The sequence below is a fragment of the Diospyros lotus genome, chromosome 10, assembly GCF_014633365.1.
Source record: "Diospyros lotus cultivar Yz01 chromosome 10, ASM1463336v1, whole genome shotgun sequence".
NCBI lineage: Eukaryota > Viridiplantae > Streptophyta > Magnoliopsida > Ericales > Ebenaceae > Diospyros > Diospyros lotus.
In genome coordinates this window covers 16,844,742-16,916,830 of record NC_068347.1, presented here as the reverse complement: position 1 = coordinate 16,916,830, position 72,089 = coordinate 16,844,742, and the positions used below count along the sequence as shown (strand labels likewise).

Sequence of the window (72,089 nt, the reverse complement as noted above, 5' to 3'; positions counted from 1 at the left end):
TCAGCTTTTGTATGGCCCTAGTTTTCATTAATAGCTAAGGTATAATCCATGTGTTAATCTTAATAATGGTTGGACATTTTGAGGGGTAAAAGCATGGTTATGGGAGAAAATTGATAAAACATTTATAATTATTCAAGAGTGTACATTTATGCATGGATTGATACACCATTTATGCATTGGGGCATGAGCATATGATTGTTATGAATTGATACATGATGAGATAAATTATTATGCATGGAAATTGTTATATGTGGGCATTGCATGGAGTATTTGGGAGCATGTGATCATGCATGAAATTATACATACTTACATATTGAGTTTGTATACATGATAAATATATTTGCACAGTTATTATTTTGCGCGAAAGCTATGAGCGTGAGAGGGGAAAAGGATATCCAAATGTTTGGTGGACAAGTACTTGATGTGGGGGAGCTATGGCTAGAACCTCAGTAAGTTGAACTCGGACCACAAGTGAGTGGTTTACTTGTAGATATGGTTTTGTATGTATTTTGAGGCCTTAGTGCTGTTATGATATTTATGAGTCCTAAGGGCCGTATACATGATTTGATTATATTAGTAATGAGTGATCCCTAAGGGTCGTATGCATATATATATTTGAGAACGTGCATGTGTTGCAAAGATGACATGTGGCATAGTATGTGGGCATAATGTTGTGTAACATGACATGGGCATATAATGTGGTATAGCATCTGCATGGGAATATAATGATGTATCTGATTAGTGGTTAATTTTGTAAAATTTTGTTATAATTATAACCCCCGTTTTGATTTTAAATTGGTTTAGTTGAATAGTTATGCATAATATATATATAATACAATATATTATAATAAACATGTAAATAAATATATATATATATTATAACATAATACATATACTAAATAGAGTGCATGCATGGAGCATCTATATAATATATAAGTTTATAATATACCATATAATATATCATATAAATATATACTTAATATATAATTTAATAACACTCAATTGCTTGCTTGTAGGCATGAAGAATGTGGGCTTGAAGACTCAAATTGGATTGAAAAATGAAGAATTAAAACCCAACTCATGAAGAATTAAAACCCAACACATGCCCATTAAATTGAAGGCCCAACACATGTTTAAGGCCTAACTTGAGCAAGCTCATGGAAGACATCATTTGGAGAAAGCCCAAACATTTTTTTTAATCCTAATGAAGATCAAAAACCCAATTGTAAAAATTTATTTATTTTTTATTCTTAAATATTTATTTTATGAGTGCTTTATTAGGTGTGTTTTTTTAGCTAAAATCCATTTAACTATTAAGTGTGTATTATAGATAAAATTCATTTAACTTTATAAGTGCTTTATTAGGTGTGTATTTTAGCTAAAATCTATTTAACTTTAGGTGTGTATTATAGCTAAAATTCATTTAACTTTAACTGTGTGAGTGCCCATTAAATATAATTATGTCTAGTTGAATAATTGAAATTGTGTGGTTTGTATTGCATCTTGTGGACTATAAATAGCTCATTTGATTGCATTTGTAAGGGTGATTATTATTCTTGAATCAAAACTTAATTGTTTTCTTAGAATTCTCTCTTTGAGAATTGCTTTTATTCTTTCTTATTTTCTCTATTGTTTTCTTTTGTGATCTTACTTACTTTCTTTCTTTTTTCTTTTAAATTCTTTTGTCATTTATTGTTACTTTATTATCCACCGCCTAAATGGCCGGTTAATTTATGCCTTTAAATTTTTGTAATTTTAATTTCTATCATTTAAATTATCCACCGCCTAAATGGCCGATTAGTTTCTACTATTTTAATTCCTGTCAATTAACTTTCAAATGGAGATGAGTAGCTAAATCTAATGTTGGGTTAAGGCAAGGACAATGTTCAACGCCAATGATTCCTAAAGAAAGCTGCGTTTAAAATAAATAACATTAATTTAAATTTCAGTATGGGTGTGTAGTAATTATTAAGAAATCACTAGGTTTGGATTGGAGCGTAAGCTTAACTTAGAGCTTTCATGCCATGTATGGGAGTTACTAGAACTGGAAACGCTATCATACCCAAACCTGGATGATTAATTTAGTTATTTTGTGTATTAATTGCAATTAGATTTATGGTAGTTGCTTAAATTAGAGTCTCGCATATCATGTATGGGGATTGCTTAAACTAGAACTATCATCATCTCTAATTGCATTTAATAACAAACCCTCATATCTGAAATTAAATTAATGTTATTAACCTTGTCTGCTAAAATTTGAGAATCAACGGGTTGGCGCTGAAATTGTCTTAACTCAAGTGCTATCTAATTTCATATCCTCACATTAAGCATATATTTCAACTTCTGCCTTGTTTTATTTCCTAGTATCTGTTATTTGAAAACCCATAAAAAAATCTTGTTACCAATTCATCCAAATGCGTGTGCGTGTATGTGACATTCTTTTTTCTTTTGCCATAAATAAATCTCTCAGTGGACGACCTAAACTCATCCAAAAAATATAAATTTAAATTTGGACTACAACTGCACTCGTACACTGACGAGTATAAATCTCTGACCTCAATAAAAAAATATAAAATTTTTATTGTGTTTTGTTTTGTGTTTTAATTGTAGGGTGAGAGTGCAGCCAGTATAACATGGCATGTGTGTGTTTAATAAAAATGGAAAAAATCTTATTATCTCTCTCCTTATTGCTTCCCTTACGTTATATGATATTATGAAGCACAATGAGGTGCTTAGTGTAAGTGGGGAGTTTCATTGTTGCTTCCCATATTATTGCCTCCCATTTATTTTAAATTATACTTGTTGGTCCTTATGGTTCATATTTGTTTTGCATCATTCCAAGTAAGGGAAAAGCCTTGGATGAGGACGTGTCTGACAAACTTTGATTCACATGGGTTTGTTAAATGAATGGTGATGTCAATGTTTATAATGGCTTTAGTTGCTTAATGAAAAGATGTGACTGGTTTTATAAAAAAAAAATGAGAAATTTCGAGTCGTCACATAAAACATAATCTTCTTAGCATTAGTCAATTTTGTGATGATGGCTATAAAGTTATTTTTAGGCAAAGGCACTATTTTGTTATTGATAGCTACAACTCCATTATTATTTGTGCTAGTAGGCAAGGTAATGTCTAGATTGTTGATAATGAGGAAATTAATGCAAAATGCTTAATGGTAAAAAATGAAGATATTCTCTTCTGGTGTAGAAGATTAGGTCATGTTAATCTGAATCTAATTAGAAAAATAACTAATGAAGATTTAGTTATAGGGCTCCCTAAGATTAAATTTAATGAAGAAATTTCTTGTGATGTTTGTTACCAAGGAAAACAAACTTGAGCTTCCTTTAAATCTAATAATTAAATATCAACTAGCAAGCCTCTACAACTCTTGCACATGGACTTATTTGAACCCACTCAAACTAGAAGTATGGGTGAAAAATTTTATGCATATGTTGTAGTAGATGACTTTTCTAGATTTACATGGTTATGTTCTTAGCATCAAAAGATGAAGCATTTCAAAACTTCATCAAATTAGCTAAAAGAGTTGAAAGAGATCGAGATGATAGAATTGTTGCTATTAGAAGTGATCTTGGTGGAGATTTGAGAATAGGTGTTTCATGAAGTTTTGTGAAGAAAATGGTATTCTTCATCAATTCTCCACATCTAGAACTCCGCAACAAAATGATGTTGTGTAACGACCCAAATTTTTGGATATCGAGTAAGGCGGCATCGATGGCTATTCTTAGGGGGAAATAGAAGATCTATGTGGGGCTTGAAGGAATTTCATGTGGATGGCTGGTGTAAGGGATGATAACTTAGTGGGATATCAGATAGTTGCATATGGGTTAAATTGGGTAAAGCATATTCGGATGTGGGTAAGGAAATATCCGAATACAAGGCATGATATTCGGATATGAGGGTCGCGCTTGGGCAAGCATTCGTGTAACACCCCATCTCGCCAGGCGTGTCACTATAAGGGTATTCCCGGGATTTCTTTTTTTTTTTTCTCTTTAAGTTAATCACGCGCGGTATTTCAAGAACAATCTTCACATGCAGAAACAAAACCCCGCGAACCCCAGTCTTGCCCGTTTAACTATCAAGGTCAATAATCTTAAACTAAACGAGTCATAATACAACGCAGCGGATACACTAATACCAAAACACCATAGTATTTCCATAGCAAAATACTTAATACAGATCAAATGATAAAATCGCTATTATACAACTGTTCATTTACAGCCTGAAATACATACTAAAGCCTCCAAACGTTACAACGACTTAACAAACTAAGCACCATTGTCCCTCAACCGGCCACATCCTTGCCCTCGCAGCAGTTCCTGGCTGGAACATTAAACGTTCCAGGGGCATAGCCCAAGTTAGATGATAAACATCTAAGTGATGGCATAAATCAGTTCATACAATGCATGAGAGACACACGAGCATGGCATACTCAGACAAACGTAAATATGCAAGACATGTCTAACTCGAGATATCACCTTGACATACTTAATCCCTCGAATGCCCCACTGTGGCACACGTTCACCTGGTCCAACGTTAATCCCTCGAGTGCACCGTCGTGACACTCGTTCACCTGGTTTAACATTATTCCCTCGAGTGCCCCAGTGTGACACCCGTTCACCTGGATTAACATTGTCCCAATCTCAAGTAGACCCCATCCCGCCCCATACAGACCCAACGATGCAATTAAACTTGACCCCAAATGATATGAAAATTTACACGCCATGCACCAACATTTTAAAATAAAACAGTTAATGCAACGTAGCAAATATCGACACAATGATCATAAGCAAAAGCCTTGTAAACAATTTATGTCTAGGAGGGTATAACCGCTCACTAGAACTCACCACAAGCACCTAAAAACACTTCCAAGACAAGGAAAAGTTGGAATCAAACCACTCACCTCGAATGTATTCAGATCGCCTCGATCCTCGTGCAACGCCTCGATTTGCGTGCCAAATCCCAAATGCTGGAACTTATACTCAAGCTTGAGCCACAATACTTCCTAAATCCATATTTAATCAAGGAAGCATTAAAATCCATTTTCCTCAATTTTTCATAATTTTCTCTATTTTCTCCCAATTTTCTCCTCGTTAATTCCAAAATAATTATTTCTTCAATTATTTTCTGAAATATTTCAACACAATAATTCCTAGAATAATTAAATAAAAATATTGGAATTAAAAATACCAAAATAGCCCTTCGCACGCGCCCTGCGCGTGGCTGCGCGTGCAGCCACGCGCGTCGTCTTCTTCCTCAAGACCCGCCGGCGACGACCCCTGCGATGACTGATCTGAGCACACCCCCTTCAAGCCCTCGATGAGTCGATCCCATTGGCACCATTTTTAGGCCGAAAGCTCACCGGAAAATGGCCCAAACGGCCAATTGCAGGTCGGCGGTGGCGGACCGCCTCTGATTCTCGGCCGAACTCGAACGACCCTCAAACTCACACCAAAATGCTTCAAATTACTCCCAATCTCTTCTCCTCGATGCAAGGATCAAAAGCCCCTTAATCACTCGCTCGAAATCATTCCAAAACTTAGTCGATTTATGCTTTAAAAGCTCGAACTCGCGGCCTCCTTTTATACCCGAAAATCAGCCAAAATCCGGCCAATCACCGACCAACCCTTGCTCCCCAAGACTCCTATGGCCGTATACGACCTTCCCCAAGCAAGCCTCGGCAGTCCCATCACCGGAAGCGGCCTCCACGTGCGGTGGCAGTGCGGCGACCGTTTTCTCCCTCGCGTTCACATTGCAAAATTTTGCTAAATTGCATTTTCACCCCCTGATTTCTTCATTTGACATTTTAGCCCCTACTAATACACCCCTGATCTTTCCAAATATACCACTAAGGACCACAAGTCTTGTACTATTCATTTCATTCTTGAAACTTCCGAAAAATTATCGTTTTGACCTCCCTCGGGTAAATTTAGAAAATTGCACTTAGGCCCGACTGATTGATTTGACCTTAAATCCATTCAATTTAACCCGAAATCTCTTAAGGGTTGTTCTATACATAAAATATTAGTCCCCAACATACTCCATTGACTTTTCGGATGTCTCCTACGTCGATTCGGTTTTCTCAGCCCGGTCAACAGCTGTACCAAAAACTGTTCCTGATCCAATTTATTTCATCACTAAAAATCATAATTCGAATCACTTGTCGATATTATACCATTTTCCTTGGCTATCTAAGGTCCGGGGTACTCCCTCGAGCCACTTCGGTCTTTTAAGACTGCAATAGTGTGTCCTAAAGCCTTATTCTTTTGATAATTCCACTTGTACCATTCATCAAATATTATTTATGACTTCAAATCATTCCTGGGTATTACAATTCGGATATGTGAGGGGGGTCTTCGGATAGCATAAAGTTGTAATCGGATATGTTGGGGGAGTATTCAGATGGGTTTCAAGAGAAGAAGGGAGCATGTTCGGATAGCAGGAGAGGCATCCGAATATCCCAAGATAGGTATTCGAATATTTGAAGGAAAGAGGGAAGAGTTGCATCCGGATGTGCAAGGGCACATTCGGATATGCTAAAAAAGTAAATAAGGGTATCCAGATAGTAGGAAGCCTCATCTGGATATGTGAAGTATATATTCGGATATTGGAAGCCTTATCCGGATATGTGAGACAAAGAGGAAAAGCCCTATTCGGATATGAAGAGTTCCATCTAGATATGGGCCACGTGTCCAGTCTTCTCGCTTTCCTTCCTCTCGTTTCTTTAGTTTTAATTTTCCTTGGTGGCTAAGTAAAGCGGTAATGGAGTGTCAGGGGATGGGATAATCAGAGAGTTAGTAAATTTAATGATGAAAGAAATTAATTGGAGGAATGAGGGAGATGGTAAGGATGCGGCTTGGTGATTATAAAAGAGAGAGGGGGGCTCGGTCAAGCGAAGAAGATATAAAAAGAAGTCTCTGTGGTGGTTGGGAGCTTAAGGAATTCCAGAAGAAATCCAAGGAAGAAGAAGACCAGCTAGCAGCAGAAGTACGGAGAGAAAAGGGAAGAAAAACTTCGCTTAAGGCAAGCTCCTAACTTTGCCCTAATTTATTCTCTCTTTTGGTTTCACGTATGTTTTCATTGTAAGGGTTTTGAATCGCCGTCAAATTCTTAAGGAATGATGCATTGTTCTTTGGTTCATATTTACGCGAGGAATCAAGTCTCCATGCAAAAGGGATAGTTTTGTTAAGAGTTTAATGGAAAATGTGCATGAAGAATCATGAGCAAGCTATGAAATGCGAAGTCTAAAGAATGTAAATTAACGTTATCTATGTAAATTAAGGGCGTGGGGTACAAAGCTACTGATTGTCGATCGTGGGTCATAGTAGTCAATAGCTAGATGTATGGGCGCCAATTATCAGTTGCTACGATAAGCTATAGACGAGTTAGGCGAGTTGGTACTACCAGTCACCCACCTTGATTGTATGCATAACATGTTATCGTTGTGATGCATGGGGATGGGGTTGCATATACTGGGAAGCATGTTTTGTATGTGTGGGGATGTATGAGCATTGGCATAACCTGGTTGGCCTAGGTGCTGACTTGGGTACCCTAGGAAAGCATATACATTTAGAGCATCTCGCATGTGTGTGTTCTTATGTGGGTGTAGCATGGCTTGATGCTTGGTTTATAGGGGCCTTGTCATCACGTTGATGTTACACAAGCCATTGCATTTCTTATGTGTTGCATTGCATGGTGAGGAAGAGTGGCTATGAGAGGTGGGCGAGGCCCACAGTGATGCGTAAGACTGTGGGAGATGAGACCCACGACAGCAACATGTTATGATGATGAATTACGTTATGATGTCAGGAAAAGCCAAATGATGGGATAAAAGGCAGGTCATGAATGATGATATGGTAGCTTATATTGGGTTGCTAACAGGTTTGTATGTGAGACTTGGGGGCCAATGTGTGTAGCTTATGTGGGCCCCAAGGAGCCTCTATTTGTAGTTTCCTTATGTTTATGTATGTAAAGTTAATGCATGTATTGTAGATGGCATGATATGTTACTGCATGGCATGAAACTCATGTGATATGGGGAAAAGCTCTACTCTTAAACTATTGTCTTTACGTTGTTATGCTTGTTGAGCCGTGCGGCTTACGATTGCTTGCATCATTCCAAGTAATGGCATGACATTGAGAGATGATGAACTAAGTGGCGCTTAAGGCAGGGGTTTAGACATGTACAGAGCAGTCCCGACCAAAAGGTCCTGGTGTTATCATCTACTGCAGATGTTGTAATAGGGTACCATGTTAGCTATAGTGTCATTTAATGTATTTAACCCTGATATATGATTAAGAATGTATTAAGTGATTTGTGAGGCAATAGCAAAGTTTTGTTAACAGGAATGATTATGGTAGTTGTGGTATTATCGTTTAAGACTCTAGCAGGTGTCGACAATTCTGACGCTTCCCCCTGAATTCCTCGGTTGGGGTTTCCAAGGAAGAAGTCGCCATGAGTTGGGTCACCATGCCGACGTTGGGTTCCCAAAAATAAAAATAATGTGGTAATTAATTTAGGGGACCTTATATGTTGTTGAAACAAAAAATAGGACTCTTCAAGAGATGGCTAGGACCATGCTTTTGGAGAATAACTTGCCAACTTACTTTTGGACAAAAACAGTTAATACCGCATGCTATATTTTAAATAGGTTTAACCTAAGGCAAGGCATCAAGAAAACACCATTTGAATTATATTATGACAAAAAACCTAATGTGTACTACTTTAGAGTCTTTGGATATAAGTGTTTTATTGTGAATACAAAGGACGACATACGAAAATTTTAAGCTAAAAGTGACCAAGGGATCTTCCTTGGATATTCAAACACTAGTAAGGCTTATAGAGTATATAATATTAGAACAAACACTCTAGAAGAATCTATTCACGTAAAATTTAATGAGTGCCTTGAGACAAAAAAGAAGAAACGAAGATGAAGAGGAGATAGAAATAGATCCATCTAAACAAATGGAGAAATTGAAAATACAAGAAAAATCTAAAAATGAACTATCAATGTGGAACCCCCACTAGGATATGCTAACCAAGACGAAAAACCTTAGCGAGAGCCCACGAGGAGTAGAGAAAATAAAAAAGAAACTACCCTGACCTGCCATGCATGCTCAACTAGGATCACCTGAACTCATACTGAAGAAATAATAGCAGAAGCATAACTCACATCCTAGGCTTGCCTATAAAAGATAACCGATCACAGGGTTACTATATACATATACACGTACAAAATTGTGCCAAGTACTCAAAAGCTAAACATCCATGGCACAAAATCACAAGATATACACCAAACTAGGATCTACTAGGACTGCCCAATACACCACCTATCGGAATAACTCAAAGACTGCTAGCCTCGCCTCCACACTTAGTTTTGCCCTTACCTAAAATGAAGAGAAGCAAGACTGAATCACAAGACTCGGCAAGCATATAAGAAATGAAAGTCTAACAAGAATAAGGAACCTAGAGATTACTCGCACCCAAGGGCAAAACTCATGCAAAGCATGACAACCAACCATACATCACATGCCCATGAATCACATGACAGATATACAAAAATGTTGCATAATAAAATATGCACATACTGGTCCTTGGGGCCCACATAAGACACATGGCACCCAAGTCCCTATCACAAACCTATCACTGCCCTGAAAGGTAGAATAAATAACTAACTGAGCCAAAGCTCTCTTGGGCCGGCGTGACCGGAACCCAGAGCAACACTCTAACACGTCTATAATCACATCACAAGATAACTGACCATAAAATTTGGCACACCAACTGCATCCATAAACCTGGCATGGCAGCTGCGTCTGTAACCCATCATAACACACCCACACGACACCAGTTAACCATGTAATGCACAAATATAATCCAGTGGCATAATGAGCATAAACGTTGATACATAGCCCCCATAAGCCATGCATCAAGCCTTGCTCGCCCATATAAGAAATCACATACAATGTAGAGGCATAATGAGCATAAATGATAATACATAGGCCCCATAACACCATGCATCAAGCCCTACTCACCCCAATAGGATGTCACTTATAATGCAATCCAAGCACACCAGTCACATGATCCCCAAATGCATATCCCAACCATGCATTCAATTGACATGCATAACTCACAAGGAGGGGACAACTAAACATGCACACCCACAACACACCTAAATTGGGCACTACCTAAGGATGGCCTTGCTTCATTCCACAACAAACAAAAGGGAAACAAAGCCCTTTAAGGCTTACAAGAAAAGACTCACCATCTGGCAAGGATCTAACCAAGATGGAGACCAACTAGGAACATGCCTATAATCCTCGAATGAAATCCTCTATAACTCACCGTGAGGAGATTCTCAATAAATCCTCAAACATCAAGATTATTTGAAAAGTCCAACTATAACTTCTAGTAAATCAACATATAGTAAGAAAATAAACCGAACCTATAATCCTCCAATAACAAGCATATATCCTCGAATATACATCTTAAACCTCACAGTAAGGAAAATAAACCAAATTAGTAAAGGAATAAATTGAGCCTATAATCCTCCAATAACAAGCATATAATCCTCGAATAAAATCGCAACTACAACCTTAGCCATTCAAGATCACAATAAGGAAATAGCCAATTGAAACCTCCATTAATTCAACATCACAATAGGGAAATAAACTAAATCCTCAAATAGACCATCTGTAATCTCACGGTGAGGAAAATAAGCCATTAATTCTCAAGAATGGCAGAATCTCTCATGGTCACCAAAGTGTACACAAAGCCCATGTTCACCCAAGTATACACAAAGACCCGTTTCTACCTTACTTACCCGATCATACCTTGAATGTTTAAATACACAACATATATAAATATGTACACAATAAGCTAAACGACATAGGGTCTTAGCCATACACAGGGTCTCAACCATATTTACATAATTATGTATCACTCACCATGCAAATAGAGTCTCAGCCATATATGAGTATGACCCAACCTTCTGCCACTTAACTCAGAGTATACCCATGCTTCTCGGTGATGTATATATTTATATATATATATATAAACATGCATAGTAAAGAGACTAACCCACTCATTCGCTCAAGCTAAGTTACTGAACCTCAAGGGAATCAAAAGAAAGAAAAGGAAAGGGAGAGCTTGCAAATGAAAAGGAAAGATGAGAAGAGGGTAGGATGTTTACCTGATATGCGAAGAAGAGAACCAAACCCAGCAACTGCCTAGCCGAACCTCTGCTTCTTCTTTTTCTTCTTCTTCTTCTTCTTCCCCTATTGCTCACTTCCGAATACTCTCTTCCCAAAAACTCCTTTCTCTCAATATTCCCTTTAATTATATACGCAAGAGACAAGGATGAGAGGATTTAAATGCGTGCCCGACCACATGAAAAGTCTCCACCGCCACTCTAAAAGTAAGGATTTATGTCGGGAAAATAGCCTGGAAGTAGCGTATCCTAATGGGTTAAGAAGATATCCAGATATGAGAGAATTAATGAAAAATGTAGGTTCTAGACAGATTCGACACCCATTAGAATTTTGGGCATAATTCTCTTGTTCGAACTCCGATTGAGGTCATTTAAGATATGGAAAGAAAAGAGAAAGATCTATAACTTTCATGTTTTAAGTTTTTTGAAATTCAGACTGCATCGAGGTAAAAATCGGGCTTCAAAGTGGTAACCACAATGCTGAAACATAGGCCATCCCAATAACTATGCTCCTATCCAAATGCACCACACCCTATTCGGATGGATCACTATAGCATCCAGATGGAACTCACAAAATCTCAAAGGGATCATTCGAATAAGCCTCTAGTTATCCAGATAACCTTCCAATCTAGCATATTCGAATGCTACACCATCTATCTGAATGCAAGACTCAAAATTTCAAAGGCACATCTAAATATGACTCACCCCATTCGAATACAAGACTCCAGACTCAAATACGACATTATATATCATTGGATACTTCAAACTTAGACCCAACACTTAATTAATAATTGCCAAAAACAACATATTAAATGTCAAGACTAACCCACACAACCTCAAGGTATGATATAACATTGCATAACTAAATTTGGGTCATTATAATCAAGTTCTCAATTTCAAGAACAAGAGGAACCTGTAGATGAGGATGATTTAGGGAAGCTTACTAAGAATTATAAATTTGTATAACATCATCCTATAGAACAAATTATTGGAGAACCAAGTCAAGGTGTAAGGACTAGGGCATCCTTGCATCAATATTTTAACAATGTGGATTTCATATCAAAGGTTGAGCCAACTTGCATAGATCAAGCCTTAGAAGATGAATTTTAGATTAAAGTTATGGAAAAAGAATTAGATCAATTCAAAAGAAATGAAGTATGGGAATTAGTTCCTAAACCCAAAGATAAATCTATAATAGGAACCAAGTGGGTTTTCAAGAATAAATTAGATAAAAATGGAAATATAGTAAGAAAGAAGGCAAGGCTTGTAGCCAAAGGATACTATCAAGAGAAAGGTATCAATTTTATGAATCATATGCCCACATAGCTAGGTTAGAAGAATTAGAACACTTTTAACCCTTGTCTCTCACATGAAATTAATGTTATATCAAATGGATGTGAATAGTGCATTCCTAAATGGCTACATAAATGAAGAAGCATATGTGGAACAACCTTTTGGTTTTGAGGATCCTCATTTAGAGGACCACGTGTATAAACTAAGAAAAGCCTATATGGTCTCAAACAAGCTCCTAGAGCTTGGTATGAACGTTTGAGTAAATTTTTAATTGAGAAAGGTTTTTCAAGAGGGAAAGTTGACACAACTCTCTTCATAAAACATGAAGGTTCAAATATCCTAATAATTCAAGTGTATGTAGATGATATAGTATTTGGAGGAACAAATGAAAAGTTTTGTAAATATTTTGCAAATTTAATGAAGAGTGAATTTGAGATGAGTCTCATGAGAGAACTCACATATTTTCTAGGCCTCCAAGTAAGACAAACAAAAGAAGGAATCTTTGTTTGTCAAGCAAAATACATGAAAGAAATGTTAAAGAAATTTGGGATGAAAAATGCTAAAACAATAGGCACACTTATGAGTACGTCCACAAAATTAGATAAAGATAATCAAGGGATAAGTGTGGATCAAAAACTCTATAGGAGTATGATAGGGTCATTACTTTACCTAACGATAAGTAGGCCCAATATCATGTTTATGTGCTAGATTTCAATCAAATCCCAAAGAATCGCATGTAATGGCAGTTAAAAGAATTTTCAGACATCGAATTGGAACGCAAGATCTAGGATTGTCATATCCAAATGGGGATAATTTCGAATAGATTGGATATTCTGATGTGGACTTTTCCAATTGCAAGGTAGATCGGTAGAGCACTTCTGGAATTTGTCAGCTGTTAGAAAACAAGCTTATTTCATGGTTTCTAATAAGCAAAACTCAGTAGCATTATCTACTGTCGAAGCCGAATTTATAGCTACCGGTAGTTGTTGTGCTCAAGTTCCTTGGATTCGACAAGAATTAAACAACTTTGGAATAAATTTTAAGCGAACTCCCATTAGATGTGATAACACCAATGCAATTAACCTCTCTAAGAATATAGTGTTGCATTAAAAAACAAAGCATATAGAGGTTAGGCATCATTTCCTTAGGGACCATGTCCAAAATAAAGAAATATCTCTAGTTTGTCCCAACATGTAACACCCCACTTTTTGGGGGGTGTTATAACTTAGGATAATATTTTTTTTTTTCTTTCAAAACTAATGCTAAACCATATCATTCCTCATATCCATCCCAAAATTTTCATTCATCTATCTCAAAAGAGAATCTTCATAAACATCACATGCGAAAGCTAGAATCGAACCTTAACTTTAACATTAACCAATAATAAGGTTATACATCATTCCTCAAAATGTTCAAAATTCAATGTAGCAGAACTTAAATACATGGGCTACATAACATTCAATCAATACATCATGCACTTTGCTAAGTGCCATTTCACGCCTTATTCATCCTCGTTTCTGTTACAATCTCCATCTAAAACGTTTGAATATTTCAGGGACAAAGTCCAAGTTAGATGATGAATTATCTAAGTAAGGGTATAATAAACGTATTTCGTGCATGGATGCAAAATGTCATTTTCCTTTTCATTTCGGTATGAGCCGATCGTATCTTAATGCTACTCCCCATTTTTACGACTTCTTGCAACATGCCAAGGTGTATGGGTGCACCCTTGGAAGAGCAGTGGTCCCGTACCATACTCTCAAATCTTTATGCGAATGCATGATCAATAATATCATCGTGTATGTATGCACATTTCATCATCAATACATGTAAATGCAATTTACATGACATATTCACATCAATGCATGACAACATGATAAACCGTTTACATAAAATCGGGTTTAGGGTAGAACTACTTCTCTCGAACATATCTCATAACATCTTAATTCTCATGCCAGACTTTTATTAAACTCAATTCAGAAACTCAACATTCCCTGGCCAGCATATTTATTCAAAGATATCAATATTCTATTTTTCCTGATTTTCTCATAATTTTCTTCTAATTTTCTCCATTTTTCTCCTCAATAAATCCAAACTAAATATTTCTCAAATATTTCCTCAAATATTTCTCAATAACAATTCATAAAATTACTTTCCTGATTTTCTGAAATTTTTTAAGAAATTTTACTCACCTTAACTTAGCCTTTCAAGCTGCCTCGGTATGCATGCCTTGACCTTGAAGCGCGTGCCCGATCAATTTTCTAGCTCTGGGCATGCTACTCTAGCCCCAAATTAGTTCCTAGAATTTTTAGAGATTTTTTTCCATTTTTCCCATTTTTCCTTTTTCTTTTTCTATTATCTTTTCCTTTCTTTTTTTTTTTCCTTTTCCTTTTCTTTTCTTTTTATCTTTTTTTTCTTCTCATTTTTTCTTCTTTCTTCTTCCCCACTTCATCTTCTCCAGCGCATAGGGCCTGCGTGTGAACTAACATGGTCGCGTGCACAGCCTACCAGCCGCCACCGTCGCCCGCCCGCACACCACCATGGCTGCTGCCCATTACTGCTTGCCGCGTCACCCAACTCCACTGCCATAACCATGGAAGTCATTGCATAGCAGCTTGAAGCTACTTCTTCCATGGTCGAATTCGGTCACCTTCGGTCGACCACTGGCACCGTCGCAGCTCATCATGACCACCGTCAGTCGCTTCCTAAGTGGTTGATGCTGCATCCAGCACTTTTATCAGCCTCTGTGGCTGCCCAGAACCGCAATAGCATGCGACCATCACCACCTTGCGCTGCAATTGGCCGCCTCCGGCTAGCCCTCAACCATCTCCATTTCCCTTTACTCTCTCTCTCTTTTTCTGCTTCCCAATTTCTCGGCCCTAGCTCTCACGAGCTCTTTCTCTTTCTCTCTCTCTCTCTCTGCAACTCTATTGTTGCTCTCTCTATAACTCTCATTTCTTCCCCTCTCTTCATCCAATTGCTCCCTATTATAGCCAATCTCCACCCCTTTCCTCATTGCTTTTTCCCATACTTTCTTGGGAATTTCTCTCCTCAAATCTCGTTGCCAAATCTCCCTCAAATCCTACAAACTTGCCCCTCAAATGCTGCAACTTGTTCGCCTCACGCACATATATATATATATGAAAAATTATGCTTTTAAATCCCATATTTCATCTCTATTTCAATTAAGTAATTCTCTAATTATAATTACATCCTCAAACGTTAAATTAATTTGCATTATGATACCGAAAATTCACAATTAATAACTCATGGCTTACTTGATAAGGACGATTTCATTCATGCGCCCTCACGGGACCTTTAATTCATCTCGAAACCACTCCAGGGTTGATCATAACGAAAAATGGGAGCCCCCTCAGGGTTCCATTAACTTCCTGGGAGTCCCCTAGAATGATTTGATTTTTTAGCCCAAATCATAGTTGTACCGAAAAATTGTCTCAATTGCGATTTCTTTTAATACCATAAATCCTATCTCGGAACGCTCATCAAGACCATATCATTTTTCTTAGACATTTACATTCCAAGGAATTCCCTACAGTTGATTCGGTATTGATAATTGAAAGAAATTATACTTAAGTCCAATTTTTTTTGATAATTTCACCTATGGCCCGCGTTAAAATTACTCTTGAGCCCTTTTGAAAATCTAAGATATTACATTTTGCCCCCCTTACAAAAATTTTGTCCTCAAAATTTGCCATATATTCTAAATCTCAAAATTCCATCATCAAAATTATCACCTAACTGATCAAATAGCTAGGGAAGAACATACCTCATTACCTTATTTCAAATAATCCTGTTACATCTCTTCACAGGCGATCACATATCCCAAGGAAAACTATATTGTCTGTAATCATCTCTTAATCACAAGATCTCTAACACGAATATCCTTTTCAAAACTTGAGAATGCCATCACGTATCAAATCAGAACCCTTGGGTGACCACGCTCATCAATCCATAGACAAGTACAATTGTCAACTACGCATACCTTTCAAATTTTTATTTTAAAACCCATAGCCACATAACTCGGTCCTTAGGCCACGAGTCTCAACTCAAGCTCCCATCCAAGTCGGTATGCACATCATCATAATGAGCCTCCGGCTCTCATATCATTAATTTTTAATTTGTTTCATTAAATCATCCAATCAATATCCTTATATATATCACTTCTCTATTATCGATTTCCCACAACGTCATTTATCATGCTTTGATATTTTTTCAACCTTAACACAAAAGTCCTTGATCTTGATAAATCTTGACTTCTATCAAATTGCTCCCCCAAAGAAATATTTTATGACATCAATCTATTTCACGAACATCCCAGTATGCTTCATCACATATCTTGTCACATAAGTAAGGCTTTCGCCTATATTATCATTACCATCACTAGGTAGTTTTTCTCGTACTTTTCCTTTTGACCATTGTAGCCCCTTGGCATACTACACATGATGGATCATTTTTACCGCATCGCTCTAGTTTCTTGGAAGATTGGATTCTAACCTTAACATAACATCCACGGTGCTACCCAAATTTCGACACCTGACCGTCTCCTATAGTACATTGTGTTGCTTCAACTATTTGGGTCTTGCACCCCTGCCGCGAGCCAGATAGTCCTTCCACTGTGGCTGCTCCGGTCATCATTCGTCGCGAGCCAACCACCAGTCCTCTGCCTTAGTCCTTAACCTCAGGTCCGTTGTTATAGGTTGGTGTAACACCCAGTAATCCTAGTGTTATGAGAATGAGAAAGGAAGTAAGAAAATTTTCAAAAATGCTCTTGTGAAGGTGTTAGATCCTTGAAAATATTGGTGCCCTATGAGAGGGGCATTTTGGTAATTTGGATAGTGAAGTCCAATAAAAGGGTATTTTGGTGAATTGGAAATAATTCCTATATGGAGTTAGGTGTATAAGTGAATTAAATCCCAAATTTGTATTTATGTGGAGATATATGGGATTAATAATTTCCAAAGGGTAATTTAGGAATTTTGAAATTTATTTCTATAAATGAATTTAATTATGGAATATTGGGAAAATGGTGAAAATTTAATTATTTGTGAAAATAATTATTTTTCCCTAAATTGGTGAATAAATGTGGTAATGCCACATGGATGGATGAGATTAGAACTTGGGAGCCAAGGTTAGTGTCTTAGAGTAACACATGACTTAATGTGGTCTAAGTTAAATGAGAGAATTAAATAAATGCAAAAGATTTGAAATTAGTCTTTCAAGCATTAAAGGAGAGGTATGATGGTTTGGATTAAAAGAAATTAAATTAGTCACCCATTAATGATGGAAAATTGTGAGATTTATTAAATGAGAAAAATGGCTAATTTTGGGAAATTCCAAGACTTGATCCAAGGGTGGATATTTGGTTTTGAAATTGGAAATGGATCCAGTGGCTAATAATGAGTCTTGGAAGTGGGCAAGGATTGTCAAATGGGATTAAAGAATCCAAAGGAAAATGAATGAATGGTAGAGATTGTTTGGTTTAAGGAAATCAAAGGCTAGGATTAAATCCTAGCAAAGCACTTGGATTGTGCTTGTTCCAAGGGTGAGATCTTCTCTTGAAAGGTAAGTGAATAAAATCCAATGGATGAGATTAATCAAGACAAAAGCACATAGATTGTGCTTTCTTGTGTGGTTAGGATTTTCTCTAAAAAAGCAAAAGGGAAATCAAGGGCTAAGATGAAGTCTTGAAATTGAGATTTCAAGACAAGAGAAGTATAAAAAGGAGAATAGAGCTTTTATCTCAAATTTTTTCCATTTGAAGAGCCTTGAAGAAAGAAAGAAAGAGAGAAGATGAAAGAAAATAAGAGAAAGGGAGAAGCTTTCCAATGAAAGGGAAAGAGAAGAAGAAAGCTATGGTTTCTATCTAAAGGTGGTGTAAGTTCTTTTATTTCTCTTATTGGTGGCTTAGTTCTTTAAATTTTTCTTTAAGGGTCTCTTGGGAAGAATGGATGGAAGGAAGCTAGGAAGGGTTTTAAGACTTTAAAGAATACTAAGGTAAGGGATAGCCCCATGGGATGGTGGCTTTGCAAGTTGTAAGTATGTATTTAAACTTTAAATGTGTGCATTGGCATGTTATTTTGTGTTCAAGGACCTATGGCCATGAGGTTGTGTGGGGTAGGGTAGTTTAAGCCTCAAACCAAGGTGGTTGTGAGGATGTGGAAACCCTAACCATGTTGCATACATGCATTTGGCATCACATATTATGTTTTTGGTCATACTTATGTTCATTGCACCCTTATTGAGTTTTGTGGCTCATGAGGTTTTATCCTCCCCTTGTAGGTTGTTCTTATGTCAAAAAGAGAAAAGCCAAGGTTGCAAGCTTGTGGTTAGAAGCTCATGGCGCTTATTTAATTTTGTTGTAAATTCATGGCTTATGGAAGCCTAGGTTGTGGTGTTGATTTAAGAAATGTAAATTTATTTGATTGGTAATGGCTTGTTAAAGCCTAAGTTAATGAGTGTATTTTCTTTTGAAGTGTTGATTTTAAATTGAAATGAGATAGTGGCTTATGGCATGTTGAAGCCTAGATTAAATCTCACTTTTGATATGAGTTGTTGTGGAAGCATCAAGAGTGTTGTTTAAGCCTTAATTATGGAGAAATAGAGGCAAAAATTGAATGAATATGAAGTATTTTTATTTAATTTATTTTCTGAAAAGTTTGGGTTAGGAAGGCCCAAGAGAAAAAAAATAAAAAAATAAAAAGGTGAAGTTGCAGCAGGTAGCAGCAGCCCCGCGCGCACAGACGGGCGCCCGGGGGCACGCAGCATGTGTAGCCAGCGCACCGCGGGGCCCCGGGAGCGCCAACAGGCCCTGTCGGCCATTTTTTTTAAAAAAAATTGAATTTTTGAGGAATTTTGGGGAAATTCTTAATTGATTTTGGGCTCTGGAGGAATTTTCAAATTAAAGAGATTTTTCAGGCATTTTGGAGTATAATGCCGAAATTTTAAAAAATTGAAAATTATGAGTTTTTCCTCCAAAATTGGTAATCAATCAATGGATTGATTGAAATTGTGATTTTATGGAGCCCGGTAAAAATTCTTGGGTGGAAAAAGAATTAAATATAGATAAGAAAAGGGCGATTGGGCATCTTCATGAGATTTCTTTTTAACCAAATATGGTGTGGTTAAAGCCCAATTCTACTAGTGAATCCTAGGGTTAAGGGAAGGAAAGGACGAGCCTAGTTCCCACCTAGGGCGTTTCGTCTTGAAACATAGGTCCGCCCTTCACCAGAGGTTAGGCAAGTGGACAATTCGGGTAATTGTTCACAAGTGGCACCCGTAAGTGGGAACGAGGTGTCACAGTTGGCACCAATGGTGCTATCGTTATGCTAGAGCTCCTTGTTCCATCTCTCGGAGATGCAATGTTTCCCTCCTCTATCACTTCTTTTCCACTATAAGAATTTATATATGACTTTCTTGGTTGTTGAGCCAACCTTCCATCCAATTTCACATATGACTAATCACATTAATTGTAGGTCCCATATTTTCCTCAATTTGCGACAATTCATCACATTTTTCGAAGTGTTCCTTAAATATAACATTCTATGTTATCAAATTAATTCCTACATCCTTTGATCCTTAAATCAACATTCTATATCATGCTTAATTCTTCTAAGTAATATCTATTGTTGGCATAATCAAATGCTTAGTCCCCAAGAGACACTTAAGGCATCAACTTATACTAATCGACTATAGTCATATTTTGAAATCATTTGATTTCTTTCGTTATAATTTACCATACCTTACAAGACCTACTATCTTGATCTTAGATCCATATATCATGGCACGACATTGAACCCATAGCATAAATCCTAACTTCATCTGAACTCCCTAAGTTCATGGTACCTATGACAATCAATTTTGATTTCATGTTCATCGACATTATCCTCAAATGTTCCTCATGCATCTCCCTATTCGAGGAGTATACTAGTATATTATCAATAAACACAATCACTAATGTGACTTTAACGCAGATGGTGCATTGGTTAAACCATAAGGCAACATCAAATCATGACTTAAATGTCATTCTAGAAATGTCTCATTCCATTACCCTCAATCGCGCATCACTCTTAGAAAATATCCCAGCCTCTTGTAGCTGATTAATAATTCATCAATTTGAGATAAGAGATAATAATTCTTAATTATCATCTCTTTTAAAGCCCTAATAATTTAATACCCTCAGTCAAGCCACACATAGCTAATCATTCAATAATCCCAAGCTATCAATTTTTTGAGACTCTTTATTAAGAAACAATCCCAATAAATTTTTTGAGAATACGTCCTAGCATTTCTCTTGCTACCTCAACTTTCTTACAACTTTTCACTAACCATATGCGCATGTACCACATATCCATAGGCTCCTTATACTCACAACTTGCTGATATGATCTTTAATGATTGTCCAGCTATACATCTCACAATTTCCCACTAAGGCTAACTTGACTAACCGTCTATCCCTACAAAAGTCCCATCAAAAATCTTGGATCTCCGATAGATTTTGATATATTAAAACACAGCTTTTCCTACTACGACCTGTCATCTTGGCACATCTACCATTACCTATTTCTCTCAAGCACGTCAATGATTCACATAATCACAATGGTAACAATCCATAGCCATACCGCCAGCTAGAGCAGGTAGGTACTTATGTCACCAATGGTACTCCAATCCTCACTGGATCATGGCTTCCATGGCTTAAGAGATTCAATCTGTATTTCCTTAACGATATTACCCAAAGACCCTCTAGATATCTTCTTGAAAAACTTTGAAGTCTCATCACGAATCCTTAGATTCTCGATGGCCCTTAAAATCAATTCTTAAGGAAATTCCTCAATAATCCCAAACCAATTTATTTCTGAAGATCTCAATTCAGATCACGTTACCCGGTTCCAACCATTTTCTATGAACAACCAAACCTCAAAACCTCCAAGGATTCTTTACCTAAGTATACCTTAAATCTCACTAATGATTCAGGTCCCCATGTGGATGCACAAGGCATAACTTATTCGCGTGTCCCTTCTCACAGACTTTCGAATCCTCAAGCTCCTTGGTACGCTAAACCATAGTCAAAAGCTTTGTTGACTAGGTCTCTCATCATTACTTTTATGGTCGATATGGCCTAACAAGAAACTCTTTTGTTTTAGGTACACAAACTCTACTTTGAACTGAGATTACCATCTCACAATTCATCTTTAAGGCTTTGGACTGGCCATGCCTTACTTCCCAAAATCTCACTCACTTAGATTCCACTGCCTCTCGTATTTCATTCTTCAGATCCATCTAACTATTGACATACGACCATCAAATTAGTTTCTCCTAGTCATTACACTCACCGTCAGTCAGCACACAAGCTATCACCCTAATCCTGGTCACATAGTAAGCTTACTCCTACACCAAGCGTTGACCCCCACAGGCACGCCCCGGGTGAAACTGTAGGGTATCATCGTAGTCCTTCAGGTACTGTCATTTACTGTGGCTGCCACATATCTAACTCCTTCTGCAAGAACCATACCCTAGGCCTTTGTTACCAGTGATCACATCACCAAATGATAGTTCCTCTAAGACTCATGAGCATGCACTAAATCTACAATGTCCACTTTACACGTTGGATAGCTCCTTCAATGCAACCAACCTCTATCCTCGAGGCATATTCTAAAAATGACCCATCTCATGATCCCACTAGCATGCCACACTAGATCCTGAGGTTAATCTTCCCCTCGAGCCTCACAATGCTCGTCTCATACCAACTCACAAGATGACCACGAACTCAGATGCAATTCTTTAAATAGGACACACAGTCTACATTCAAGACATTACTTGCTTCTTTCTGGCTAGATCGTGTCTCCACAATATGATTCATCTTATTTTGGGTTGATTCCCTAGGCTTTAAGCCTTGTTCAACAAGCTAGTGGCACACCTCGCACCCTAGACCATTGGAACTTGGACCCATCATTTTAGCCAACGCTATTTTCCTATTCCTAGAATGAAAATATCTAAATATGTCATCATATCTTCTTGCCTTGACCCAAACTCTAGGGTTCTCAACCTACACATTTCATTTTAAGAATCGCTAATTTATCCTTACATTCGAATGTCAATGATTCATATTAACCATTTCCTGAACCTAATCTTGACATCTAGGTTTTGTCACATCATACTAACCATCTATGACTCGATCATTTCGATAACTACCTGTTACCCCTTTGTTCAGCGTAAGGATTTCGACTAATGACCTTAAATCAACTGACCTCAAATCAACAGTCTCCTAATCTCATGGGTCCATAATCATAGTTTTCGAATCAACCTTGTATTTGAACCATATCATCGGACCCTAACTTTATTAGCTAGGTCATTTAGATCAGCTATACTCTTAACAAGGTCAATACACCAATAATCTCTAAGACTTCAACTAACAATCCCTAAGTCTCTAAGTAGGGACTTCATTCCACGAACCATCCATGATTCGACCATTCTTGATAACTATCAGTTACCCTATCATTCATCTTAAGTATTTTAACTAACAATCTTAAATTGATAGAAGAATCCTCCAATTCCGATCCTTTTCTTACTCAAGATTTGTTCTAAGTCAACAAAATCTAAACCATCAACAATCCATAAGTCACCAAATAAAATTTCGCTCTAATACCAACTATAACACCCCACTTTTTCGGGCGTGTTATAACTTAGGACAATTATAGGATAATAAATTTTTTTTCTTTCAAAACTAATGCTAAACCATATCATTCCTCATATTCATCCCAAAATTTCCATTCATCTATCTCGAAAGAGAATCATCATAAACATCAAATGCAGAAGCTAAAATCGAACCTTAACTTTAACACTAACCAATAATAAGGTTATACATCATCATTCCTCAAAACGTTCAGAATTCAATGTAGCAAAACTTAAATACATGAGCTACATAACATTCAATCAATACATCATGCACTTTGCTAAGTGCCATTTCACGCCTCATTCATCCTCGTTTCTGTTACAATCTCCATCTAAAACGTTTGAATATTTCAGGGGCAAAGCCCAAGTTAGATGATGAATCATCAAAGGGTATAATAAATGTATTTCGTGCGTGCATGCAAAATGTTCTTTTCCTTTTCATTTCGGTATGAGCCGACCGTACCTTAATGCTACTCCCCATTTTTACGACTTCCTGCAACATACCGAGGTGTATGGGTGCACCCTTGGAAGAGCAGCGGTCCTGGCCCATACTCTCAAACCCTTATGCGAATGCATGATCAATAATATCATCTTGTATGTATGCACATTTCATCATCAATACATGTAAATACAATTTACATGACATATTCACATCAATGCATGACAACATGATAAACCGTTTACATAAAATCGGGTTTAGGGTAGAACCACTTATCTCAAATGTATCTCATAATATCTTAATTCTCGTGCCAAACTTCTAACGAACTCAATTCGAAATCTCAACATTCCCTGGCCAGCATATTTATTCAAAGATATCAATATTCTATTTTTCCTAATTTTCTCATAATGTTCCTCTAATTTTCTCCATTTTTCTCCTCGATAAATCCAAACTAAATATTCCTTAAATATTTCTCAATAACAATTCATAAAATAACTTTCCTGATTTTCTGGAATTTTCTAAGAAATTTTACTCACCTTAACTTAGCCTCTTAGGCTACCTCAGTATGCGTGCATGACCTCGAAGCATATATCTGATCAATTTCTTGGCTCCCGGCATGCTCCTCTAGCCACAAATTAGTTTCTAGAATTTTTGGAGATTTTTTCCTATTTTTTATTTTCTTTTCCTTTCTTCTTTTTTTTCTTTTCCTTTTCTTTTCTTTTTTTCTTTTTTTTTCTTCTCCTTTTTTCTTCCTTCTTCTTCCCCACTTCATCTTCTCCCACGCAGAGGGCCTGCTCGCCAACTAACATGGCCGCTTGCATAGCCTGCCGGCCTCCGCCGGACGCCACCGTCAGCCACTTGCGCCCCACCATGGCTGCTACAGTTGTTGTTTGCCGCATCACCCATCTCCGCTACCATCGCCATGGAAGTCGCTGCATAGCAACTTGAAGCTTCTTCTGCCATGGTCGACTTCGGTTATCTTCGGCCAACCACCAGCACCATCGCAGCTCATCACGACCACCGTCAGCCGCTTCCCATGCGGCTGCTGCTGCATCCAGCACTTTCGTCGGCCTCTGCTTCAACCTTCATGGCTGCCCGCAACCGCACCAACATATGGTCGCCGCCGCCTCACGTTGCAACCAGCCCCTTCCAGCCAGCCCTCAGCCATCTCCATTTCCCTTTGCTCTCTTCTCTCTCTATCTCTGCTTCCCAATCTCTAGGCCCTAGCTCTCACGAGCTATTTCCCTCTCTCTCTCTCTCTTTCTCTCTGTAACTTTGTTGCTGCTCTCTCTACAACTCTCATTTCTTCCCTTCTCTTAATCCAATTGCTCCCTATTTATAGCTAATTTCCACCCCTTTCCTCATTGCTTTTGCCCATACTTTCTTATGGATTTCTCTCCTCAAATCCCGCTGCTAAATCTCCCTCAAATCCTGCAAACTTGCCCTCAAATGTTGCAAACTTATCCGCCTCACGCGCATACATACATATATATATATATATTATATACATATATTATACTAATATATATATGAAAAATTACACTTTTAAATCCCATATTTCATCTCTATTTCAATTGGATAATTCTCTAATTATAATTACACCCTCAAACGATAAATTAATTTGCATTACGATACTAAAAATCCACAATTAATAACTCACGGTCTACTTGATAAGGATGATTTTGTCCTTACACCCTCACGGGACCTTTGATTTGTCCCAAAACCACTTCAGGGTTGATCGTTACGAAAAATCGGAGCCTTCTCAAGGTTCCGTTGACTTCCCGGGAGTCCCCCTACGATGATTCAATTTTTCAACCCAAATCATAGCTGTACCGAAAAACTGTCTCAATTCTGATTTCTTTTAGTACCATAAATCCAATCTTGGAATGCTCATCAAGACTATATCATTTTCCTTAGACATTTACGTTCCAGAGCATTCCCTGCAATCGATTCGGTACCGATAACTGAAAGAAATTATGCTTAAGTCCCAAATCTTTTGATAATTTCACCTATAGCCCACGTTAAAATTGCTCTTGAGCTCTTTTGAAAATCTAGAATATTACATAACAAAATTACAATCAGTGGACATTTTCAAAAAAACCCTTGCCACGAGAGATTTGATTTTATTCGAAGGGAATTAGGGATAATAAATTCTCTTTTAATGATAAATTTGTGAGAAATGCAAAAATATTTTATGAAAAATACTATTTTAACTAATTTTTTGCATCATAATTTTAAAATTCTTTCATATTTAATGACATGCAGTAATATTTTCCATGATGGGTATGACATATTGTTTTTAATACTTAACATTATACCTATATTTTCATTACTTTCTATTCATCATCCATCATATTGTTTATATGGATTATGCTTGGTCAGTTTCTCTCTTGACTTATATTGTTTACATGTTTATTCTCTCCACTAATAATGTCTTTTTTATTATAACAAAAAAGGGGAGAAGAATGAGATTTTATGAGATGAGAGATTATATGTATAAGAGTGAGTTGTAATTTTTAAGTTGTAAGTTTTAGTAAAGATTTTAGATACTCTTTCAACTGTTCAAAGGCTATCTAGCATTCATTTGTCCACTTGAAGTCCTAGACCTATCTCAATGTTCAGAATAATGGTAGCCCTTTCTTCGCTATCAGAGATAGAAACCTACTAAGGGTTACCAGTTTACCCATCAAATGTTGCACTTCCTTGATATTTCTTAAAGGATCCATATTTATAATGGTTTTGACCTTATCAAGGTCAATTATAAAGCCCCGATGATATACTATGAATCCGAGAAACCTTCTTGTCACCACACTAAAAGTGCACTTGGTTGGATTGAGCTTCATGTTATACCTTTGCAAAGTGGCAAATTATTCTTTCAAATTTTCCAAATGTTGCTCAGTCATGTGGCTCTTAACGAACATATCATCAACATAGGCCTCTATATTTTAATTGATTTGGTTCTAAAAAAACTTATTGACAATGCATTAATAGGTTGCTCTGGCATTCTTGAGGTAAAATGACATAACCTTGTAGCAATATGTTGCCTTGTCATTGAAGGAAAACATCTTTTCCAAGTCCTTAAGGTGCAAAGGGGTGTGATGATAGCCTTGGAAAGCATCTAGAAAACTCATCAACTGATACCCTACAATTCCATCTATCTAAGGCGAGGGGTTGTCGTCTTTAGGGGGGTTGCAATCTTTAAGGTATGTTTTATTCAAATATGTAAAATCGATAGATAGTTTCCATTTACCCTCCCTTTTAAAGACAAGCATTACATTATAAATTCATTTTGGGTAATCAACTTCTTAGAGGTATCAGGCATATAGGAGTTTGTTAACTTCTTCTTATATTGATTTATCTCGCTTAGGTGCAAAATGCCTATTCTTCTACTTTACGGGCCGACTAGTAGGGTTAGTAACGAGCCTGTGTGTGATGATACTTGGATCTATGTCAAGCATGTCCCTAGCAGACTAGGAAAAAATATTAGTATCTTCTCTTAGCAAAGTTACCATTTATCTCTTAAGAGGTTCGCTCAGCTTGACACTAATGTGCACTTTTTTCTCTAGACAATCAGCCTTTAAAGGAATCTCCTCCAACTAATCCACTGTCTCAGCAGTCCTTGCTTTTCTAGGGCTTTTCAGAAAATAACTAGTTGAAGAAAGCATGATAACTTCTTTAGGAATTCTCTAAAAGGAGGCCATATAGCACTCCTATGAAATAATAGGGTCTCCATAGGATTCACCGACCCCCTTGCTCATTAGAAACTTCACCACCATGTGATAGATGGACGATATTGCTCTTAATGAAATTAATATTGGCCTTGCATTGGCCACTAGGACCTTGATTGTCATGGTCAATTCTCAGGGAGTCATTCCTAAAGTGATCAAAATTTCTATCGACCCATCTATCTACACTACTTCTCTATTAAACCCGACTAAAGGTGTCTTGCTCAATGCCAAGCGTAATACTCGAGATTTTTAGACTCAAATGTTTGAGGAAATAAGAAAATTCAAAGGATTACGAAAGTCTTGAGACAAAAGTTCGATTTTTGAGCTAGGGGCAAAGTCGTAATTATTGAAGTCAGTGTAAAAGTGCAGTTTCTGGAAAACTTGGGGCACAAGTGTAATTTACTAAAATCCTGGGGTATTAACATAAATTTTAGTGCTCTAGGGGCATAAAGGAAATTTTAGGATGGCCTGAGGACCAAGTTGTAAGGAGTCTAAGTGCAATTATTGAAAAGTTCAGGACAAGAGTGCAATATTTGAAAGGTTCGGACCAAAGAGCAATAACACAAAGGTTGTGGATGTGAAGCCTCATTCCAATATACTTTTGGATTGTTTTGGATTTCAAATATGATTTAAATATAGCTTTGGATTCCAAATCACATTCTAATATAGCTTTGGATTTCAAATTACATTTCAATTTAGTTTTGGGACATGTAACGCAAGGCGATTTGGCCATTTAAAAGGTAATGATTAGGCACACAAACCAAGGCATGAGTTGGCATAATATTTAGGAGCTTTTGATTAGTTACACATGGGAAGTCGATGGTGCATATTTGGAAGCTTTTGATTGGTTGCACATGAGAAGTCATGATGAGGGTGCTTAGGTGTCACAAAACTATTGGCTATTTGAAAAATCATGATGAAACCTCATAAATGACCCCCAACGTGGAAAAAAAACAATTAGACATGCACACATCCCAAAGGCCCAAGTGGCTTAACAACTGGAAAAAGTAATGATGGACACAAATCTCGAGGTGACACGTGGCACAAGATGATTCGCCATGGAGTTCCATAAATAAAGGCTTAGGAGGAAAGGTTTCAAAGCATTCAAAGTGAGTTTTGAGTTGGATCAGGGTGGTTTTTAGAGGATCAAAAGTGAGGATATTATGAGAGAGATACTCTACAAAAAAAAGGGGGGAAGTTCTTCCAAAAATGAGAGAGAAACGGGCCTTACCAAAATTTCTAGGCCTTCCTTGAAGATAATGTCGACCAGTCAAGAAAAATTCTAGATAAGTCTGATTTAACTTTATATTCTTGTAGAGGGATGAAAGCTGAGGGTGTAGGAAAAAATGGGGGTCGAATTGGAGCTAAAACGAGGGAGATATGGTCAAAATATCGAGAGGCTATCACATTGTCACCAAAGAAGACGGTGGCGCGTGCAGTACACGCGCTAAAGAAGGGCTATGCATGCAGGTGCATGGCTAGTCTTCTTAGGCCGTGTGAGGGCATGTGGTACCTCATTTTTACTTGCAAATTTTAAGAAAATTAGTATAAATTAGTTAGAACAAGTTTCTATAAAAATATTTGGGTTTTATTTTATGAAAACTATTGTTTTCTACAGAAAACCTAACCCGGCGAGGTAAATGGTACACCCAAAAGGTAAACAGCCAAGATGAGTGGTTCTTATGCATGTAAAATGTTCATGCATGTGATTTTCTTCCTCTTGATCACTTATTGTTCATTTTATGTGTGGTATGTGCCTTATGTCTCGTGATTTCCTTTGTTTAAGGCATACCCTTTCTACGCTCCATGTTTTCCTTGGTTGAGCATATTGTTTCTATCATCGAGGAGGTTGTGGCTAGTTGATGGGTTATCATGAGTGACTGAGATCACTTGCCCCATGTAATTGGGCTAAGCTTGTGTAATGGGGCTGAGCTTGTGTAATGGAGCTAAAGAATGTAGACATGATAACCAGCGGGGATGATTGCAACGTCCTGGCATGGCTACCATAGGGGAGGTTTCATGATCTTGGGGAGATTTCATATTTGGTTCTACATATTTCATGGCATATTGTGTATTGCTTTTGCATGCATGAACTTTCCTTTTCTTATACCACTCACTTGGATATAACAATCTAACTTGGGTATTTCATACCCCTAGAACATTCAACGTTTCAGGTATGTCAGATGTGACAAGTATCCCAGGTTCCAGTTCAGGTAAGACGAGAGGTGTTGCTTATCTAGCTTCAAAGTTTTAGGGACTTTAGTTTACGAAATCGATGTGTATACTTGTAACCCAAGCGTAGTACTTGTATTCCCAATATTGTATAGTAAATAGCAACTAAGATACCAAAGAATGTATGGTATATGTGTGCTGTTCTACGACTGTACCATAAATTAATGTTCTTGTGAGTTGTTATAGTTTCTGATACGCTAGTGCGTGACAGATTTTATTTAAACTTGTGAAAATCCTAGCTATTTAGCATTTCAAGTTCAATGCTTACTTTCGTTGACAAAAGATTTCTAATAACGCTTGTGTGTTGTAAATAGCCTGAATAGCTTGTATTTAGCATCACTATATATTTGAAAAGTGGGGCGTTACACTAAGTCCTCCAACTTATACCCTATTCACAAATAAGCATCTTGACAAAGGAATTTCCCGATGCAACCCATATCAATGAGGATTCTTCACACCCAACATCCTGTTACTTTAGTCGAGATGACCAATAGGCTTGAGTGGTAAGTCAATATTGGTGAATGTTATTACCTCATCTCTTCACTATCTTTTAAGTAGGGATCATCTCGGTGTTTCATCGCAACCAACATGTGAATCAATAGCATGTGTTTACAATTTTCCAAAGGATGCTTTCCTTCCCCTTCTTAGGGTGAAGAAGGATGCAAGACCTATCCCAATCATTCTCTATCATTCTAGTACAATGTTCGGGGAGGGGTACATCGTTTTTGGCACTTAGGCTCTTAATGACACCAAGCATCTCCACAAGTGACATATTCCTTGAGGAAACCTCGATTTATAATATCTTCAATTGCTTCTTTCAACTGCATACGCTCGTTAATATCAAGGCTATGATCTTGATGAAAACTGCAATATTTATCCTAGTTTCTCTTGCTTAATGGTGACTTTATTTTACTCAAAACACCATAGCATATCCTTATGTTGGATATTCATCAATATAGTGTATTGAGGCTTACTAAGGAGAGTGAACCAAGGTGGAATTCTTAGGCCCATAACATGTCTTGGCTATTCATAATTCGAAGCTTGATGATCTTTATATCAAGATCCCTAAATGTTCTCCTTTTTATCCTTCCTCTAGAGTTATTTGGTCTTCCTTGCTCAGTAAATGTCGTTAACCTCTTATATGCCCTGCAAACTTGGAGAGAGGAAAAGCTACAAAAGAGTCACGAGACTTGAAATAATAACGAGAGTCATGGGACCTAAAAAAGTTACAAGACGTGGACATGAATCCCAAAGGGAAAATGGGTTGCAAGAGATCAAGGAAACAAGCTGAAAGAGCAAGAGGTCGAGTCGAGACAAAAATGGGTGACACCCATTCGGTCATAAAACCGAGTGGGGAACACTCACTCAGTCATAAAATCGAGTGAGTGTGGCTCTAACACTATTTTGGTTTTTTTTGGGCATAACTCTCTCGTCCAAGCTCTGATTGAGGTGATTCAAAATCCTATGGAAATCCAAGAAAAATATATACAATTTTATTGTTTTGAGCTTTTAGAGATACTAGCTGAATCAAGGCTGAAATCGGGCATGAAGTTGATGTAGGAACACCCACTTGGTCATAAAACCGAGTGGGTATGGCTTTGGCGCCGTTTTGGTGTTTTGGGCATAACTCTCTTGTCTGAGCTCCAATTGAAGTGATTAAAAATCCTGTCAAAATAAAAGAAAAATATATACAACTTTTATGTTTTGAGTTTTCAGAGATACTTGATAAATCAAGGTTGAAATCGGGCTTGAAGTTGATGCAAAAACACCCACTTGAAATGGGCCACGAAACTCTCGCAATGGGCCACCACGTGTCCCCCTCTCTCTTCTCTATAAATAGGAGGCCTTGCCTCCTACCTCAGGTATGCTCTCTTTTCACTTGGAATACATTCTTGCTCTCGAGAACTAACTTAAGCATCAAAGGATTTGCGCGGGGATACCCACCCGCGCCCTTAACGGTGCTCTCATCTTGTAGGTCTCTCGGTCATCAAGGCTTTCTCAGTCACCAAGACTTTCTCGGTCACCAGGACTCTCTCAATCACTAGGACTCTCTCAGTCATCAAGACTCTCTCGGTCACCAAGACTCTCAGCACACATTGGTGATGAGACTCTCAGCGCACATTGGTGACTCAACTCTCAACACACATTGGTGACTAAACTCTCAACACACATTGGTGACGAGACTTAACTCTCAGAACACTTGGTGATGAGACTCCACTCTCAAAAAGCTTGGTGACGAGACTCCACTCTTAGAACACTTGGTGACAAGACTTCACTCTCAGGACGCTTGGTGACGAGACTTAACTCTCAGAGCATTTGGCTCTCAAACCCCTCAAAACTCACAAGATCCACAAGACCCTCAAGTCTCTCAAGACTCTCAGGACCCACAAGACCCTCAAGACTCTCAAGACTCATGTGATCAATAGCACACCTTACACTCTCCCACGAAAAAAATAGACTGTTATATTTTGACAACAACAATTGGCGTTGTCTATGGAAAGAAGGACATAAGTCAATTTAAAGTATGGAAAACACTTGTGGACATCGACGAACTCTCTCTCAAGGTATAGAAACACGCCCACCTCCACGGGACTCTCAGCAACAGGGAGTGGGCCAACCTCCTCTGGACTCTCATTTATAGGGAGCATCTCCCTCTATTTTAGACTTTGAGCCCCAGATAGATGCTCACCCTACTTCCCTGAATCCATATGTGGGGTAATAGCCAGCCCTGCCTCTGCTTAACATCAGCTCACAGGCATACCCCACCGATCAAGCTAGGATTTCGCGACAAGCACCACATATGGTCCCATAGGATGAGTATGAAGCATTGAGATAGCAACATGTTGAATGTATGAAAATGCTTCAAGACATGGCTGGGATACTCCAAAGCATGATGCCTGGAGGGACACTACCCGACACCTTAAGAAGGTTTATGCTAGAACCTATGTCGTCGCACGAATCTTAGCCTGATGTAGGAGTCAATTCTTATTGGGAAGCAACTCCCGACTCTCATTCTTGATCCTCTCCTCATTGATAAGGTGGGCCGAGATCACCACCACCAAGGAAGAATTCCCACGCTACACCCAAAAGAAATGAAAACTCGCGAATGGAGGACAGGGCTAGGAGCCCACAAAGGCCATGGTACCATGAAACCATAGCCAGTACGACAACAGGGGGAAGACAGGATAACCAAACAGCAGCAATTATACGGGATGACATGAAAAGGGTAGTCGAAGAAGTACTTGAATGAAAAACTAATCCTGATTGTAGAGAAACAACAACGTAGAAAATGTCCATTTACTGCAAATATATTGGAGAAGCCACTGCCCAGGAAATTCAAGATGCCCTAGATCACCCCCTATTCCAGAAAAGATGATCCATATGATCATATTCAAAACTATGAGTTCTTGATGATATTGCATGGATGGGACGATGACATAATGTGCCGGGACTCTGTCGGGACACACTCGAACATGGTTCAACAATTTACCTGACACCTCTATCTCTTCATTTGGGTAGCTTAGAATAGAATTTGTTAAGGCCTTTATGATTAATAGTCGAAGGAAAAAGGACGACACATACTTGCTTAGTATTCGGCACAGGAATAAAGAAACTCTACGTTAATTTTTGGACAGATTTCGGAATGCCATTCTTGAAGTTCCTAATTTGTTGGCCTAAGTGGCAATTTCTGCCATGCTTCAAGGGACACGACTGACCTCACTTCAGGAGTCGCTTTCCTTGGATCCCCTGGCATCCCTGGAAGACTTGTTTGTTAGAGCAAACAAGTACATCCTCCACACTAAGATCATGAGAACTATGGGGGGAAATGATGATAGGGAGCGAAAAAGAAAGGACTATGAAGGGAAAGAATACTCTATCCAATAATAAGAAAGGGTTAAGAGAGCAGATGCACCTAGACCTCAGTTTAATCACTACACCAGGCTTCTGTAGCCCTGGTCAGCCATACTTGCTGCAATAGAGGGGGCGAGTTTCCTCAAGCTATCGCGTAGAGTTGATAAACCCATGGTACCATAGGACCCGTGGGCATTTTACGGATCAGTGCAGAGAATTGAAAATCATATTGAAATAACATAAGCCCTAATTGGGGCTGTAGATGTAGGCACACTTGGCTGAACCACATAAAAAATGCTTATGTGTTCACTACTTATGCTCTTATTTTGTTAGGTATATATTTGCATAACTCACTTGCAGAAAAGAAAACCAAGTTAATGCAAGCTCGTTGCCTCACATACAACCCGATAATGAGGAAAAAATAAACTCAAGCACGTTACCCCGCTCACGACCTGGCAACGAGGAAAAAAAAAATCAAGCCCGTTACCCTGCATACAGCCCGAAAATGAGGGAAAAACAAATTCAATTTCGTTACCCCGCTTGAAGCCCGGCAACGAGGAAAAAATAGATTCAAGCCCGTTGCCCTGCATACAGCCCAGCAACCAGAGAAAAATGTATTCAAGGCCATTGCCCCTCGTATAGCTCGACAACGAGGAAAAAACAAATTCAGGCCTGTTGCCCCTCTTATAGCTCGGCAACAAGGGAAAAACCTAATGCAAGCTTGTTATCTTGCATACAGCCTGGTAACGAGGAAAAACAAATTCAGGGTCATTGCCCTACTCTTGCAACCCGATAACGAGGAAAAAATAAATTCAAGCATGTTGCCCCGCATAAAGCCAGGCAATGAGGGAAAAACGGATTCAAGCCCGTTGCCTCGCGTATAGCCTGGCAACGAGGGAAAAACAAATTCAAGCTCATTGCCCTACTTACAGCTCGATAACGAGGGAAAAACCTAATGCAAGCTTGTTGTCCCTCATACAACCTAGCAATCAGGAAAAACAAATTCAATCTCGTTGCCCCATTTGCAGCCCGACAACGAGGGAAAAATAAATTCAAGCTTGTTACCCTGCATATAGAGAAGATGAAGTGGCTAAAAGAGAAGTAATATTTAAAAAGTTTATAGAACATGATACTCTTCCACCCAAGACTCCTGGACAAAAGAGTAGGGAGCAATTGATATGCCCTGCAAACTTAGAGAGAGGTAAAGCTGCGAAAGAGTCACGAGTCTTGAAAGGATGATGAAAGTCATGGGACCTAAAAGAGTCACAAGACGTGGACATGAATCCCAAAGGGTAAATGGGTTGCAAGAGATCAAGGAAACAAGTCAAAAGAGAAAGAGATCAAACTGATACCAAATGGGGGACACCAATTCGATCATAAAATCGAGTAGAGAACACTCACTCGGTCATAAAACTGAGTGAGTGTGTCTCCAACACTGTTTTGATTTTTTTGGGCATAACTCTCTCGTCCGAGATTTGATTGAAGTGATTCAAAATCCTATGGAAAGCCAAGAAAAATATCTACAACTTTCATGCTTTTAGTTTTGAGAAATACTAGTTGTATCAAGGCTAACATCGGGTTTGAAGTTGATGCAGGAACACCCTACTTGGTCATAAAATCGAGTGGGTGTGGCTTCAGCACTTCTTTGGTGTTTTGGGAATAACTCTCTCGTTCGAGCTCCAATTGAGGTGATTCAAAATCTTATGAAAAGACAAGAAAAAGATATACAACTTTCATGTTTTGAGTTTTGAGACATACTGGATGAATCAAGGCTGAAATCGAGCTTGAAGTTGATGCAAGAACACCCAGTCAGAATGGGCCGCGAAACACTCGAAATGGGCCGTGAAACTCTCGCAATGGGCCACCACGCGTCCCCCCTATCTCTTCTCTATAAATAGGAGACCTTGCCTCCTACCTCAGGTATGCTCTCTCTTGCACTCGGAATACATTCTTGCTCTCGAGAACTGACTTAAGCATTGGAGAGTTTGCGCGAGGATGCCCACCCGCTCACCTAATGATGCTCTCGTCTTGTAGGTCTCTCGGTTATCAAAACTCTCTCGGTCATCAAGGCTCTCTCAGTCATCAAGACTCTCTCAGTCACCAGGACTCTCTCGATCATCAAGACTCTCTCAATCACTAAGACTCTCTCAGTCACCAAGACTCTCAGCACACATTGGTGATGAGACTCTCAGTGCACATTGGTGACGAGACTCTTAATGCACATTGGTGACGAGACTCAACTCTCAGAACACTTGGTGATGAGACTCAACTCTCAGAATACTTGGTGACGAGACTCAACTCTCAGAACAATTGGTGACGAGACTCAACTCTCAGAACACTTGGTGACGAGGCTCAACTCTCAGAACACTTGGTGACTCAACTCAACTCTCAGAAAGCTTGGTGACGAGAATCCACTCTCATAACACTCGGTGATGAGACTCCACTCTCATAATACTTGGTGACGAGACTCAACTCTCAGAATACTTGGTGATAAGACTCCACTCTCAGGACACTCGATGACAAGACTCAACTCTCAGAGCATTTGACTCTCAAAACCCTCAAAACTCACAAGATCCACAAGACCCTTAAGTCTCTCAAGACTCTCAGAACCCACAAGACCCTCAAGACTCTCAAGACTCTCGAGACTCCCGTGATCAACCTCACACCTTACATTCTCCCACTAAAAAAAAAAATAGATTGTTGTATTTTGGCAACAACAACCTCCAAGAAGGATTATGAAGGCTTTTTTGGCCAATGAGAAGGAGAAAAGACAAGCCTCAGCCCATTCTAGAAAGTGACTGTGGTTATTTCCTAGTCTAAATCATTCACTCCCATAGTTTCCATGTTAAACAGAGCAAGATATTCCTTTAGAGATTCTTCAAGAGCTTGTCAAGCATTAATAAGCATGATTGATGCTCGGAGGTGCTTGCGACAAAAGGAAAAGTGAGCTAGATAACTCTTCTTAAGTTGTTCAAAGTTTCGATGGAGCTGTCTAGTAGAATTGAGTACTAGATCCAAAAATTCCCTTCCAGTGTAGCTAACAAAGCTCATTACCATGTCATCGAAAGTTGCCTACACCATCTTATGTGAGATGACAAGTTGATGTGGTCTCCCAAAGTTAGTGGTGTAATTATATAGCCTTATGGATGGGATATAAAACGTCTTTGGAGACTTTCAATCATAATATGATGACTTAAAGGTTAATTTGAGCTTTTAACTGAAGGTCGAGCATAACTTTTCTTTAAAGCTAAGATCTCTTCTTCCAACAGTTGGAGGCGTCTGTCTTCCTTAGTTTGGTGATTCTTCTACTAATGATGGCTAGAATGGCCAAGATCACGAGCTTCTTCTTATTTTCTTTCTCCAATACTCAATTATTGCAAGATTGGTGCATGGATGGCTCTAACTCTTGTTACTACTTATGCTCGTGCTCTTTGTTTTTGCTGCTATGTTCGACGAGACAAAAAGATGTACCTATGTTGTTATTGTTGTTGGTTGTTAATAAACATCCTAAGCAATTGGGTTAGAGCATGAACCTATGTTTCCAAGTTGGCTAACTACTTGATCGTGACTGACTTGGGAGTTTGAGATTCAAGAACATCTCCTAGTTGACCGTCCTATTAACTCCAAGTGAAAGGTGCTCAGCATGGAGCCATACTGATGAGGTGTCTCCAAGAAAGAAATGTGATTAAGCTAGGAACTCGGGCCCCATAGTGGGTGCCAACAAGTGTTTCTTGGATGATGGGGCCTATGGAAACAGCGATCAATCTCCTATAAGCCCAGGGCTTTTATCCCCCAATGTAAACCTCGAAGACCAAGTTAGTATTTGGTAGTGATAGGTTGAGTAGAGTAACAAGTAGAGAAGGAGTTAGTGCATACTTGTCATCAGAGAATTAAGGGCTTTTTATAGCCCACACAAGGGATGGGCTAAATGTGATTTTCACTGGAGGCTTATTTGGGATGTGACCGGGCCTGGTATCAGGTGCTCAAGCCATGCTAGTTGAACCATGCTCAATAATGGTCAAGCCACCAAATCCTTTCACATGGTGGGCCTAAATGTCTTCCAAGTGACACTTATGTTAGTTCATCATGATTGTGCCATATGTCAATTTTCCACTAGTCCATATGCTTCATTTGGTTTGGGCCACATGACACTTTGGAATTGGTTAGCAAGTTGATTATTTGAATTGTGTAATGTATAACTTGTACATTATTTTCAATAAATTATTTAAAGTTAAATTACATTGTCCAAACTTTGTATTTTGTAATAAATTAGTTGCTATATTTTAGTTTTTTTCATTACATTCACTAAACTTTAATCTTTGTTAAAATTTAGTCTAGTTTTTCATTTTTTTTGTCAAATTTTGTTAATGAAAATTGACTTGAAATTCATTAATATAAATTCAAAAATTACTTAATATTAAAATTAATCTAAACTCCACAATTAGGTAATTTTAAAATTTATATTAATATATGTCGCATTAGTTTTTGTTAACAAAATTTGAAAAAATCTTAAAATATAGACTTAATTCTAATAAAAATTAAAATTTAGGGTTGTGTTAATAATAATTAAAATACAATGATCAGCTTACTATAGAGTATAAAATTCAAAAATTAATATAATAATTTATTTACTATATAATTAAAAAGTAGTTATTATAAAATTTCATTTGATAAGAAATGCCAAATAAATTACTAATAAGCAATAAATGCAACGACTTCACAGCTTTTGATTCGGATTATTTTGAACCCATAAAATAATTACAGTTAAATTTCTGGGCACATCTTCACAGCTTCCATCAAAAAGATGATAGGCTGTAAGCCCTAAGCCCTTTTTGGTATTAATGACGACAGAGTTTTTTAAAATTAATTTATGTTAAATTTAAAGCAGAAAACAGATTGGATAAATATTGGAAAGCAAAGAAGGGGCGAGGGCAACAATAAGGAAGGGTTAACACGTGATGACGCGAGGAATCCCGACACGTATCTCGTCAATTACACGGAAAGTAACCCCCTCGCCCCTGGACCCCACCTTCCCTCCTTTTGATCCGGTCTCGCCTCACTTAAGTAAGCGCCGCCACCGTCGGTGCCGTCTTTAAATTATTATTATTATTATTAATTATTATAATTGGACAGGCCAAGCCTCGACTCGCCCTTCCTTGTGATCCTGCGCTTCCTCCTCTCACGCCCACTGCACAAACTAAATTTCAATTTAACAATAAAACGCAACGACGCCGGCAGCCTGCCTGACTACCTGCACGCACCTAACATCCAACCTCATCCACCAAGATATAATAATAATAATAAAATAAAACTAAGTAACAGAATAATCGCTATCATGCGAATTTCATTTTACTTGATTTTATTTTCTCGCCGAAATAGAAAGATATGGATCTCGGTGCCGGAAAGCAGATGAAAAATTCATCGTTCATCCATTGCTAAAATTCAGTTTTCATCGGTTAATTGTCAGGCTGCGTTATCACTTTACATTCTATCTCTAAAAGGATTTCCGTATTTATTCGATCTGATTCAGTTTAGGAAACAAAAAAGATCGATTAATTTATGCCGGAAAGGAGAAATCAAAAAACAAGTCAGATTTTCGACGGCGGTGAAGGAGAAGGATCCCGTGAAATCAGGCGTCCTCCACCGGAGGAGCAAGGTTGAGGTCGAAATTCAGGAGTTTGCTCGACGGACTACGGTCGGAGTCGTTATATACAACGGAGGAGGAGGAGGAGTCACTCAGGACCTGAACGGCGCTTGTACGCTGCACATCGGCCGCCTTCTGCTTGAATCTGTACATGTTGAGGTGGTTATTCAAGATCTCGGAACGGGAAAGAGAGTCGAAAAAGAACATAGGGCGCGCCGGCGAGAAGACACTGGGAAAGCGGCCTCCGCCGCCGACGTTCGTCAGGTTGAGTTCGAGAGACAGCGCCTGGAGAGAGACGGCGGGCACCGGCGGCGTGCAGCTAGAAGATTCCACGGTGCTGCTCTGGCTAGGGCTCCGGCTGGTGGCGTTGGCGTTGTTTTCAACCGCGACGACCGGGACGATCTTGCCGTTATCGACGACTCCGACGAGCTCGGGAGCGGCAGGGAAGTTCGTCTTGGCCTTGGGGCCGCGAAACTGCCGAGCCGCGGCGTCGTAGGCACGCGCTGCCTCCTCCGCGGTGTCGAAGGTGCCAAGCCAGACTCGGCTCTTCTTGCCGGGATCCCTGATCTCGGCAGCGTAGCGGCCCCACGGCCGCTTCCTGACGCCTCTGAAACGGGCCTCGTCGCCGCCGTTAACTCCGCTGACGGCGCTAGGTTTACGTTTGGGAGTCATTTCTTCCGCGTTGCGAGGCTTGGCCATGTAGAGAGAGAGGAGAGGGAGGGAGAGAGATTTGATGAAGGAAACGGTGGGAGGGGACAGCGCGTTTTATAGGAGGAAGAGGCCCTAAAGGCACGCTCCGTAAGGAGGCGCTCAAATCAACATTAATTGGGGAGAGTTCGGCTCCGACTCGCATGGGACGGGGTTATGTTATGTTTCAATAATAATAAGATTTAACGCCCACTCATGACTCGCCACGTCACCACCTCACCTCAAGGCAAAGGCCCCCCGAGCGCGATCAATGTTCAGTGCCCCCCGACAGCCCTTTGATTATTTACGGATCAACTGCACTTTTAACCCTCAGGTTTGGTCAAACTACACCTCCACCCCCTCCCCGCTTTCAAACTTTCTTTGAAGTCATCCCCACCGTTACTTAATTTTCCTTTTTTCAAAAGCATATGAAACCCGCTCTTTAAAAAGAAGTAAAGCTTTGTCTTCTTGGATTTTCATTTTTAACATTCTAATTCTACGTATTTAATGGGTTTACTTAGTGAAAATTTTAAATTTTTTTACTATGAATACCTGTTGATGGCTAAAAAATTGATATATAAATTATTTTAATATATGACATTATAAAATAATAATATTTTCATTTTTCTAAAGAAAAATATTATGTGTCATATACAATGTCATACTTTAAATAATAGTTTAAATAATGGTGATTCTCAAAAATATTTAATGGTGGTTAAATATTTATTTTTCAAGTAATGACACAGAAATAATAAAGCCTCCAGAACATAACTCTGCTGGTAAAGAAAATATACTCTGGGGTGTTGCTCTTTAGGCTCTCAGATTCAATGTTCGAGCCCTAATCACGAAGAAATCTCAGCAGTCGGATTAATCCTGAAAGTTAAAAATCACTTGTCACCCTCACGTTTGCGGCGGGATTAAAAATCTAACTGGCCGCTGAATCGTCTAATTTACATCTCCTGCTGATATCGTGAAGGCGAACAGCAAGAAAAGCTCGTAATTGTGTTTTAACCAAAACAAAATAAAAAAAGATAATGTACATTATCTATTGACATAATAGAATCAGTCAATTACAACAATAATAATGTTAAGGATCCCACAATACTAGTTAATGCCTATCCCCTTATCTTATGCTCAATGATAAGCCCAAATATAAAGAAAAATACTAACAATTCCATCACTTGATCAAGAGATACTTGTGAGAAGTTAATGCAAGGGATTTATGACAAGTTGTAGCAAGAAATTTGGCTAAGTAACTACTGTGGTCGAGAAATTAAGAAGATCAATTAAACTCACTTGAGTGACATTTTTGATATTTTACTTTTGAAAAATAAAATAGTAGTTTTGATAATAATTTTATGAAAATCAATCTCTAAATCTTTATGAGTAAGTAAATATATATGGACAAAGTTTTTTTTTTAATCAATTTATATGAATGAGAAAAACAATATCCTTGAAGCAAAGTTATGAAAATCTATATAGGAGTAATGTTGAGTATGGTTGAGTGTGTTTTAAATTTAAAATAAATATGTTTTTGATTATCTCAACTTACTTTCAAAAAAATCAAAATGAGGATATGTTAAGTATTCAATTTTTATAATAGATAATTGACTATGTGTTTTAGTGTTGTCGACTATACCTTGTAAATAATCGACTATATGTTTAAGGATAGTCAACTATCCCTAAGAATAGTCGACTACGCCTATATGTTCTGTCGACTATGTATAGCTTCTGTCAACTATATTACATTCTGTCAACTATTATGTAAAGATAGTCGATTATACTTTCTTGTCAGTCTACTATGTCTAGTTTTATTTTTTTATTTGAAAATATAGTCGACTAATCTATCTTGTCTGTCGACTATTTGTTTCTCAGAAATTTATAACGAATAGTTTTTGGCGCATTTAATGCTCGCCAAACCATCCACAACGGTCCAAATTTTAAACTTATCCACCATCAACTATAAATAGGTGGTTGAAGAGGCATTGCAGGCTGCTGAACTCATTGAATATCTTGAACTATCGAGCTTTCACTGTTACATCAAGCGTTTAATTTTTCTCTCTATATTTTCATTTTGGAGGCTTTGATATCTCACTATTCCATTCATTTTAAGCCTCGATTATTTTTTTAAAAGAGAACGCTTGTAACTAAGAGTTGTACTCTTAGACTTTCAATTTCACGATTTCTGTAAATTTTCCTAGCATAAGCTAGATGGCTCATTAAATTGGGAGGGTTGTACATTTCCTAATCAAGAACTAAAGGACCTGCTTGTATTGAGTAAGGGGTTGATAGTGAAATTGCTTAAAAATCCTTAGTTGATAACTAAGGTAGTGGACTAGGCTTGGAAAGCCGAACCACTATAAATCTTGGTCTCTTGTACTCTCTGTTTTTCATTTGTCTCTGTTAGCATTTTTATTCTTACTTATTTCACTTAATCATTCATAAGATTTCATATTCATTTTTCACAAAAACAATATTGTCTTTACATGGTTGATACCTCATCGTACCATTTCAAGATCTTGAGGTTTAACGAATCCGTGGTCTTAACAAATGAAATCTCTGTATTTCAAAAATTATTTTTAATTTACCAATTCACCCCCCCTCTTGGTGTGTGCCATATCATTTCAATTATATCACTTTCTTGAAAATTTCTCTCGACATCACCGAGGAACCATTTTGGGAAGATCTTATTGGTCACTCGATATCTGAAAAATCTTCATTCGGAAGACTCTCATAGGCCCTTTAAAACCCGAAAGCCTTTTCTCAAACCATATAAGCGAACCTTTTGGGATATTATAGATTCCAAGAGAACTGATATCCAAATATTACTCACATAAGACCAAAAAGAACAAGTCAAACTTGCCCGTGATATTTTTGCATACAAAACCAAAAGAGCATTCGATGTGCCTGCCAAAGAATGTGATTTTTCTATTATTTTTCTCTTTATCAATAGGAGAACTCTCTTCTAATTGAGGTACGCTCAGAACTCTACATTAACTATAATTTTACTTTTTCTGCATTCTACTCTCAAACAAAATACTGACTTAAGCATCAAAGGCCTTACACGAGAGGTCACTCGCGTCCCTAACTGATTTCTTCCTTGCAAGTCATTCGTAAATTCTGATCAAAACACTCTCTTGTTACAAATAAATTTATTGTTGTATTTATACAATAACAGTTTATAATGAAAAACATTGCCACGTCACATTACAAGAATCAATAACAATAAATGGTGGTTGACATATTAGGTTAAGAATCTCTGCCCCCAAAGATTTAAACTTAAGAATAAGTCAATATACCAAACCATTTAAATGCAGAGTTAGACAAATATAAAAACTCTTGTTTTTGGTTTCTAGTTATGTAGTTTGGAGTATACCTAGGGCGACAATAACTACATCGAGATCGGATTTTCAGCTGTTGATTCAACCTAACTTGAGGATAAAAAAATAATGTAAAATAATAAGATAGAGGTCAAGGAAATATATATATATATATAGATAAAGTTGTAAATTGATTGTTATATCTTAATTTGATGGTATATTTATTTAATATATTTTTAAAAAATAAAAATGTATTTATCTTTAGACTAAAGGTCAAATTAATTATTATATTCTTAAAAAGATAATAAAAAAAGACCATTATACTTTAAAACATAGGAGACCACAGTAAAGTATCAAATTGATCATTATATTTTAGTTTATAAGGCAGATTAATTATTATATTTTAAAAAATAATCAAATAAATTAATTCCATAATACGTGTATATCATTTTATGATATTTAATAATTTGATTTTTATATTTTAATTTAAAAATTATACCCAAAATTTTGTAATCCCATGTAAAATTATTATGTTATAAAACAATTAGGATTACGCGGTATTCATAATGTCCTTTGAATCTTTATTTGAGCTTCAATTTTATATATTTAACTTTATGTTCTTTGAAAATTTAAAATAACTCTTCCCTCCCTATTCAATTCACAACCTATTGGGAGCCAAAGGGGTGGATCGGTGGGGTGGGGAGGTCAGAGGTGGAGTAATTGGGGATGGGCACGTGGGAGCGTTAGTGATGTCACGAGAGAGGGAAGGAAGACCCGCACGGCGACTATCTCCCTCAGTACGTAACGCCGCGTGGAGTGGAGTGGGGAATGAATTGAGTAAATGAATCAGAAGAAAAGAATAAGAAAAGAAAAGGGGATACCGATGCCAATACGGACACGGAGGGTGGGGTGTGGGGACCTCTGGGGGGGTGTTTGATTGCGATAGGCGGCGGCCGCCCCCCCCCTCCAGCATGCCTAAAGTGTGCGGCCCAGGCAGAGCGCGTGACTGACTGGGATTGCTTCCTAATCCTATTTCCAATGGTGACTTGAATTAATAAAATAATAAGTAGGGTGTAACCGGCGGTGGAGGACTGTCAAAGACACGTGTGAAGAGTTGAGATATGAGCGTGGCAGCCGTTGGGCCTCTCTCGGCGGCGGCGGGCACCGAATTTGGTATTGCTCCGTCTCTGCCAGTGTTATTGTGGTGTTGTTATTAACAAGATAATATTTTATAATTGAATATAATAATATGTTTATTAATATTCAAAATAATAATTTTTTTAATCTCTCTTTCACATCATTATTCTAGGAGTGTAGACGTGAAGATAATATATTTTATTGATTAATTTGGTATTTTGATTTAATGAAAAAAATAGTGATTTTGGTTTGATGATGATGACTAAAATAATTTGATTAATTTTTAAGTTTGATAAAATTTTAATCAAGTAATATGTTCAAAATAATAAAGTAAATGATCTAAGTATGTGAAAAGTTCAAGTATAAGATAATCGAGTATGTTACTTTGATATTAAATCGAGTAATGCTCAATATATTTTAAAAATAATTAATTACAAACTTAGGAATAATCGAATAAAAATAAGAATTACTTGACTAACTAACCCTTGTATTTGAGTGTATAATACAATTCTTTGTTATCTTCAAAATAATCGAGTAAAAGTGTCTTTGTAATTGAGTAATAATTAGTTTGTATTCGAGTGATCTTTAGCTAAAATTTTTGGGCATCTTTTTACTTGAGTAAATGATTTTTTTTTTTCCTTGTAATCAACTAATGTTCTTTTTATACTCAAGTGTAATCCTTTGTAATCGAGTAAATATAGACTGAAAATAGGCTAAGTCTTTGGACTTAACATTTAATCGAGTAATAATTTATGTATTCGAGTAAAGATCATAATTAATCAAGTAAATTTTACTTTTTAATCAAGTAGATAATGCATTTTTCTATGACTGAAAAATGATCGAGTAATAGTATTTTCATACTTGAGTAAGGATAAAAAATAATCGATTACATAATATATATAGTCGAGTAAAAATCAAACTTAGTCCAATAATGCTAGTTTATACTCGAGTAATACCTGTCAAATTTTGAAAAATATAGCCGTTATACTACATTCAATGAAGCTAATCTCCACTTTTAAGTGCATTAAATGCTTTTCAGAATATTTATGCATATTTTATGAATTGTTAACAGTTTATTTAAGGTTTGTAGAGATAAAAAGTGACAATTGTAACACCAACAAACATTCCATTTATTTAATGCAAAGTCAAATGTATTCAAGACAGGAAAGTTATAAATAAGAGAATGAGTCTGAAGAAAAAGTGGACCATATAATATACAGGCATTATGAGCTTACCTTCTTGCAAGCATTCTCGATAAAATCTTCCTGATTTTTTCTAAGAGAGAGTGATTTACATTCTATAATCTGTAACTCTCTTTCAAGAGAAATTTTTGTTCTTATTGTAACATCTTTAATTTTTAGAAATTCTTTTCACATTATTAGCGAAACTTGTAAATGTTAAGCTTGAATATGTAAAAGACATTGGTTGTGACTGAACCAAATGTTAAAAAATCAACTTGTAAATGTTAAGTAGCTGAGTTTGTTCAAAAACTACATAGGCAATATTGTGTTTGCCAAAAATTTTAGTGAGGAATCGAGGTAGTGGATTAAACCTTAAAATTGAACCACTCTAAATCATTTGTGCTGTATTTTTACTTTGTTTTTGTTTTTTAATTTTTTTTTAAAAAATAAAAAACCTTAATTCACCCATTTCTTAAGCTAACTATTTCATCATCTTCAGGAGTGTAATACAAGGAAGAAGAGTTGTGTAATATAATGTGTTGTTTTCAAGATATCATAATATATTTATAGTTGTGAAAGATTTTTTAGTCTTTGAGACTACAAGTCATTGGAAAATTGTAAGATATAAAATAGTCAAGGGTTAGGACTGTTTCTTGCACTAGTTCTTCGATATTTTAATTAGTCTCAATCTAAAAATATAAAAATATTCAAGTAGCTTATATAAAAATTCTTGCATACTAGGAGAATGAGAGGTCAATCCTATTTATAAAGGCTAAATAGTTGGGAGAGTATTCATATCCTCCGGCATTGTTTGTTCTAGTTTTCAAGGCATCAGTTTTAGAAATTAGTTGACATGCTCCAATCAAGACCATATTATGAGGGTTTCTAGGAGACTTAGGCGAGAAGGTCTGTAATATCCCAAAATTTGGAAATATAATAATAGTATATGTTATTCTATGCAAATGAATGTAATAGCTAGGAGAAATTAAAATTTAAGTGAGGAGGCAGCGATGGTGCCTGGAATAAATATATATATATATATATAATTTGGGATGTAGTTTAATATTGGAGTTTATTGTATTGATGCTCATGGGAATAGCAGAAAAGAAATGGAAGGCGGTGGGTTGTGCTGGCTGCCACGCGGCAGCGTCTGATGCCTTAATTTTCTTTCCTTTTAAGGCCGAGAACGGGTTGTAAATTAAGGGGATTTTAACAGCAGGCAATGGGGAAAATTACAGTGAAGATGGAGCATCGCGTGAAGGCTGAAAATGGGGGAAAATCCAAGAGAAATGGTGGAAAATTCTGTATAATTGAGGTTTAATTATCTAGGTAAGCGCTGTAAAGTGTATAAATACATTTTGGACGGTTAGATTTTGATTATAAGTTTGATTTTGTTAATTTGGGCGATTATCCTGTGTTGGGTGTATTAATTTGGTGTGCAAGTATATATATATATACACGTATTAGTGCACTGTGTGCGTGAGAGTGTATATCATTTTGATTGTGAGGGTGTGAGGGTTTGTGTTGCAGTGAGTGTACCGTGTGCCAATTTATATATCTAGATATATATATGTGTAATCACAGTGTGTGAGTGCAATGAAATTAGGATAAAAGGAAAGGAAGGACTTGGCATAGCCGTGTATACAGGTTAATGGAGATATATATATATATATATGCATGCTAAGCAGAGAGTGATGTTGCATATTAGTGAGCTATTATTATAGATTAATTAATTATATACATTGAGAATGTTATTGGAGTAATATAATTTAAATTAAATATAGGATTCGTTGGGGTTTTATTTACGGTGTGCCTACATGAGATTTTAAACGGTTAAATTATTTATATTACACGGTTAGATTTAATTAATGCGAGTCAAGGTTTTATTAATTGCTATTAAACGTTTTACTTCGCAGCGGGAGTGCAAGGAATGCAAGAAACGACCGTGTAAAGGCAAGCTCTTAACCCTCTCTTCCTAATCTTTAATTCCTGTGAAAGACCCTGTGATTTCCTGTATATTATCACCTCCCTTACTTTAATTCGACGCCTAGCCTTATTTGTTGAATTATTATTTATCGGATTTAATTTAAATTAAATCCAGGACTTTTAGAGTTTTATTTGTTGTGAGCCTATGGGGGTTTGTACCGCCTCCACTCCTTTTGGGAATGATGCTAAACCAGCTTGGGAACTAGGTTCCTAGACGGACGGGTTTATTTATGATTTTATCGGGTTTATTTACAGTTTTCTCGGATTTATTTATGGTATGGTTAGAGCTATCGAGCAGTAGGGCAGGGGTCGATTGTTGGTGATGTTGGGGTAGACTATTGTACGGCCTTGATGTGGACCATCAGATGGACACTCCTAGTCACTGACTGTTGACCGGTGCCGGGCACTGCTGACTAGCTCTGCCAGTATGTGATTTACTGCACGTTTAGATTTATTATATTGTTGTCCATGATTTGATATGCACATGGGTACGGGTTGCATATTGGGATATTCATTTATTGAGTATGCTTGGACACGGACATGCTAGTTTGGTTAGGTTGCATCCAGCACGAGCATATGCATCGCGTGTGGTTTACTATGTGGGCGGAGCATGGCCTGATGCCTGGATGTATGGGTGCCGGTGTATCACGTTGATGCTCACTACGCCATTGCATTGTTATGTGCATTGCATGGTTACCGGTAGTATTTAGTTCTCGGACGGGAGTACCGTTCCGAGGGAGCCTATGGCTCGGCTGTCGGGAGTACCGGCAGGGATACGGGTGTCGGGAGTACCGACATGGACGGGTGACGGGAGTACCGACCCGGGATGGCGCACAGATTGGCTGGAGGTATTTGTTACCGTCCAGGGCAGCGGCAGGTTGGTATGAGACTTGGGTGCCAAGTGTCTTATGTGGGCCCCAAGGACCGGTATGTGTTTTTATTTTGTTATGCTATTGAGCTGTTGTGTTGTAGTGTCTCATGGCTTGTTGTGTACCTGGGGGTTTATTTTGGGGAGAGTTTTCTGATTATGTTCAGCCTTCAGCCTTTCTTTCTTTATGCTTGCTGAGTCTCTCGACTCACCTTGCTTTCCATCATTCCAGGTAGTGGCGGCGTGAGCCATGGCAAGGGAGTCAGCTTTAACGGCAGAGTCGGTGTGGTGTACAGGCAGTCTCGTCAATCCCTATCCACTCTGATGTCTAAGTAGAATTTACTCTATTATTTCGTACTGTGCCAGGTCTTTTCTCGAGTCTTGTGTATGTCGGCACAGGAGTTTGTGTTTATTTATTTATCTTGTGACCGCTGTATTAGCGGGGTACCCATAGTGCATGCATGTCTTGAGCTTTGCTTCCGCTGTTCTCATTTTTGTGTATGCATGCCGGGGTGATCTTTGTCTTGTGTTTATCTCCTTTCTCCTCCCGTAGGCGCTCCCGTTCGGGTAGTCCGGATGGTTGGGGATATCCGGGCGGGGGTGCTTACAAGGTCTCTCAATCCTTCATGGTTTCTTCTTTTATTCTTTGGGTTTATTTATTCTTGAGTTTGATCTTTTTGTAAGTGGACCATGATGTAAGACACATCAATAAAAAAAATGTGTCACACTTTTAAGGAAGGAGCACAAATACCCTAGGTATTTTGGAATTGTCGACAGTAGCACGGTTTCATTATAAGTTTTTTTGTTTGGTTTTTTATAACTCATTTTTATTAAAAAAAAATGTTTCTAAAATTTTAAAATAAACTCCTACAATTGAACTGAATTATAAACTTGTATAATTTAATTAGATTATTGGAATGAGGGAAGGACAGGAAGGACAGGACGGACACTACTATGATTATCTCCAATCAAATTGCCATTTCTCTAACCAAGCTAAATTTTTAAGGAGGCCTTCACATTTATCTACTCCAACATTGCTCGCCATCCCCAATTTTCCTAGCCATATTGATAGTGATCCACCATTGCCTTGCTAGATTTGGTGATCGAGCTTGTTGCTGCAGCCTTTGCCATCTCTCCCCACAACAACCATCTTAACAACTCGCCTCCTTAACGATTGTTGTCACAACCCTCACCATCGTCGATTATAGTTGATTTATCACCATCTTTGGAGACAGGGGGTCCAAGTGGTCGAACACGACGGATCGGAAGAGACCTGTGATTGAAGAAGACAACGAGTTAGTAGCTAAGAGGTTGTAGAAGATAAATAGACGCGATGGTGGAAGATGAACAGACGAAGGAGGAGATTGTGACAGAAGATGAACAGACGATAGTGGGTTTGTGCGATTATTGATTTTGTGTATTTCATTTGTTAAATAAGATAAGTAAAGGATATTAGTGTAAATAACTTAAAATTTATATATATATATATATTCCTTGTATTACACACTTACTAAACAACTCATTATTTTCATTCACATGGTATCATAGCCACCATACAAACCCAAACCCTAGATCTAGCCTCCATTGCGTGAGTCTTCTCCATCTTCGGCGTGCATCTACCACCAGCTCTGGTGTGCGTTTGTTCCCTTCCAGCAACGGCTGCTTCCTCCCCATTATGCAATCATTATTGTTGTCTTTGTCTTCTGTAACCACGCTTCATCTTCCATTACTACCGTTACAGTTATCAGTTTGAAGCATTGTCGACGCTACTGCTATCGACCACTTTATCTATCTCCACCGTAGCCATCTCTAGCTCTTCGCTGCCTTGCTAAAGTGATCTCATCCAAGCCTCGTCCCTACCGCCCGTCGCCGCCTAGAGGTGTCAAAAGGGCCGGGTGGCCAGCCCGGGACGGGATGGGCTTTGGCCCGGCCCCTATAGAGGGGCCGGGTTGGGCCAAAGAAATTGGGCTCACGGCTCGGTCCGGCCCATGGCCCGTTGGGCCCTTATGGGCTGGGCCCATGAGGCCCTTATGGGCTAGTCAAACCCTTACTCATTTTTTTTTTTAATTTTGTTATTCTTTAGTAATTATTGATATTGGATACTAAAAAATTTAATTTCACAATATATATAAATAATAACCATCAATTTATTTAAAATTTTTAAGTTAAATTTTTTATATAATTAAATTATAAGTAAACATTCTCCTATGTACATTATTTTTCATATCAATTCACAAGAAAATTTATAAGGCATATAGAATTTTGAAATATAAAATGATGAAATAATATTTAAAACTTAAGAATTAAGATAGAAAATATTTTAAAAAGAAAAAAATTAATTTTTATATATGTATTATTTTGATATTTATATATATATTATATGCATTATTTTTAAAAAAATTATTTAAAAAAAAAAAGAAATAAAGGGCTGGGCCCACCGGGCCGGGCCTGCTAGACCTTGTGGGCTAAGGGCTCGGCCCGGCCCCTTTGTAGGGGGCTGTGGGCCGAGCCGGCCCCTATCCATGGCAAAAGGGCCTGGGCCCGGGCCGGCCCTTTTGACATCTTTATCGTCGCCAGATCTGTCGAATCTAGAAGAGATCTCATCAAATCTTGGTCTTGTCTCGCGCATGATAACCGTTGTCCTTCATCATCACTTCCTACTACATGTTCGATTACTGTCGCCATCGCTTTTAAGGACTGCCTTCTAGTACTCGCTGCTACCAGATCCGATAGATCTGATAGCCGTATCTGTTGTTCGTGACCTTTCTCACCTTTGTCGGCCCAAAACTTCAAGCTTTCAGTCATTGAAACAGTAGCAAAGCTTGTTATCCAAATCTTTAAGCTTCTTACCTAGATCTTGCTCGGATCTAAACCGGATCCAACCCATTCAGATTCTCTTTCTCCAGATCCGACCTACCTTCCAGATTTGGTCAGCTAGAACAACGGGCTATTCTTTTTATATCACGTCTTCACCTACAGCACACTTGTCATCCACAAGCCTCTCCACCACATCCACATTTGTAACCATTCCCTATTTTTCGGGCACACCAGTTATTACCACAGAAAAGTTGAATGGACAAAATTATTCCACTTGGTCATCTACGATTGACATTTAGTTTCTTGAACATGGCCTTGAGAATCATTTATAAAAGACTATTTCAACTATTTTTTAAGGAGATCAACCTCTTTGGAGAAAAGGTGGATGCACAGTTACTAAGTTTGTTATGGTAGACTATTGAGCCAACCTTGATGCCTATATATTAGCCTCTTCACGAGTGCAGTACTCTATGGACTCGAGCGTGTGAACTGTATACGAGTGATATCACTCATATTTATGATGTGATTGGTGCTTTGTTCAGTTTATGATAAGTTGACCACGTATTTGGGTAAGCTCCAAGCTTCCATAATAGATTTTAACGAGTTGATGCCCTTTGATATATATATCAAGAAGCAACAATAGTAGCATGATCAAATATTTATTGTCCTTTGTCTTCTCTCAAAGGAGGTAGAGAGGCACTAGTGTAACACACGGTGTAACTGGTGTTAAGAGAATAAGAAAGGAAGTAAGAAAACTTCCAAAAATGCCCTTGAGGAGGTGTTAGATCCTTGTGAATATGGATGCCCTATGAGAGGGGCATTTTGATAATTTGGATAGTGAAGTCCAATAAAAAGGGTATTTTGATAAATTGGAAATAATTCCTATGTGGAATTAGGTGAATAATTGAATTAAATCCCAATTTTGTATTTATGTGGAGATATGGGATTAATAATTCATGAAAGGGTATTTTGGTAATTTGGAGTGATTCCATAGAGACAATTAATTATGGAAAATAGGAAAAAATGGAGAATATGAAATTATTGGAGAAAATAATTAATTTTTCCTAAAATGGTGAATTAATGTGGTAATGCCACATGGAGGGATGAGATTAGAACTTGGAAGCCAAGGTTAGTGTCTTGTTGTGACACTTGGCATTTTGTGGTCCAAGTTAAATGGAGGGATTAAATTAAATGCAAAGGAAATTCAAATTAGTCTCTCAAGCATTTAATAAGGAGAATGATTAAGGAGAATTAAATAAATCTAAATGAAATGGGAAATTAGTCACCCATTAATGGTTGAAAATTGTGGGATTTATTTAAATGAGAAGGAAAACATTTATGTCTTTCAAGTGGTCTCTCATGTGATGGTGGAAATTAGTCCCATTAAATTAAATGAGAAAGAAATTAATTATGTCTCTCAAGTGTAATGGTTGGAAATTAGTCCCATTAAATTAATTGGAAATAAAAAGAAATTTCCAAGTGATCCAATGGTTGTGTTAAGTCTTGAAAAGGCAAATTAATCCAACGGATGAGATTAATCAAGAAGGAGCACATGGATGGTGCTTTCTTGTGTTTTCTTCAAGAGAGAAGACTTGTTTATTTAAAATGAATGGTGGAGATTTAATTCTCCTTAAACACATGGATTGTGCTTTTAATGAATGGTGGAGATCCATTCTTGAAAATGGGAAATGGTAGTATAAAATGGCAAGTGTGGAAGACTTGTCTCCCTTTGGCCATTTGTAGAGAGAATGAAAGAAAGAAGAGATGAGAGGAAAGGAAGAAGAAGAAGAGAAAGAAATCAAGTAAGTGCATTTTTCTTTTCTTTATTTAGTGTTCTTATATGCAAAGAAAGTGAGTTCTTGTTTGAATGCCATCTTAGATGGGAGAAAATGAAGATGAAAGCTCTCTTGAAACGAAGATTTAAAAATTCAAGAAGAGGTAAGGGATGGCCCCATGGGAGGGTGGCCTTGCAATGTGTTGTAAGTATGTTTCATAAGTGTATATGTTGCATTTGGCATGTTCTTTTATGTTCATGAGACTTATGGCCATAGGTTAGTTTGGGAACATGGTTGAAATGGTGGGTTGATGCCTCTAACCTTGGAGGGTTGTGAGGGAAAAGAAACCTAGCCACACTTGCATGCATTTGGCATCATATAATTCTTGTTATGTTCATATTTATTTTGCATTGCACCCTTATTGAGCTTAATAGCTCATTAGGTTTTTACCCTCACATGTAGGTTGTGAAAGCATGGTAAAATAAAGGCAATGGTGGAGTGGCATGTGGAAGCATGGAAGGAAGATCCAAGAATAATTTGTAGCATATGAAAGGCTTACGTTGTTGTGATTAGTTCATGTCTTGTAAATTATTTGATTGGTGATGGCTTGTTAAAGCCCAAGTTTATGAATGTATTTTCTTTGAAGTGTTAATTTTAAATTGAAATGAGATAGTGGCTTATGGTATGTGGAAGCCTAGGTTAAATCTCACTTTGGTATGAGTTGTTGTGGAAGCATCAAGAGTGTTGTTTAAGCCTTGATTATGGAGAAATAGAGGCAAAAATTAAATGAAAGTGAAGTATTTTTATTTAATTTGTTTTCTGGAAAGTTTGGGTTAGGAAGGCCTAAAGAAAAAAAAATAAAAATTTGGATGCAGCAAGCAGCAACCCCGTGCGTGTAGGCTGGGCTGCGTGGGCGGGCAGGCGCGCGCGGGTGGTAGTGGCCGCAAGCGTGGGGGAGAGTACGGCCGCGCGCGCAGGCGAGCGCGCGGCAAGCGCGGCCAGTGCCCAACGGGGCCCCGCGCGGGCCCTGGCGCACCAGCGGGCCCCGTTGGCTATTTTTTTTTAAAAAATATGAAATTTTTTGAAATTAAGGGGCAATTCTATATTGATGTTTGGGCCCCGGAGGAATTTTCAAAATAAAGACATTTTCGGGCATTTTTGGAGAAAATGCCGAAATTTTGGAAAATTGAAATGATGAGTTTTTCCTCCTAAATTGGTAATCAATCAATGGATTGATTTAAATGGTGATTTTTATGGAGCTCGGTAAAATTCTTGGTCGGAAAAAGAATTTAAAATAATTGAAAAAATGGCGATTGGGCATCTTCATGAGTTTTCTTTTCAACCAAATGCAGTGTGGTTGAAGCCCAATTCTGCTAGGGGATCCTGGGGTTTGAGGGATGAGAAGGATGAGCCTAGTTCCCACCTAAGGCATTTCGTCTTGAAACATGGTCCACCCTTCACCAAAGGCCGGGCAGGTGGATAATTCGGGTAATTGTTCATGAGTAACACCCGTAAGTGGGAGCGGGGCGTTACAGTTTGGTATTAGAGCGAGGTTAGCGCATCAAGTGGAGGATGCTTGGAAAAATTTGGTCGACGGTTGATATGAAGACCTTGGCAGTAGAACCACAAGTGACCGAGGATCCTAGGAGTTAGGTCGGGGCATTGAAGCTTGTGGCAATATGAATGGAGTGTGCGAATATTCCTGTTATAGGAATAGAAAAATATCATGGGTTGAGATGATATACTGTAAGAGATATACGGGTCGAGCAATGAAGGGTCAAATGCCTAAGTGTGGGTATTGGTATCGAGGACCCGAATGTGGAAATTTGGGGGTTCATGAAGCATCCTAAGGATAAGAGTTCCTAGTGGTTGAAGTGTTGAGGCTTGTGTGGGGACACGAAGCCGAATCATGAAAAGAGTCATGAAAAGGCCTGGAGGGCTCGAGGTATATCTAATTCGGGAAGGGGTTAACGGAGTATCCCTATGTTGGGAATATGGTCAAGCTCGTATGAGGGAATGGAGTGGTTCCCGTAGAGGTGGTGTGCTAAGGGTTGCGTGCTCGAATTAGGGTGAGCTAAGTCTGAAATTAGCTCGAAGCCCAAACAAGGGAGTCGTCAACAGGTTCTATGACGAGCTCTAGGAAGAGAGTAAGATAATGTTGCTTCCAGCGAGGCTCTAGGTGGAGCGAGCATGTGAAGCATATGCCTATCATGGCTAGGGTAGGCATGACGTTAGTGGCTTGCAGAAAGACACTGAGGGGAGTCGGGTGTGCGTTATGCATGAGGGATGCATTGTTGAGTTCTAACCTAGTCAAGAGGGGGGGTGAATTGACACCTTTTAAAAACTTTAATGCAAAACTTATGCACGTATATATATGAGAAAACAAATTTCATATAAACCAAAATTGTAGTTGAGAGTACGGGAGCACTTAAATACTAGATGGATAATATGATATCCGCCAGCTGTGCTAGTATGTGCTTAGATCCAATATACTCTTCAAATTATAACTTGGTGAAAAACATGTGATTTGAATGCACACAATAACAAGACTTTAAATAAACCAAATGGAATATTGAATGAGTACAAAGAATGATCAATTAAAGCAAATCAGAATATAATAGCCAACAAGAATGTAGGCCTTAGGATTTGGCCACACAAAAACAAAAACAAACAAGTATAATCAAGCAAGAATAAGTAAAGAGTGAAGAGAAGAAGGACACAGCGATTTATAGTGGTTCGGCCCTTATGGCTTACATCCACTACCTAAGGATTCCCTTCCTTAGGATTTTCAATCAAATCCACTATATGAAACTTTTCTTACAACCACCAAAGCCTTCACTTGGCTTCACCACCACCAAACTATTTCTGGAGTCTCACACTCACTAGTTTGGATTTTGTACGCTCTTTACAAGATAGTAGAGATTGAAAAATAGGGTTCTCTCAAAAATAATACAATGAAGTGTAGAGAACTCTCTTAGTTTTCTCTCAAGAAGATAAAGGAAAAGAAAGACTTAGAGAGAATGAAAATCTTGGCCAATGATGTAGAGAATAATAGGGCTTCCAAAAGTTGTTCCAAAGGCTTCAAGAGATCCTTTTATATAGTGTTAGAGTTGGCTTTCCTTGATCAATCTCAGCCCTCCATGTGTCAAGTCTTCAAGCCAATCTTAGCCCTTCGTTTTGAATTTTTGATTTACCTTCCATAATCAGCTAACTTGATTGATCTTCAAGACCTTTGACTTTTGTAGATCTCCAATCAGTCTTGAATGAGCAAATCAATTCCAATAATGCATGGCTGATTTCAAGGATTAAAAAATATCATCCAAACCCTTCATAATTCTTGCAAAATCGAAATTAAATAACAAATGATCAATTCTGACTTCTAGTTGATCTTCAAACTCCTTTGATTGTGCAATTGGCCCTTTAGCTTCCATAACAAGCATAGCTAATTTGAAATTTGAATTTAAATCTCCAAATGGTGTAAAATCCTTCCAAATATTCTCAGATAATGAAGCAAATTTGTCCAATAATGAAGATATCAATTATAACTTCAAAAGCCCTTAATTGATCAAGTTTCCATACTAAAAAATGTTGACAACAAGAAGAGAATCAATTTGTGTAGCTGAATATATGCAAGATATCCTTAGAATATTCTCCCATAATGAAGATATCAATTAGCTATAATGAGGATATCAATTAGTCATAATGAGTAGGATAATTGATTCCATGATTTGAGTAGAGGATCCTTTTAATGAGATAGAATCAGCAATAAAGGAAAGTAATATCAATCAAGGTTTAACTTTCAGACCTTAATTTCCTCCATTAATGTTGAATAATAGGGCTGAATCTTTAACTTCTCCATTTGAATGCAATTCAAAAATTCTTCCATATTTAACTAAGTAAAGAAGCTTCTAAGAACCTTTAAATTTACTCCATGATTCTCTTACCATATTTAGACCAACGAGAAGATGTAACCTTGATGAGTGTGCTCCACGTGGCTGCCATGTCATCAAAATGCCACATTAACAATGCCATGTCGCCAAGTTACATATATGGCAACTCCATATAGTGGACTACTCCAATCTCCTCAAAAACTTCCATATATATCTTTTGAACTTCCCATATATGAACAAGGATTCAATATATCTTCTAGACTTTCCATTCTAAGAAGAACTTTCCATTCATAGCTCAAATACTCAAATTTCTAGAAAGCTCTCTAAAAACTTGTTTCCATATATAATGAAATCTCTATATAAGTATAAGAAGTTTCCATATATAACCTGTGTCATGAAATCACTAAAGAATAGCTTTGTAAGCCTTATGAAGGCTTCATGCTTTGTTAGAACATAAAACATAAATTCACATTCACACATGCCAATCATCAATCATCAAAATCTACACTCAACATGCATATGGTGCCATGTGATTGTATCGTTATGACGATCCTGGATGGGACATGCCTAAGGTGTGAGTGGAGCTTAGTTGGGTTTATGTTGAAACAGGATATATTATAAGAAATGATAGGAGTGTGGCAAATGGACCCTAGCGGGTGTTTGTATGAGATGGAAATCCCAAGTGAGTCAAGCTGGAATCCAGGGGAATCCAGGATTGGGATAAAGGAGTTGGGCTTGTGCAGATATGCGTGTGGGAGCCATGGGATTAGAAGTCCTAATTGTGAAAGGCCAAGTGACCGTTCATGTGATTGATGGATGAGGGGCCAATCTAAACTCTCATTGACGCTTGGAGTCAGGCGGGACGCCTAAAGTTGAGAGATGAGAGGTGAATAGACCCTCATTATGATGCCTGAGGTCGAGATGACGCCTAAGGTTATGAGACCCTTGATAGGAGACACGGAGGTCACCCAATGAAGGGTATGAGTGGTGTGTGGGCCGAGGGTAGTGAATTGTGGCAATAGGACATCCGTGGGCTATGCACGCGTAAGAAATGCCAACTTTGGATGCCAAGTGGGCAGGGGCATGATGAGTAATGTGGAGGCCCCGAATTTTATATTTCAAGTCAAGGAAGCCCGAGCGAGGTATGCGGGAAGGCCAGGCCGGGCGTAGTGACTGAGTACATGCATGAGTGTGCAAGGAGAGACGAGAGGTCTCAATTTACTTGGAGGGTAAATGTGGGTACTCTATGGTTATGGGTACTAGAGCTTGAGGTAGGCTCAATATGTCGGTTGTGGATTGAGATAGTTGATACTCGAGTTTTGGGATGAGCTGGGTGGCGAAGTGAATCCGGTGGACTTGAGTCCATGGTTATGTAAAGTAGGGACCTTCAAATGTTGAGTGAGAGCTGTGAGGTATGATCTTGTGGGGTAAGATCATGAGACCTCAAGATGTGAAGTGGTTTGAGAGTCTTTTAAGCGATAAGAGATGAAGAGTTCGGAGGAGCGAGGCTCATGGTATGAGCTTGAGATTATTGAGGCAAGGATAACCAAGTAAGATGGCTTTGGTAAGATGGTGGTGGAACCATCGTAGCTCGAGAAGGCTTTAAGTAGCTTTGATGCTATGGGTGCAAGGCTCGATGTGATAGATCTAGTGCTATGGATCGTGTGGCAAAGAACTAATGAGTTGGCTAGCGTTGAGGGTAAGTGGCCCATGGGCCTGAGCAATTTAGTGAATTGCAAGGTGACGGTCAGATGCCGAAGATCTAGAGCAGCACCTTAGGAAATTTGGTCAGGTGAGATCGAGAATCTCCTGTAAGGGATATGACATCTAGAGTAGTCCTAAGGAAGAATCACGGAACGCAGTAATGATCCGATAGATTTTTGCCGAGTAGGACGCCTGGTAAGGATAGTGGCTGCGAGCATGGTGAGGTAGTCATGCCGGGTTCGATATTAAAGGTGTGACTGGAAGATTTAAAGTCACACTACGGGGTGCGAAGCAGATCAGAGTGAGACCTGGGCCATGCTGTAGGAAACTATTGTTGGGTTAGTGTAAGGGAGCAACACGGTAATAATAATTGGGTGTTGACTCTCCGAAGCATAGGGCAACACGATGGGGAACTAGTGTTGGGCCAATGTATGGGAGTGACACATGATTGGGTGTTGACTTTCTGAAGCACAGGGCAACACGATGGTAAACCAGTGTTGGGCCAGTGTATGGGAGTGACACGATGATGGTGACCAGGTGTTGGCTCGCCTAAAGCACAGGGCAACACAGTGACTATACAGGTGGTCAGGGACTGAAGATCTATGAGATGTTAGAGAAAGAAACCCGGGGAAAAGAAACGGGTCTAGCCAAGGAATAACGCTACGATTGATGCCTATCGTTAACGGGTCTAATGCTAGGGACCACTGGATGCAGACGGTTAGTCCACAGGAGGGACTACAGCTCTCTACGTGGAGTAACCTGTCTATAGTGGAGACGATTAGACGCCGAAAACCTGGGGTATGCTGTAGGTTATGCCTGAGCTAGACCTAAACTTCCGTGAGGGTTGAAGTATCATGGTAATGCCTTTGTTGTCAAGGTAACAAAGGGTTGGTGAATCGATTGGGTGATATCTTATGGTGTGATATCAAGAGGTGTGGTGATGCTTCTTGTTAAAGGATGCTAACGCAGTTGTGGTTAAATTTGATCGAAGTTGATCGGGTAAATTGAGATGATGAACCTTGTGTGACCTTGCGGTGATGCAAGAAGATGGGTCGATTGGTGGAGTCGGTAAATGGCTTGGGGATGTGAAGTAAGTGCCGTGGAGGGTGAGACTTACGAGTTGGAAGATAATAATGAGATGGGAATATTGAAGTGCGTGAAGGCTTCGAGTAAAAGGGATCTCTAATCCAGTGATGTGAGTTGTAGCAGGCTGAACGCGTGGCTAAGGCATGGTTTAAAATTCGTGAAGGCTCGCAATTGCACCGTCTGGTGTTAGTCCTGGTCGTGTCGATGCGAAATGATAAAGTATCCTCATATGGCACTGGAGGGGTTTTCGGTTGATGACACAGGATCAGTTGCTAGGTGGTAGCACCTGATGGCAATGATGGGAGCGTGAGGCTCAAGGATTGTGATGTAAAGCCTTGTTAGGTGTCGTGTATGCCTTTAATATAAAGGTTCAATAGGTCCTGGTGGTTAGACCAGGTGAATTTTAAGAAAGAGATCCAAGGTGATAAAAGATGGTTGGTCAGGACAAAATTGTGTCGCTTGAAAGAGAGTTACTCTGTAGCAAGGGTTATAAACGGTAGTGTTGAAATGTGGTCAGAGTAGAACTTGAGATATTCTCCCAAGAGGAGTTGAGCATGAGGCAACAGTGTGGGATGAAAATCCTAAGGCGCTACAACTTTATCAGGAAAGATCACCCGGGGAAAAGCCAGCGAAATGGCGAGTGCCTGAGTAGGAAGGTGAGTCCTACGGCATCAAGTGGAAGTGTGAATTCCACATGAGTGGCAGGGGTGATTTCCAGTGGATGTAGTTTATATTGAAGCGGTAGTCAATGATTGCAACTGTAGTGCCTAGAGGAAGGTTGTGTTTGTTGTGAGCCGAGCGATCCAGCTAAAGTTAATCGAGTCGGTTAGATGGAAGAGGAAGGCAAGTTTAAGATGTCGCCAATGGGTGCCAAGAGCTCGAATGAAGAGCTTATGGGACGAGATTGGTTCCTAGGAATGGTGTGAGGTGATAAAATCACCTAATGGCTGTGAGTGATACAGTTAGAGGGATGCCTTAGTGTGTGGGCAATTGATGGGAATTAACCTCGTGTCTAAGGTTAATGGTTGTAAAAGGAAATCGGCTAGTGAAGCTGTTGTGGCATTAGAGCCCATGTGGTCGCTCACCGAGTGGTGTGAGCTGGTTATAGCAAAGGTTAGAAGAAGTCTGAGAGAAGCCTGAGTCTCTCGGGGAAGTAGCTAGCTGCTATAAGTATAGAAAGTGATATGAGAAAGGAGGCCTAAGAGTGGGGTCGTGCTGGTTGCGATGACCAATGAGATTCAAGGAGCAGTGAGTCTTTTGAGATGACATGGTGATGTCATCGTCACTGTCACGGAAAAGATGTTGTCAGGAAGGTCAAGGGTAACCATGGTGCATGGTAGGACCTCGAAGCCGAGTGTGAATGGCCACGAAGGCTGGTGCCGGTGAAATTGGAGATGCAACGACCGTGGTGGGAAATTCGTTGCTGTCATGGTGTTGTCCTTGCCGAGGAGGATAAGGGGAACCATTACGCATGGTTTATATCAGGTGTCTAATGCGGATTGAGAATGAACTTGATTTAGGATGGCTGAAAGTGTCATGCCTCTAGAGTAAGAGGTTTTGTTGAGAAATTGTGAGATTTAAAAAGTCCCAATGGAGTTAAAGCTGGGCAAGTAAATTTGGCTAGAAGACTGCTACAAGAGTGGGGGTGTAACCATGTTAGCTTGTTGTGGTGCGGACCAAAGGCACGAGTCATCCTACAGATGCGGTGCAATAAGTAATTGTGCAGATGGTAATAAGCCAATCACTTGTGCCACGCACCGTGGGTGATGACGAGGGCCAATTAATGGTTCTACAACCTTAAGCGCAATGGTAGGATCCTTGACTCGCGGTAGGGTTTAATAGCCAAGGTAAGGCCTAGCATGGGGTATGATTGTGAAAGCTAAATTGGGTGATATATTGAAGAGGGGTTGCTCAGTGAAGAGTTCCCTTGAATGGGTAAGAGACCCCTACTAGCGTGTTGTTGGAAATGTATGCCCTAAAGACACGTTTTGTTTAATTTATGGTAATGATGTTTCTTTTATTCAGTTTATGGCACATATATTATTTGCATTTAATTGTTGGAAAGGTGTCCATGCTATTAAGTAAGTGATTCATGTGATGGGTCGTTCTTCACAGTTAGGCATGAATCATGGGTACTTAATAAGCAAGAAAATATAACTCTTGATCTTTTGATAGAACTGGGCATTCTATCATGATAAGATCATTGTGCAATAGATCCTAATGGAGGATGGCTTGCCTTAGCCAGTAAACAGTCCGTTTACTCTAATTGTACAAGCGCATTTGGAATGCGTAGAGTGGACCTGTGATAGAAGCTAATGACAAAGTACTAATTATCATGGAGCTAGTCTATCACTGCTACTACGTGGACGAGTACTCTAATACTTGAGTATTAGTTGGTGGTCTAGTGAACCTAGAGCTATATTCTTAGATTCATTGTAGGTGAGGTCTGTCAAAGATCAATATCCTTTTGAGTTGGGAGTATGGTTTCTAATTAGCTAAGACAGACTAATACAAGATAGTTTCTGTGATTCACCCCCTTGTGATTGTCCAAGAATAATCGAATAATCCAGGGCCCTGGGAACGTGACTTAAGAGTGTGTGCTTCTGGGTAGCTCCCAGTGATAAGCAAGTACATTCGAGTAGTCACGGATTATTGGACTAGTGATCTAAGGATGGTAGAAGTCATTTAGAAAGGTGTTAGTACATTATTCCTTTCTAAATGATGGGTGTTACGCAGAGGGGTATTTTCGTCATTACACTAGTAGGTCAAAGACATGGCATATGCAAAATTATTCGTGGGGTCAGTGTTACCATATGGTGATAATTGGAACACTTAGAATGACAAAATATAGCTACTAGGTAGCAGGGATATTTTGGTCATTTTAGTAGCCGTGAATAATTTGTCTTTTGGTCCCCGGGGTAGCTCGATGTAACTCATGTATTTTTTAATACATTTGGCTTGTTGGATGAATTACATTGAGAGAGAATTATTTTATTCAGAATGGTCCATTGGGCTAGAATAAAATAATAGTTCATTAGGGTTTTTAATTAATTAATTGGGCTAACCCAATTAGAAAATTAATTAAAAGGTCTTGGCCCATTAGGGTTTGGCCCACTAGGGTTTTAACCCTAGGGTTCACCCTATATATATCTCTCTTTAGTTGTTTTTTTCATCTAAGTCATTTTTCATTCTTCTTCACCGAAGAAAGGCCACGAGTTCGAGTCATACTCCGGAAGATCGAAAGGGTGCGTTTGAGTTCTGATGCGACGAAGTCGAAGGCTAGCAGGACAGCCGTCGTCTCCACAACGCGAAGAAGCTCCCATCGCTCCATTCCATCCGGTAATCCGCCGCAAAAGTAAGTCTCCTAGATTTTTATCAATACGAGGAACGGTTTTGATTTTAAACCGCTTCCGCTGCATGCTTTGTTTCCTCGTTCATGATCCTTCACGTGTGATATCGGCTAGTAAGTATCTTTGTGTGCTTAATGCGAAGAACTTTTGGTTGGGAGAAGGATGTGGCCCGAGCATGGTTAAGTTCGAGGTGAGATTGTAATGGTGTGTGCATCGCCAAGCTCGAGTTGGACTCGGGTAATGCACGTATGGTTGAAATGTGTAATTACCTGGCATGGTGTTAGGTATGTCGATTTTGTGTAATCGTATCGATAAATGAGGGTCGGCTGGTCAAAGTAGAAGACCATGTATGAAATGGTTGAAGTTGGCAAGGTGGGCCAAATGGTTGCTTCCCATGAAATGCTAGCATGGTAAGTTGATCGGTAATGAGAGGTTGCCATGAGGATCAACTCAAGCTACGCATGCGGGTGATTAATGGCGGTATGCCATGGTGAAAGGGTGTCAGAGTGTCTTGTGGGCACTAAAAGAAACATTGCAGTGGATGATCAGTGCTAAGACGTTGCTGGTTGGACCAACATAAAATCGTGACCATGTGTGATTGGCAGTGGGAAACGTTATCGTGTGTGATCGGCGTAAAATCATGGTAGATTGATCAGCGATGCAATGTTAGTGAGAGTTTGTTCAATCAATGGGAAATGGGAAGTGGAATGAACAACGATGCTTCGAAGCTGAGAAAATCCATCTGGTGATGGACATTGTGCAGTAAGCATGACCAGTGACTAGTGGTGTGGTTTGGTGGGAGGCCAAAGCAGTGTTCAGTTGTTGAATGTCCTCGAGAGTCGGAGGATCAAAAGCCTAAAGTGAAGCCTTGAGGTAAGTGTAACCGGAGGTAAATGTGAGGAATGGATATGCTATGGGATTCTCGAGCATGAGAATTTGGCCAGTAGCCCGAGAATGTGATTATCTTGGGTAGGAGAATATGGTAAAATGAATTTCGAGGGCGAAATTCTTTTAAGGAGAGTGGAATGTAACACCCGGTGTAACCGGTGTTAAGAGAATAAGAAAGGAAGTAAGAAAACTTCCAAAAATGCCCTTGAGGAAGTGTTAGATCCTTGTGAATATGGGTGCCTTATGAGATGGGCATTTTGGTAATTTAGATAGTGAAGTCCAATAAAAAGGGTATTTTGATAAATTGAAAATAATTCCTATGTGGAATTAGGTGAATAAGTGAATTAAATCCCAATTTTGTATTTTTGTGGAGATATGAGATTAATAATTCATGAAAGGGTATTTTGGTAATTTGGAGTGATTCCATAGAGGCAATTAATTATGGAAAATAGGGAAAAATGGAGAATATGAAATTATTGGAGAAAATAATTAATTTTCCCTAAAATGGTGAATTAATGTGGTAATGCCACATAGAGGGATGAGATTAGAACTTGGAAGCCAAGGTTAGCGTCTTGTTGTGACACTTGGCATTTTGTGGTCCAAGTTAAATGGAGGGATTAAATTAAATGCAAAGGAAATTCAAATTAGTCTCTCAAGCATTTAATAAAGAGAATGATTAAGGAGAATTAAATAAATCCAAATGAAATGGGAAATTAGTCACCCATTAATGGTTGAAAATTGTGGGATTTATTTAAATGAGAAGGAAAACATTTATGTCTTTCAAGTGGTCTCTCATGTGATGGTGGAAATTAGTCCCATTAAATTAAATGAGAAAGAAATTAATTATGTCTCTCAAGTGTAATGGTTGGAAATTAGTCCCATTAAATTAATTGAAAATAAAAAGAAATTTTTAAGTGATCCAATGGTTGTGCTTAAGTCTTGAAAAGGTAAATTAATCCAATGGATGAGATTAATCAATAAAGGAGCACATGGATGGTGCTTTCTTGTGTTTTCTTCAAGAGAAAAGGCTTGTTTATTTAAAATGAATGGTGGAGATTTAATTCTCCTTAAGCACATGGATTGTGCTTTTAATGAATGGTGGAGATCCATTCTTGAAAATGGGAAAGGGTAGTATAAAATGGCAAGTGTGGAAGACTTGTCTCCCTTTGGCCATTTGTAGAGAGAATGAAAAAAAGAAGAGATGAGAGGAAAAGAAGAAGAAGAAGAGAAAGAAATCAAGTAAGTGCATTCTTCTTTTCTTTATTTAGTGTTCTTATATGCAAAGAAAGTGAGTTCTTGTTTGAATGCCATCTTAGATGGGAGAAAATGAAGATGAAAGCTCTCTTGAAATGAAGATTTAAAAATTCAAGAAGAGGTAAGGGATGGCCCCATGGGAGGGTGGCCTTGCAATGTGTTGTAAGTATGTTTCATAAGTGTATATGTTGCATTTGGCATGTTCTTTTATGGTCACGAGACTTATGGCCATAGGTTAGTTTGGGAACATAGTTGAAATGGTGGGTTGATGCCTTTAACCTTGGAGGGTTGTGAGGGCAAAAAAACCTAGCCACACTTGCATGCATTTGGCATCATATAATCTTGTTATGTTCATATTTATTTTGCATTGCACCCTTATTGAGGTTAATAACTCATGAGGTTTTTACCCTCACATGTAGGTTGTGAAAGCATGGTAAAATAAAGGCAATGGTGGAGTGGCATGTGGAAGCATGGAAGGAAGATCCAAGAATAGTGTGTAGCATATGAAAGGCTTATGTTGTTGTGATTAGTTTATGTCTTGTAAATTATTTGATTGGTGATGGCTTGTTAAAACCCAAGTTTATGAATGTATTTTCTTTGAAGTGTTAATTTTAAATTGAAATGAGATAGTGGCTTATGGCATGTGGAAGCCTAGGTTAAATCTCACTTTGGTATGAGTTGTTGTGGAAGCATCAAGAGTGTTGTTTAAGCCTTGATTATGGAGAAATAGAAGCAAAAATTAAATGAAAGTGAAGTATTTTTATTTAATTTATTTTCTGGAAAGTTTGGGTTAGGAAGGCCCAAAGAAAAAAAAAAAAAAAAATTTGGATGCAGCAAGCAGCAGCCCCGCGCACGCAGGCTGGGTCGCGTGGGCGGGCGGGTGGAAGTGGCCACGCGCAGCTAGCCTACGCGGGCCCCGAGCGCTCCAGCGGGCCCAGCTGGCCAATTTTTTTAAAAAATCTAGAATTTTTGGAAATTAAGGGGCAATTCTATATTGATTTTTGGGTCCCAGAGGAATTTTTAAAATAAAGGGATTTTCGGGTATTTTTGGAGAAAATGCCAAAATTTTGAAAAATTGAAATGATGAGTTTTTCCTCCTAAATTGGTAATCAATCAATGGATTGATTTAAATGGTGATTTTTATAGAGCCCGGTAAAATTCTTGGTCGGAAAAAGAATTTAAAATAATTGAGAAAATGGCGGTTGGGCATCTTCATGAGTTTTCTTTTCAACCAAATGCGGTGTGGTTGAAGCCCAATTCTGCTAGGGGATCCTGGGGTTTGAGGGAAGGGAAGGACCAGCCTAGTTCCCACCTAGGGCGTTTCGTCTTGAAACATGGTCCACCCTTCACCAAAGGCTGAGCAGGTGGACATTCGGGTAATTGTTCATGAGTAACACCCGTAAGTGGGAGCGGGGCGTTACAACTACCAAGAATCTCACCATACACTAGCTTTGGTATTTAAGCGGCATGCATATTCATTAAATGAATACCTATTGTCCGGTGTAAGGATGAAGTACAGAAATAGTTTATATACTGAGATTGAATTCACCTCAAGATGTGGTGGTCCTAGTTGGTCCACACCTAGTATGCTAAATGGTTCTATTTCGATTATCTTTTCTCGTGCTAGATATAAAGGTTATGTGTATCACCAGTACCTGTCTCAAAATTATACATGTGACTTACACACGAAATAATTTCTGTGGTAGTAGAAGAATTTATAGAGGAAGCATACGAAGAAAAAAGAAGAAGAGGAAACATGCGTGGGAAGCAACAAAATACACTTCCCCTTTATTTCTTCTCCCCCTCCCTAAATTGATATCTCTCACGTCTATCGCCCCCCTTAATAATGTTGAGTGTAGATTTTGATGATTGATGATTGGCATGTGTGAATGTGAATGTTCATTTATATTTTATGTACTAACAAAGCATGAAGCCTTCATAAGGCTTACAAAGCTATTCTCTAGTGATTTCATGACACAGGTTATATATGGAAACTTTTTATATTGATATAGAGATTTCATTATATATGGAAACAAGTTTTTAGAGAGCTTTCTAAAAATTTGAGTATTTGAGCTATGTATGGAAAGTTCTTCTTGGAATGGAAAGTCTAGAAGATATATATATATATATATATGGAATCCTTGTTGGGAAGTTCAAAAGATCTATATGAAAGTTTTTGAGGAGATTGGAGTAGTCCACTATATGGAGTTGCCATATATGTAACTTGGCGACATGGCATTGTTAACATGGCATTTTGATGACATGGTAGCCACGTGGAGCACACTCATCAAGGCTACATCATCTCGTTGGTCTAGATATGGTAAGAGAATCATGGAGTAAATTTAAAGGTTCCTAGAAGCTCCTCTACTCAGTTAAATATGGAAGATTTTTTTGAATTGCATTCAAATGGAGAAGTTAAAGATTCAGCATTATTGTTCAACATTAATAGAGGAAATTAAGGTTTGAAAATTAAACCTTGATTGATATTACTTTCCTTTATTGCTGATTCTCTCTCATTAAAAGGATATGGAGACTCAAATCATGGAATCAAGTATCCTACTCATTATGGCTAATTGATATCTTCATTATGGGAGAATATTCAAAGGATATCTTGCATATATTCAGCTACACAAATTGATTCTCTACTTGTCAACATTTTTTAGTATGGAAACTTGATCAATTATGAGCTTTTGAAGTTATAATTGATATCTTCATTGTTGGACAAATTTGCTTCATTATTTGAGAATATTTGGTTGGATTTTACACCATTTGCAGGTTTAAATTCAAATTTCAAATTAGCTATGCTTGTTATGGAAGCTAAGGGGCCAAATGCATAATCAAAGGAGTTTGAAGATCAACTAGAAGTCAGAATTGATCATTTGTTATTTAATTTCGATTTTGCAAGAATTGTGAAGGGTTTGGATGATATTTTAATCCTTGAAATCAGCCATGCATTACTGGAATTGATTTGCTCATTCAAGGCTGATTGGAGATCTACAAAAGTCAAAGGTATTGAAGATCAATCAAGTTAGCTGATTATGGAAGGTAAATCAAAAATTCAAAACGAATGGCTGAGATTGGCTTGAAGACTTGACACATGGAGGGCTGAGATTGATCAAGGAAAGTCTTCTCTAACACTATATAAAAGGGTCTCTTGAAGGCTTTGGAACAACTTTTGGAAGCCCTATTATTTTCTACATCATTGGCCAAGATTTTCACTCTCTCTAAGTCTTTCTTTTCCCCTATCTTCTTGAGAGAAAACTAAGAGAGTTCTCTACGCTTCATTGTATTATTTTGAGAGAACCTTATTTCTCAATCTCTACTATTCTTGTATCTTGTAAAGAGCGTAAAAAATCCAAACTAGTGAGTGTGAGACTCTAGAAGTAGTTTGGTGGTGGTGAAGCCAAGTAAAGGCTTTGGTGGTTGTAAAAAAATTTTCATATAATGGATTTGGTTGAAAATCCTAAGGAAGGAAATCCTTAGGTAGTGGATGTAAGCCATAAGGGCCGAACCACTATACATCGCTGTGTTCTTCTTCTCTTCACTCTTTACTTATTCTTGCTTGATTATACTTGTTTGTTTTTGGTTTTGTGTGGCCAAATCCTAAGGCTTACATTCTTGTTGGTTATTATATTCTAATTTGCTTTAATTGATCATTCTTTGTACTCATTCAATATTCCATTTGGTTTATTTAAAGTCTTGTTATTGTGTGCATTCAAATCACATGTTTTCACCAAGTTGTAATTTGAAGAGTATATTGGATCTAAGCACATACTAGCACAGCTGGCGGATATCATATTATCCATCTAGTATTTAAGTGCTCCCGTACTATCAACTACAATTTTGGTTTGTATTAAATTTGTTTTCTCATATATATACGTGCATAAGTTTTGCATTAGAATTTTTAAATGGTGTTAATTCACCCCCCCTCTTGACTAGGTTAGAACTCAACAAATAATGCTGCAATCATTTAATTTACTATACAATTTTACTATGCACTATATACTATGCACTATGCATTATTGGTAGGGGGCTAAGGGTCAACTTTTGATCAACCATTTCCAGAGACATTTCGGGCACATGATGTCGATACCAAATGCAATACTATATGGTGTGTGACTCATCACTGAAACCCGTTTCGGTATCAGTTAACCCCTTGACTCATCATCGAAACTTCTCCAAATCCAAATGGCATTTTGAGAGTTCCTACATAGTGCCTAGCAGTAGTTCAGGACAATATCGGTAGTAGTGAAGTCTCACTTCAAGTGAACCTATTATAGTTGATGATTACCGTGTGCTATAATCCTTCCATTACCTAATGTCCCGACTAAGTGAGAATCATGGAGCGACAAACTCACAAACTCAGTAACTATGTGTTAGACTTCATTAATGTGACTAGATGACATCTTAGGAAACATCTTTCCTGACTTTCAATCTACCTTGACTAGGGACTATCCTTCCACATTAATAATAGATCACATAGGACGTTCACCCCATCAAATACTGACGAGAGCGACAGATCATGTTCCCAACACTTGTCTCCATATACCAATAATATGGAATCACATAGATGAACGTTCCCACCTCCTAATAGGATGGTTTGACTCATTAGCAAATTTTGCACACCAATACACAAAACAACCATGCCGGTTCAAGTCTATGGATTAATACACCATTGCAACCTAATGATTCAACCATTATCCATCAGGTTATGTGGTCAATCATCGATGTTACATTCGGCTAATCGTTCCCTAACGACCACCCACAGACTTACTAGAGACATCTCATGTCATATGGCATGTGACACATCATCTTTCCATTGGTATCCTCATACCAAACAAGGTAGTAACCCTTGTGCTAATCCATTCTCGATTAATCGGAGTCCCCATCCAAAGAATCTAAGAACTAAGAATAGCTTAAGAAGTTCTGTTACCAGAGAATCCTATCACATAGTCTCAACACATTGAGAATAAGATTCTCACACATAAGATCTAGGGACTCATTTGTATAATTGATTGGAGAAAATATGAATGAAGAAAATATTATCTTTTATAGATTTAAATAAAAATATAATGAAAGCATAAAAACAAGCCCACTAGATGTCATCTAAATCTAGCATCAGGGCAGACAACACTAACAATCTCCCACTTGTACTAATGCTAATTTACATCACATGTACATTTAGTGCTACACCATTGACAGGAATCAGATACCCATCTTCTCAAAATGTCAATCCAACCATGACTTAGTCATAGCTTTGGTGAGGGGGTCAGCTACACTATTCGTTGAATCTATTCTCTGTAGTTTCACGTCCTCCACCTGTTATAATCTCTCAAATCAAATGAAATCGACCCTCAATGTGTTTGGACTTCTAATGAGACTTGGGTTCCTTCGCATGCACATTAGCTCCATTGTTGTCATAATACGAAGGTACTAGTGATATAATGGCTGAAACCACATCAACCTCTAAAATAAACTTTTGGATCTAAACAACTTCCTTAGCAACATCACATGCCACAACATACTTGGCTTTAGTGGTTGAATTCGTTGTGATTTCCTTCTTGGAACTTTTCTAGCTCATAGCACCACCATTCAAGAGATATACAAAACCAAACGTCGATTTGCAATAATCAACATTCAATTAAAAATCTGAATAAGTGAATCCATCCACATAGAAATCACCCTTTCCATAAATCAATAGCATATCTTTAGTCCTTCGCAAGTACTTCAGAATATGCTTTACTGTGATCCAGTGACTATCACCGGGATCGGACTGTTATCGGCTTACAACACTTACTATGTATGTAATATCTGGCCTTGTACATATAATCCCATACATAAGGCTCCTAATCGCCGAAGCATAAGGTACCTTATTCATACAATCCCTATCTTCAAGAGTATTAAGGGACATCTTCTTAGAGAGATCAACTCTAACTTGGACAGACAACTGTCCTTTTTTGGAATTCAACATGCTAAATCTCTTTATACAAGCTCTAAGAGAAACCTATTAATTTTCTAACTCTATCTCTATAAAGTCTAATCCCAAAAATATAGGTGGCATATCCTAGATCCTTCATGAAGAACACTTTAGACAATTAGCCTTTCGTAAACATCATTATATCCACACTATTACCCATAATTAAAATATCATCCACATATAAGACTAGGAACACAATGTTGCTCCAACTAGCCTTCTTATATACACATGGTTTATCCGGATTTCTCAAGAAACCAAACCCTTTGATTTCATGATCAAAACGGATGTTCCAACTCCTCGATGCTTGTTTCAGGCCATATATTGATCTCTTCAACAAACACACCTAACGAAGATCAACAAACTCGAATCCACTCGGTTGTTCTATATAGATCTCTTCTTCAAGAAATTCATTCAGAAAAGTCATCTTGATGTCCATCTGGTAGATCTTATAATCATAGTAAGCATCGATAACTAACATTATCCTGATAGACTTAAGCATCGTGATAGGTGAGAAAGTCTCGTTATAGTCAATACCTTAACGTTAACGATAACCCTTGCCACTAATTGAGCTTTATAGGTTGATACTTGTCCATCTGAACTGATATTTCTCTTGAAGATCCATTTACACCTGATAGGAACAATTTCCTTAGGTGGATCTACCAAGACTCAGACCTGGTTGTCGTACATAGACTCCATATCAGATTCCATAGCTATTTGCCATTTTGAGGCATCAATATCAGATATCGCCTCCTCATAGGTCATAGGGTCAACCAACTTGTCAATGTTCCTATACAAGAACAATTCATATATCTCTTCCACCGATAAACCATACCATTAATCTAGAGGATGGGGCACTCCACCAGACCTATGGGGAACTTGTGGATGATCTCCCTGACTTGATTTACCATGCTCAATAATCTAATCAAGTATTTTTGGAATAAAAGACTCCCCTTCCTTTATATCTATTTTCTTCCCCATACCACGCACCTAGATGAACTTATCTTTTAAGAAAATGACATGCCTAGCGACCACAACTCTTGGGTCAGTTGGAAAATAGATGTAATACTCTA

The 72,089-nt window shown here is 38.3% G+C and overlaps 1 protein-coding gene across 1 annotated transcript; it reads right to left on the bottom strand.

Annotated features, from left to right (window-relative positions):
* Nucleotides 1–38,865: 38,865 nt before the first annotated feature.
* LOC127810895 (ethylene-responsive transcription factor 4-like) lies at nt 38,866–39,872 on the bottom strand. The gene has a single exon (XM_052350486.1). The coding sequence runs from the start codon at nt 39,796–39,798 to the stop codon at nt 39,085–39,087; it is 714 nt and encodes a 237-aa protein (XP_052206446.1). The 5' UTR covers nt 39,799–39,872; the 3' UTR covers nt 38,866–39,084.
* Between the last annotated feature and the right edge of the window lie 32,217 nt (nt 39,873–72,089).

What these genes read in the sequence shown, in the direction of transcription:
- LOC127810895 (XM_052350486.1), bottom strand. Translation starts at nt 39,798, where the DNA reads ATGGCCAAGCCTCGCAACGCGGAAGAAATGACTCCCAAACGTAAACCT.